At 39.2% G+C, this 72,089-nt stretch overlaps 2 protein-coding genes and 2 pseudogenes across 3 annotated transcripts; all 4 read right to left on the reverse strand.

Moving 5' to 3' along the window:
• Positions 1 to 9,639: 9,639 nt before the first annotated feature.
• On the reverse strand, positions 9,640 to 11,782 carry LOC107630644 (nucleotide pyrophosphatase/phosphodiesterase 1 pseudogene; annotated as a pseudogene). Its single transcript, XR_015907729.1, has one exon. The product of XR_015907729.1 is annotated as a nucleotide pyrophosphatase/phosphodiesterase 1 pseudogene (transcript).
• Positions 11,783 to 19,888: 8,106 nt separating this feature from the next.
• LOC148571607 (serine/threonine-protein phosphatase 7 long form homolog) lies at positions 19,889 to 24,021 on the reverse strand. The gene is made up of 5 exons (XM_088507293.1): positions 23,857 to 24,021; positions 21,736 to 21,821; positions 21,079 to 21,513; positions 20,906 to 20,993; positions 19,889 to 20,821 (listed from the first exon to the last, which is right to left on the reverse strand). The coding sequence occupies exons 1-5, from the start codon at positions 24,019 to 24,021 to the stop codon at positions 19,889 to 19,891; spliced, it is 1,707 nt and encodes a 568-aa protein (XP_088363419.1).
• LOC107633351 (uncharacterized) lies at positions 24,018 to 25,240 on the reverse strand. The gene is made up of 2 exons (XM_088507294.1): positions 25,099 to 25,240; positions 24,018 to 24,598 (listed from the first exon to the last, which is right to left on the reverse strand). Exons 1-2 carry the CDS (start codon positions 25,238 to 25,240, stop codon positions 24,018 to 24,020), a joined length of 723 nt encoding a protein of 240 aa, XP_088363420.1.
• Positions 25,241 to 30,431: 5,191 nt separating this feature from the next.
• LOC148571608 (uncharacterized) lies at positions 30,432 to 31,586 on the reverse strand (annotated as a pseudogene).
• Positions 31,587 to 72,089: the final 40,503 nt, after the last annotated feature.

Raw genomic sequence — 72,089 nt, forward strand, 5'->3', positions numbered from 1 at the left:
GGATTTACCATTTGAATTAATGTGTGACGCTAGTGATTTTGCTATAGGAGCTGTTTTAGGACAGAGGCATGGTAAGCTTGTACATGTCATTTATTATGCCAGTCGTGTGTTAAATGATGCTCAAAAGAATTACACAACTACAGAAAAGGAATTATTAGCTGTTGTGTATGCTGTTGATAAGTTTAGGTCCTATTTACTTGGTTCTAAGGTTATTGTTTATACTGACCATGCTGCTTTGAAGTACCTTCTAACCAAGCAGAATTCTAAACCAAGATTAATCAAATGGGTGTTGCTCCTTCAGGAGTTTGATATTGAAATAAAAGACAGGAAAGGGTCAGAAAATCAAGTAGCTGACCATCTCTCCAGAATTGAGCCTGAAGCAGGAGTGCAACCACCCACAGCTGTAACTGAGACATTTCCAGATGAGCAATTGTTCCTCATTCAGCAGGCTCCATGGTTTGCAGACATTGCAAATTATAAGGCCATGAATTTTATCCCAAGGGAGTACAGTAGGCAACAAGTGAAGAAGCTATTGACTGATGCAAAGTACTACATTTGGGAGGAACCATACCTTTTTAAAAGGTGTTCGGATGGAATTATCCGGAGGTGTGTCCCAGATGAAGAAAAATAGCAGATTCTCTGGCACTGTCATGGTTCTGAGTATGGAGGCCACTTTGGTGGTGAGAGGACAGCTACAAAAGTCCTTCAGAGCGGGTTTTACTGGCCGACTCTCTTCAGGGACTCAAGAGCTTTCGTAAAGCACTGTGGCAGATGTGAAAAAGCGGATAGGTTGAAGTGGACAGGTTGAAGTTTCCAACAGGGAGCTTAAGAGGATTCTGGAGAAGACCGTCAGTGTTTCAAGAAAGGACTGGTCTAGGAAGCTTGATGATGCTCTCTGGGCATACCGGACAGCATACAAAACTCCAATTGGCATGTACCCATATCAGTTGGTCTATGGCAAAGCCTGTCACTTGCCAGTGGAGCTGGAGCACAAGGCTTATTGGGCAATCAGGTACCTAAATCTTGATTCAGAAGCTGCAGGAATTAAGCGGATGCTTCAGTTGAATGAGCTTGATGAATTCAGATATTCAGCCTATGAGAATGCCAAGCTCTATAAGGAGAGAACCAAGCTACTGCATGATAAGAAGATTGCCATCAGAGTCTTTGAGCCAGGACAAAGAGTGCTTCTGTATAATTCAAGGCTCAAATTCTTCCCCGAGAAGCTAAAATCCCGGTGGTCAGGACCGTTTGTGGTTACCAGAGCCTCGCCATATGTCATGTGGAAATACAGGAAGAAAATTCTGACAGGAAATTTATAGTGAATGGCCAGAGGTTGAAGCACTATCTTGGAGGCGAGATTGACCGCCAGAGGTCCACTCATCTGCTGAACTAGCAGAACTGACCGTCAAGCTAGTGACGTTAAAGAAGCACTTGTCGGGAGGCAACCCGATAATTTCGTATCCTTCGCCATTTTTCGTAGTAGTTTTTCTTAGTTATTTTGTTTTTATTGAGTTCTTACTAATTCTCTGATCATGCAGCTATGTTCTTCCAGGAACCGACCACCTCAAGCTAGAAAAAAAATGCTACGTGACGCGAGCGCATCAGCGACGCGTCCGCGTCGCAAGGGGAGAAGAGAAAAATAAAAACGAACAGAGAGTCACACTGGAGCGTGGCTGGAGGCGTGCCAATGGCACAATTCGTTCCACGCGACCACGTCGCCGCGCGTCCGCGTCGTATGGGCGTAATGGCCTCCCACGCGACCGCTTGACCCACGCGGCCGCGTGCCCTGATTTTTGACGTAAAACGAGTGCACAGCTGAAAGTTGTGCTAGAGTGGTGCTGAACTGGCACTGGACGCGCAATTCCCTTCACGCGACCGCATGCCCCACGCAGCCGCGTCGTACCCCATTAACTGCCCACTCGCGCGATCGCATGCCCCATGCGATCGCGTCACCCCAATTTTGGCAATTATATCAATTTGAACAGAGAGTTGTGCTGGCACGAGGCTGCACTCGCGCCAAAAGCACAAACTGGGTCACGCGACTGCGTGACCGACGCGATCGCATCAATCCGTATAAGAGCAATGCGTGCGACCGCGTGCCCCATGCGGCCGCATCGCTTGCGCCGCCCAGTTTTCTTTCTCTCTCTCTCCCAATCCTACTTCTCTCTTATTCTCTTATCCTTTTATTTTTTCTTTCATTTTAATATTTGTCTTTTCTATTTTCAGTTCTTCTTTGCTTGAGGACAAGCAAACCCTTAAGTTTGGTGTTGACGCTGCGCTTACAGGTTTTCTAGTACAAAAGGGAGGTGAATCATCTTCGCGAAGGAGCACAACCTGAAGAATAAAGCGACCACTAGGATAATTAAGGTGGTTGAGTTCCTTTCATTTTTTATTCCTCCCCTCTTTTTCTATGATATGTTCCGGTTTCCTGTTATTTTGCTTTGTTTGTTGCATGATCCTTTATTAGTTAGAATCCTAAGACTAGTTTAGTTTTTCTATTGCTTTAATTCTGAAAAGATGTCTCATGTATTACTCACTGAGCTTAAATTAAAAAAAAATATAGGAGTGATATATTGCATGAGAAAGTGGGTCTATATTGAATAATAGTCTTATTTACTTAAATGTGGTGGTATTTTCTGTGATTCTGAATGCATGACATGAACAGTGCATATTTTTTGATAGTGAAGTTTATGAATGTTAAAATTGTTGGCTCTTGAAAGAATGATGACAAAGAGAAATGTTATTGATAATCTGAAAAATCATAAAATTGATTCTTGAAGCAAGAAAAAAACAGTGAAAAACACAAAGCTTGCGAAAAAAATAAAAAAAATAATAATAAAAAAAAAAGAAGCAAGCAGAAAAAGCCAATAATCCTTTAACTTAAAAGGCAAAGGGTAAAAAGGATCCAAGACTTTGAGCATTAATGGATAGGAGGGCCCAAGGGAATAAAATCTTGGCCTAAGCGGCTAAATCAAGCTGTCCCTAACCATGTGCTTGTGGCATGAAGGTGTCAAGTGAAAAGCTTGAGACTGAACGGTTAAAGTCGTGATCCAAAGCAAAAAGAGTGTGCTTAAGAGCTCTAGGCACCTCTAACTGGGGACTCTAGCAAAGCTGAGTCACAATCTGAAAAGGTTCACTCAGTTATGTGTCTGTGGCATTTATGTATCCGGTGGTAATACTGGAAAACAAAATGCTTAGGGTCATAGCCAAGACTCATAAAGTAGCTGTGTTCAAGAATCAACATACTGAACTAGGAGAGTCAATAACACTATCTGAATTCTGAGTTCCTATGGATGCCAATCATTCTGAACTTCAAAGGATAAAGTGAGATGCCAAAACTGTTCAGGATTGCAGTTGTAAACCCCACCATAAGAGAAGACATGGGCTTAATCGAACTCTCATTCTCATGCAAATTCACATCCTAAGCTTATATTAGTTTTGGTTGCTTGAGGACAAGCAACAGTTTAAGTTTGGTGTTGTGATGCGTGAGCATCTTGTCTATCTTTTCCTAGTGAATTTGCATCTAAATTGTTGAATTTAATTAAGAATTAATTATATTTTAGCCACTATGGATGCTATTTTGAGTTTTGTACAATACTGTTTATTTTAGGTAGCATTTGGCGGAATTTGATGGAGTTTCTGCAGAGAAAGAGAAGAAGCTAAGGAGATGACCAGCGAATACCGACGCGGACGCATGGCTCACGCGACCGCGTGGAATGGAGGAAATCACAATGACGCGATCGCGTGCCTGACGCGAACGTGTGGACTGGAATCTACACAAATGACGCGGACGCGTCACATGCGTCACGTGCAGAAAAAGTAGAAAAACGCTGGGGGCGATTTCTGGGCTGTTTTGACCCAGTTCTTAGCCCAGAAATCACAGATTAGAAGCTGCAGAATGGACAAATCAAGTGGTCCCACCGATCAGCTAAAGACTTGTTAATTAATTCGAATTTAAATTCAAATCTTATTTTAGGAAAAGATATTATTTTAATTTTAATTTTAGAAATTTGATTTTTGAATTATTAGGATTAGTTATAAAAGGGATCCCAATAGGGTGGTTCCAGAAGAAGATATTCCAAAACATATTCCACAACATTATTCCATACAAATTTATATTCCGTATTCCATGAGCAACTAATCCTCCACTGTTAAGGTTAGGAGCTCTGTCTATTGTATGGATTGATAATATTATTTTTCTATTTTAATTCATGTTTTGATTTATATTCAATAATTGTTTTCGTTCTTTATTTTATGACTTTGGGTGGAACGGAAGTATGACCCATGTTCTATTTGAGTTCTTGTAAAACTTGGAAAAGCTCTTTACTTGAACAATAGCTTGAAAACATATTATCCTGAATTTCTAATTGTTTGTATTTAACGGGATACGTGACATATAATCCCTTTATTTTTGGATAATTAGGATTCTTGTGGCATATAAACTAGAATTTGATCATCACCCTCTAATTGGAATTAATTGTCCAAGGAATTGGCAGTTGATGAATTTTATAGGAGACTAGGAAGGTCTAAAGAATTAGGGTCTAGTCACAAATAGTTTGCCATGAATTAAATCTTGCATGATTAAAATAGTTAATAAGAAAAGTCAATCCAGAAAATAGATAACTCTGAAACCTTAACTGCCTTCTCCATATATTATTCCCAACTTAATTACTTGCCCTTCTTCAATATTTTTGATATTGTTTAATGTCTTTTATACTGCATCTCAACACCAATTTTTGTTTGTCTAACTAAGCCTATCAAACACTATTGTTGCTTAGTCCATCAATCCTCGTGGGATCGACCCTTACTCACGTAAGGTATTACTTGGTACGACCCGGTGCACTTGCCGATTAGTAAGTGTGGTTGTAAAAATACCGCATCACAACCCAACCCCCTTGGATACCATAACCAGTAATATGCATACCTCACTGCAATTCTTTGAGAAGACGATCCAGGACTAATACTCTCGGTTATTTTTATTGGGTTGGACTTATGACAACCACAAATTAAACTTTGATTGAGGAGTGTTTGTTGGTCTAGACTATGCTTGCAACAAAATAATCCCATTTTTAATGAGAAATTCTAGATCAACATAAATTCTTATATCACACTGGCAAGCAATGAAGTGGATTCTTAGATACCTTAATGTTACTTCCAAAGTTTGTTTATGCTTTCGGAGTGGCCAACCTATGTTGGATGGTTACACAGATGCGGATATGATTGGGATCTTGATTCAAGAAAGTCTACCTCTGGTTATATGATGACTTTTGCAGGGGGAGCTATATCGTGGCAATCTCAACTTCAAAAATGTGTTGCTTTTTCTACTATAGAAGCAGAATACATTGCTGTTGTTGAAACTTCTAAAGAACTCTTGTGGATGAAGAAGTTTCTACAAGAGTTAGGCATCAATCAAGAGAAGCTTGTGTTATTTTGTGACAGTTAAAGTGCTATCCATCTTAGTAAGAATCCGACATTTCATTCCAGATCGAAGCACATAGAGGTGAGATATCATTGGATATGTCAAGCGCTTGAGATGAAGTCATATGCACTTGAGAAGATTCATACTGATGATAATGATTTAGATATGATGACTAAGATTACCTGCAGTGAAGTTTGATTCCTGCAAAGAGAAGGTGGGATTGGTGTAGTAGCCTATCTCCACTTGAGTTGGTCAGGGAGATATTTTTTGGTGGGTCCCCAACTTCAAGTGGGGCCCACACAAATTTAAAAACAAAAACAAACAAAAAATAAATAAATAAAAGAAAAGTGGCTAATAAGCCACGGTAAGGAGAGAGAGAGATTTGGAAGTCTTCTTTTTTGAAACAAAGGAAAACAGAGAGAGTGAGGAGTGTCTTTGGCATCGAAGAGGAGAAGAAAATTAGGGGAAAATGGCAAGCCATTTTGTATCTGATTGAACCGGTAAACTTGCTCCATTTCTTATGAAATTTTAGTATGTTATTCCTAGTGTAGAGATGAACATTAGGATATAACTTGCTAGTTGTATTGCCTTCTCTTTTGTCTGATTTGAGATACCCACTTTGTGAAGGATTTATGTTGATTCCATCAGTTTTGATGATGTATTTTATTGATTGTTGAGATGCCCTAGTGCTACTAAACCTAAAATCACTTAACAAACATATTAAGGCATCGAATGGAATTAAAATGAGTTAAATTTAGCTATTTTAAGGCCTAAAAAGTATGTTTTCACATTTAAGCACAAATCAAGGGAGAATTACAAAACCATGCTATTTCATTGAATAAATGTGGAAAAAGGTGATAAAATCTCCCAAATTAAACACAAGATAAACCACAAAATTGGGGTTTATCAGCTACTAGGAAGAATGATTGGGTACTCATTATTTTGATAGTGGAAGATTTTTCTGTATTAGATCCCGTGGATTTTTTGTCCCTCTTTTGCAGGTTTTCCCACGTTAAAATTCTGGTGTCTGATTATTTAATTTCTACCATTATATTTGCTGCTTGGAGTATCTTTGGTATTGCCTATTTAATCGCACAAATTATGAAAAAATTATTTTTGGTGCTTCTACTGTTAGACAGATTCTTATTTGAACCTTTTGTTGAGTTTTTCCCAACACCTGACTCCTACCTCCTATCAAAGTTTATAGTTACTAAAAAGATACTATAAGAAAGAAATGATAGAAAGAATAAGTATGAACACAAACTGATTCAATTTGGGGTTTAAGGAGGATTAATATATTTAGGATTTTAAAGAGAGTTAAGTACCACATTGGGTCAACATTAACCAACATTTATTTATTACCTCAATTAATAGTTTTAGTGTTAGTGTGGCAGTGATGATGCCAACTCATCACTCCGTTAGTAAGTCGTTACTGTAAAAGGGTTGAGAGACTAATATAATGCCCAATTATCAATATCGAGGATATAAATAGTACAATTAGAATTTTGAAGACCATTTAAGTGCACATAGCCGATCTCAATGACCACTTTAAAACTTTTAGTATTCGAATAATAATTGTTTAGCTAAAAAAACAAACTCTCACAAAAAATAATGAACATGGATCATAAATAAAAAAATCATTAAAGGATTGTAGTACAAAATAATATACATACATCTGTTCTAGAATTTATTAAAAATTGAAAATATTTCTTGTGTACTCTAATAACAAAATTATTTTCATCACTCATATTTTAATTGAAAAAACTAAAAAAAAAAAAAGACTTATTAGAGTTCATATATATCCCAAAGGAAAAACTACCAAAAGTACCCATGAAGTTTATGAACGCTGACAAAAGTACCCATAAACTAAGAAAATTAACGCTGTACCCATGAAAGATGGGTTCCATATGACAAAAGTATCCAAATCCTAATTTTTGTTGATTTTTTAATAAAATTCCTAAACTACCACACCCTAAGCCCATTCTACCGTCACTCCCTCTCTTCTCTTCTTCCTCTCTCCTCACTTATCCCTCAAAAACCCTCACAGAGTCACAGAAACTCTCCTCCTAACTTCTCATTGCCGTCCGCCACCCACCTACTCCATTACCGCTAATCTCTTCCCCTCTCACTGCTTCTCCCTCTCACTATTAAGGTGACTACAACACCTTCATTGCACACCTGTGACCCAACCTGGGGAGAATGCTGCCGTGGCACGCCTGTTGCAGCCGAGGAGAACGTCGTCGTGGCGCGTCTGACCCAGCCGAGAACACCGTCATCGCACACCTGAAAAGAGAGAGGGGTCGTGGTACTCTTGCATGAAGAAAGCGGGTTCGATAAAGAGAAATCAGAGAAGAAATGGAGGCGGCACTGTGGAAGGAGGTTCTGGCATTGACAATGTTACAGTCGGGCGGCGAAGAAAATTGTATTTTTTTTAAACATTTTTATTTTATTTTTCTTCTTTTTAGAAATTGATTTAGTTACTACTAAAATTATACTGTTCTATTTTTTTTAAATCTGCTTCTATTTTTTATGAAGGTTGAGATTAATTTACAGAAGACCCAGTTGATGGCCACTTCTACTTCTGATTTTTGCTGAAATAAATTTCATATTGGATGAATGGATTTGTTGATTTTTTATGGTTGATGGCTTTTTCTATTTCTAGTTTTGCTAAAGTGAATTGAAATTGGATGAATGGATTTGAAAATTTGTATGTTTTGAGTATTTTTTTTGTGTTTGATTAATTTGGTTTGGATATGGATTATAAATTTATGAGTGAATCGGTTGAGATCCGATCCTCTACCACCACCACTACTATCATTGATTTCGGTCTGGTTTGTTGTAGGAGTAGTTTTGGACTCCATGGCAAGAGTTGGTACAAATTGAGTTATAAAAGGTTGAAAAAATGAGTTGAGGTTGAGTGTAGGGTAGTTTAGGAATTTTATTAAAAAATCAACAAAAAATTAAGATTTGAATACTTTTGTCATACAGAACCCATCTTTCATAGGTACAGCGTTAATTTCCTTAGTTTATGGGTACTTTTGTTAGCGTTCGTAAACTTCACGGGTATTTTGGTAGTTTTTCCTTTCCCAAATTACAAAAGAACAAGATAACAGCTACAACTACACCATTTTGACATTCGTGCAATCTTGCTTTGATTTAAGATCCTTGTCTAGTTTTTATTGGATAGTGACCAAATCAAGCTCTCTATTGTCTGACTCCTACCTCCTATTGGTTCCAGAAACTGAAAAGATATTGCCAGAATCAATGAGTCATAGAAAGAATAAATATGAACACAAATTGATTCAATTTGGAATTTAAAGAGGATTCAGTACATTTAGGATTTTAAAGAGTGCTAAGGACTACATTGGGTCACCAACATTCATTTGTCACCTCAATTAGTAGTTGTAGTGTTCCCGTGGTAGTGATGGTGTCAACTTATCACTCTGTTAGTTATTGTGATAAAAGGATCCATACATTAATAATATGGTGTAAGCTGTTAATATCTAGAACATAAATAGGACACTTAGAATTTCAGAGATTATTTAAATATATGCTAGCAATTTTAAAGGCTATTTTGAAATTTTAGTTTTCGAATACCATTTTGAGAATTTAACTTAAAAAGAAAACAAAAAATAATGAATATGGATCATAAATTCAAAAGCCATTAAAAGAGTTATAGTACAAAATAACATACGAACAAATGAACAATCATGTAATCATCTCATGACACATGACATCTGATCTAAACTCTATTAAAAATTAAAAATATTTTGTGTGCTCAAATAACAAATGAATATTCTTACTCTGCAATATTTATTTTATTAGTTTGAGCTTAGTTTTTATTTTATTAATATTTTTAAATTATATTAAAATAATAACGAACCTATAATTATAATGTGAAATACAGTTAATTAATCAAAATAAGAGCATTGGGAAATTTTCTCAAAATTGGGTATCATAAAGGTGGCAGCAAAAGAGTGCATAAAATCTCATCCGTGATATAATTAATAGTCACCGTGAGAAGAATTGTGAGGAACAGACCTCCGTAATTCATTCTATTATTTGTAACTTGGGTTGCTGATTGCAACCACAGTACTAGCATGGAAATAAAAGTGGAGTTGTGAAACACCATGGACGAGGCTTGGTGGAAAATAGATATATATACTTCAAGTGAATAAATAGTAATTATTTTTGCATTCCAGAATTTAAGTCTTGACTCATGAATAACTGAATAAGTCACAGGTTTGGCAGATCTTATCACAGAAATTTAGAACATGATTACATGTATTTATGCAGAAAGGAGTTATTCAATTGTAAACTCCAAAGCAATAAACAAAATTTTGTAAAGTACATCTCAATCTATCTAATATTCAAATGGGGATCTCAATCTATCTGAAGGACATCAAAATCTTGTAAAGTTGTATGTATGTTAATAATAAATGTTCAAAGCTAACCTTGTTCTCTACTTGTGTTGCTCAAAACAATGTAGAATCAAAATAAATTTGAAGTAGTTTTTATTACTCATGGGAGGAACAACTGTACATGACTAAACACCAACTATCTGCATTGAGCTACCTCTCAAAATGTTGGCATTTTCTGCTTCGTTCAACCAGTGGTTATGAATGTTCCTGAAGCGAGCATGAATTTCTTTATGCAGCAGATAGAAGAACATCCTTTGCGAATGAGGCAGAGCCGTTATTAGGCGCGCCCTTAATATTTAGAATAAAAGTAACCAAATTATAAATCTGAACATTCTCAAATGATGGTATCTTCCTCCCCCTTGCAAATTGAGGACCATGTCCAATAAAAATGCTCCTCATGGAGAAGAATTCATTATCATATCCATGCGAACCACCACATTCTTTGTTCTTGGATCTCTTCTGCTTAACCTTGAAGCCTTCCTCAAGCAAGCCAATTATCGGAGGAATCCTATCGCTGGCCGAATAATGAAGCCTGCTAGGCAGATCCTCCTTCAGATACACCTTCAAATACTTCCCATTCTCAACTTTCCCAGAACTCAATCCTTGGTTCATCTTAGCAACAACATCTGAAGGTGAATAACCAGAAGGTGGCATGATAGCAAGTAATGGAGTATGAGAAATGACCCAATTATCCGGAACATTGATCCAAGGAGCAAGGTCATCCAAGAATATCAATTTCTTATCGCAAGTAGTAACCATTCCATGATCACCGACCATAATAATAGTAACATCATCAAAAATCCCTCTTTGTTCCAAACCAGAAATCAACCTACCAATCATTCTATCAATTCTAGAAACAGCTTCGGTGATCTGAGGATCATCCGCACCAACCTTGTGACCCTGATGATCAGGATCCTCAAAATAAAGTGTCATGAAATCAGGGATTTCATCACTAGGTAAATCAAAGTAGCTCAAAACAGCATCAACCCTATCCTCAAATGGAACAGAACTATTGTAATGCCTACAAAAATTCAAAGGGCAATTCCAAGGACCTTTATGTACCTGAGTGCCAGGCCAGAAGTATGTGGCAGCATTCAAACCGTTCTTGACGACAGTTTCCCATAAAGGCTCACCAAGCCACCATTTTGGGTCAATGGCTCCCATGTAGAAAGCGTCGCCAGAGTGTGGATCCAAGAAATGGTTGTTGACGATGCCGTGGTATGCAGGGTAGAGACCAGTGGCAATGGAGTAGTGGTTTGGGAAAGTTAGGGATGGAAAAACTGGGATCAAACCTGTTTCAGCTTCGGTTCCATTTGCAATCAAGCGTGCAATGTTAGGGGTTGGGGTCTTGAATTGGTACCCGAATCGAAACCCATCTGAGGAAATTAGGATAACTTTGGGGCGATTGAGCTTTGTGAGAGGACGAGCATGAGACTCAGAAGGCGAAGGAGTTGGAGAAGGAGAAGGAGAAGGAGAAGCAGAAGAAGTGGCTGATGATGCTGTTGTTGTTGATGAAGATGACGATGATCTGGAAGAGAAGAAGAGGTAGGCGAAGGCAGAAGCTACAGAGAGAGAAATGCAGGTAACGAGGATGAGAACGATGAATAAGGGTTTGTTATTGGAAGTTGACAAAGGTTCCGAAGAAGAAGAAGAGTCGGTGTTGAAAGAGAGAAGAGCCGCTGTAGAAGGAGAGTCGTCGTGGTCGTGTTCGTCGTCGAGTTCATTGGTCGGAATTGGCGTTGGTTTGGTTGAAGTCAATTTGGATGGTAGAGAATCCGAACCCATCTTCGGACATTCAAAAGAAAGATAGAAAGAAAGTCGTTTAATTTCAGGTTGTGTCGGTGTTATTCGCTGCAGATTTGGGGAAGAAAGGGATCTTGTTATTGTTTGGTTGAGTTGAATCTAAGCAACTGTGGTGAGTTACAGATACAGCGATGTTCGTTCGCTGTCCGCGGAGACTCCAAGTCAGCCACGGTCTCTAAAGTCATTGGTGGATCATGAGATGGGAAGGGACCCACCTGTGACTTAACGGTTCCATAACTAACAATTACCAAGGTTTTAAAAACCGGTTTGAACCGGCCGATCAAACCGTAAACAGGTAGAAATAGTATTCAGTTAGATGCTATAATCAAAAGTTTCAAAAATCACAGTTGAACCGCCAAATCGGCCAGAAACTAGTCGATCGAACCGAACCATGAATATCGGCTAATTTTCTCCCAAAAGTCCAAAACGACGCCATTTGGTTTAGAGGAGAGGAACCCTACCAAAAACACACAGCCACTCTCTTACAGTCACAGACACTCAGTTACTCTCCTTCTCCTTCCTCTCATCAAGCTCTTTCCTCACTCCCTCACTCCCTCGCTTCCTTTCAACCTCCATCGTGCATCTGCTGTTAGAACGTCGAACTTCAACACCGCCGTCACCACTGCAACGAGTCTCGCCTCCTACCTCACTCGCACAGCCAATGTCCCACGGTGCCAGCTTTGTTCCACCACGCTCCTACCCTTCAGCCGCGCCAGCCCTTCCGTGGTGCTCCCTATCCCGCTGTGTGCTCAGTTTGCTGTTCTTTTCTAGGTATTTTTGTTTTAAAATTTTAATTGTAATTGTTGTTAGTTAATCTGTGAACTGTAATTTTTTATTACTGTAATTTAGGATTGTGGATAATCTTGAATAATTGTGGTTAGTTAATTTGTGAACTTTGTTGTTGTAAATATTTTATTGCGTAATTGTCTATGTTGACTGTTGAGATTTATGGATTACTGTGGGTTGTTGTGGAAATTATTGACTATTGAGACTGTATTGTTGATGTGCTATTGTAGACAATTAAGTTGTATTGTTGCTGTTAATATAGTGTAGTTTATAAACTATATTATTATTGGATTGTATTGTTGACTATTGAGATTGTATTGTTGCTGTGATATTGTTTTTATCACATGCAGTGCTGAAATCTTGCAGCTTATGATCATCAGCCAAACGAAGGAAGGGATCAATCTGGATATATAAAATGAAATCATTAAAGTAAAATAATACTTTTTTATCTTGAGAATCCCATTAATTGAAAGATAGAGAGAGTTAAAAGATCAGTTTGCTATTACAAATTTCTTTCAATTATAATAAAAGTTAAAAAAAAAAAAGATCTCACATGTTTTTTTGTAATTTTTTTTTGGCAACAACAAAGAAATTTTAAAATTTTTATTAGACTATAATTATCTTTTGGTGTATTTATTTTAAATTTTTGTTTTTCTGTGGATAAACTTTCGAGGTATATTTCGTCTCTTGCGTTGTTGTAATACACCTTTTCTTTAATGGAGTGAGAATAACTCGGACATCAAAGAACACGGAGGGTAGGTACCTGCAAAAGACACTTCGACGCTCAAGTCAATAAGTGTTTAAGAGGTATAAAAATTCTATGATTATAGAATGTTAAACATGAAATAGAACTTATCATATGTATATAATAATTCTATGAATATAAAATGTAAGACATGAAATAGAACTTATCATGTGTTGGGATATAGAAATTGGTGCCTTTTATAGGCATAGAGTTGATGAATAGAGTTGATGGTATGACCGTTGGTCATTAAGTCAGAATAATGGTCATTAAAAATGGAAATGATGGTCATTAAGTTGGTAATGAAGGTGTCGGTTACAAGCAAAGAATGAATGATAATTAAGGCCGAGTTATAATTCATTATAACAATAACCGAGTTATAAGGTGACGGATCACAGCCTCCAAGCTTTGTCTACCAATCATATGATCTAGGCTAAGCTTAGAAAATTAAATGAGTTATAACTCGCTAAATATATAAGTGAATAACGATATGGTGAGCCCTCAAGCTTAGTCGGGTTATTATGTCAGTAGTTATTCAAAAAATAATTGAGTCGTAAGAGTTATTCAATCAAGGTAGTAGTTGTGTGGGGGATACTTTTTCGCTTAAGAACAATTTTGCATGACATGCATATAGCATTTGATTGTATGTGAATTGAAAAGTTCAGAAATAGGTATCCATTGACGGAATCGATTGTATGATCCGAGGATATAATGGTTAATTGTCTTGGGAATTTTTCCAGCCCACAACTGCTTATTGATGAATTTCTCGCTCAAAGCAATTAGTTATTGAATATTTACAATTTATAGTGAATGTCATATGACATAAATAAGAAAAATTGAGAAAATGAATATGTATAAAGTTGCGACATATATTGAATAATATATATTGTAAAAGTAAAAGAGTTCAAAGTAGAAAAATATATCTTGAAAGTTGATAATTGTAGAGAAGAAGACGACATATATAAATGTCATACATGTCAAAATGTGAATTATTTAATTTTATTTGTTAATATTATATAACTTTATTTCGTAGAATCTACATTAACTTATTAATAAAGCAATAAAATAATTAATCATGTAATGATATAATAAATTTTGTTTAGTTATGAGGTATATTCTTTGTGAAAAAATAGAAAATTTGCATGTTTGTAATTATTTTTTACTTAACTTTCTGCATTAAACAAATAGTAACATAAAATTTAATAGCATAAAGTAAATAATATAATAGTTATATACAATTGATTTTTGATAGAATCCAATTTTAAGACTTGAACTCATCATCACTGTCATTTAATTGTATAAATAAAATCATCAAGTAATAAGAATATAATACATGATGAAATAAAAATTCAATTGGCATGGTTATTATATGTCATTATTGTAAATGAATGGCTTTGTATCCTGGTAAACGAATCCCCACACCTTCATATAGCTGTACCAGCAGGGTCGATCCCACGAGGATTGTGGTTTGAAGCAAGCTATGGTTAGCTTGCAGGTCTTAGTTAGGCAAATCAGAAGGTTGTTGGATTTGATAAGAGGTATTAAATAAAATCTTAAACAAGATTGTTGAGATTAGTTAAAAAAATTGAATGTAATTCAAATTTTATGAACATGAGGGGAGTAGGAATTATTTTACTCTTTCCCACAGACGGCGCCAATTGTTCTTGTGTGGATGAACTTTCGAGGTATATCTCGTCTCTTGCGCTGTTGTAATACGCCTTTTCTTTAATGGAGTGAGAATAACTTGGACATCGAAGAACACGGAGGGTGGATACCTGCAAAAGACACTCCGGTGCTAAAGTTAGTAATTGTTTAAGAGGGATAAGAATTCTATGATTATAAAATATTAAACATGAAATAGAACTTATCATGTGTCGAGATATAGAAATTGGTGCCTTTTATAGGCATAGAGTTGATGAATAGAGTTGATGATATGACCGTTGGTAATTAAGTCAGAATAATGGTGATTAAGATGGAAATAATGGTTATTAAGTTGGTAATGAATATGTCAGTTAAAGCAAAAAATGAATGATAATTAAGGCCGAGTTATAATTTATTATAAACAATAACCGAGTTATAAGGTGACGGATCAATTTTATTTATTATTTTATTGTCATAAAACAATTTTTTCGATTAAATTACGATCGAACTGATTAAACTAATAAATCAGTAAATCAGTAGTTAGAGCAGTTCAATGACCGACTCAATTTTCAGAACCTTGACAATTACACTAATTGTTGCTGATTAAATTAACATTAATATACTAATATGACACTCGTTAATCCATGAAAATAAAAATAAAATCTCATTTTATTTAAAATTTACTTTACTATAAGATAAAGTATTAGCTAAACTCATTATTTGATTGTTAACCTTCCAATAAATTAAATATGGAGAGAACATTATTTGGCGAGCATTGCAAGTATTTGGTGCTTATTGGATCACTTGAAGTTGAAGGAAAATCCTCCTAACCTAGCTTCAATAAGAGCTAGCTTCGATCTTAATTAATGGTAGAAATTTGTTGAAAAAATAAATAAATAAATAGTAGAGTGTAAAACGTGCAAGTAATAAAATACGTGAACGATAAATTACATATGCTAGCTTAGAGGGGGCATGTGGATGATTCTTCCAGTGAGCAAAGCGGCTTCCATGACAAAATTGATAACCCTAATAACGTCATCCACTTTGCATGTGTTTTCCTTGAATGTAGGACCTCTTGACTTCTTAAACTTTTTCATACACCCTATGAATGTTTTGCTGCATTCTTCGCTTAGATAGTCATCAGCCACTGCCATATCACAAATTCAAATCTTCATAAAATAATGATTACTACATTATATTCAACATTTTATGTCAAGAAAATGAATAAGTACATGGAACAACTTTTAATTAACCTAACAATAATAACCAACATTTTATTTTAGTTACTTTTTTAATCTTTAATTTTTGAGAATTTAAGATTTAGAATTAGGATTTAATATTTAAAATTTAGGATTCATGATTTTGGATTTAGGATTATTAACTTATCAAGTATGGGTGACAACAGTGTTAGACGAGAAAAAAGAAAAAAATAATTGTGAGAAGTGAAGTAATATATAAAAGTAAGGGCAAGTTACTTAAATAAATAGATTAGAGAAAATATTTACCTGAATGTGTAAAACTGGTTCTTGTTACCTGCATGTGCAAAAAGCCATTTCTATGTAAACCGTGGCAACCCACCACGGTTTCAGAACGTACGTAAACCGTGGAGACCCACAGCGGATTATGATTGAAAAAATTAGAGTGTAAACCGTGGTAGGTCACCACGGTTTACTAAGGAGAAATTGCGTGCATAAACCGTGGAGAGTCACCACGGTTTATGAAGAAATCCTTTTGCACATAAAACCCTGTGGGTCACCACGGTTTATGTTGACAGGAAGTCTATATATATGTTGGTGATTCAAGCTCCATAAGAGATCATTCTCACAATGGCTAGTGAGGAAGAGAGTTTTCTTGCCCTAGTGCATTGCTCTGGGAAAATAAAAAAAAGCAAAAGCAAAGGTGTGAAGTTTACCGACAGAGAACCACTAAGTGTTTTTATCAGGTCGTCGATGACTTTGTCAGATCTGAAGAACAGCATCTTGGAGAAGCTTGGCGTGTTGGGTAGCAAGTGGGTGAAGAAACTATTCTACAAGATTCCCATGGCGGTTGTATCGACCGGTGTTCAGTATGAAACCTTTGCGGTTAAGGCTGATGAAGATATTAGGGTTCTGTTCTACTGTGTACGGAGTTTTCCGGAGATCAGAATCCATGAGTTGTTCGCGAAGTTGGAGGTTGGTGTCGATAGTTCTGGGGCATCCGCGCCAGTTCCCTGCCCAGCTGCCGCGGGTGGTGCATCTAGTTCGATGCCTGCGGTCATACCGTATGTTCCGCCGGTTCAATCACCTTCGTTTGCGGCTGATTTAGACCGAACAGAGGTTGTTGGTTCTATACCTTTGGAGAATGCAGTAGTCATTGAGCCTCCGCACGTTGTGGGCACCGGTGGTGGCCTCGTACCTTATATCGAAGACTTTGGTGGACCTGATCAAGTAGAGAATGCAATGCGTGACGATGAGTCTGACCAGGAGCCTGTTGATATCGATGGTGACAGCGACGATGACAGACGTGGCGATCCACATGCGCAGCATAGGCCAGCAAGTTCTGGTTCTCATCACTACCCTCCACACTTCTCGACACTAAACTTGGAAGCTCTTGGTCAACAGGAAGACAGTGGTAACAGAGTGGGGGGATCTTCTACAGAATTTCAGATTGGGCAATCATTCCAGAGTAAAGATGAAGCTGTGCTGAGTGTAAAGGACTATAGCATCCGGCGAGGTGTTGAGTACAGAGTCATCGAATCGGATCATTTGAAGTATCATGGAAAATACAAGGAATTCGGCAAGGGTTGTAGTTGGTTGATTCGTGTAGCGCTTCGTGCACGAAAGGGGACTTGGGAGGTTAGGAGGTACAACGGGCCACACACATGCCTCGCAACTTCTATTTCAAGTGATCACCGTCAGCTGGACTACCACGTTATCTGTGCGAGGATTCTTCCTATGGTTAGGGCAGATGCTGCGGTTACGGTAAAGGTACTTCAACAAGCGACAGAAGCTGATTACGGTTTCAGGCCTAGTTACAGGAAGGTTTGGATGGCTAAGCAGAAGACAGTGGCAGAAATATATGGAGATTGGGAAGAGTCTTACGCGGAGTTGCCACGTTGGATGCTAGGGATCCAGGCGACAATGCCGGGAACAATCACGGTGCTGAAGAGTGAAGACGTCTCTTGTTCGGATTGGTGGTGGGGTTGATGAGTCCACCGAGTACTTTCACCGGCTATTCTGAACATTTCCACCCTGTATCAAGGCATTCCGGCATTGCAAGCCCCTCGTCAGTATTGATGGTACCCACTTGTATGGGAAGTATGGAGGGACGCTGCTGTTGGCGATAGCTCAGGACGGGAACTCGAACATCCTCCCGATAGCATTTGCCCTTGTGGAGGGCGAAAATGCAGAGTCGTGGTCATTCTTCTTGTCCAATCTCTGAGAGCATGTGACTCCTCAGGAGGGTATCCTTGTTATCTCTGACAGGCATAATGGGATCAAGGCAGCGCTTGAGGCACCTGAGACTGGGTGGCTGCCTCCTCGGGCGTTCCGGGCCTACTGTATTAGGCATGTGGCTGCGAATTTCACCCTAACGTTCAAAGGTAAGGACTCCAGGAGGCTGTTGGTGAATGCTGCCTACGCAAAGACTGAGGCTGAGTTTTACTACTGGTTTGACATCATGCGGACTGAGAATCCAGCAATGTGTGACTGGGCCAACCGGATGGAGTATGACAAATGGACCCAACATGAGGATGCTGGTCGACAGTTCGGGCACATGACCACAAACATCAGTGAATGTGTGAACTCCGTGCTAAAGGGAACTCGCAACCTGCCGGTCACATCTTTGGTTAAGTCAACCTACGGGAGGCTTGCTCAGCTATTTGTGGTACGGGGACAGACAGCAGAGGCACAACTCGGATCTGGGCATGAATTCTGTCAGGCCTTGGTAAAGTCTATTGATCGGAACCTAAGAGACTCGAGGTGCTTCACTGTGACATTATATGACAGGCAGCAGTCCGAGTACACCGTCGCGGAGACAACACCAACCGGCAACTTCTCCCTCGGCAGCTACAGAGTCTCCCTTAAAGATCACCGATGCGACTGTGGCCACTTTCAGGCGCTGCATTATCCTTGTTGCCACGCCATTGCGTGTTGCGCCTACTCCCGGCTTAACTGGGCGTCATATGTTCACGAGGTGTATCGTATGAGTGAGGTGTTCAACGTTTACAAGGAGGGGTTTCTCCCACCTATCCCTGAAGGACTATGGCCTCCATATGCTGGGCCTACCATCATTCCTGACCCTAATATGCGGCGTGCAAAGGAAGGTCGTCCAAAGGTAACCAGGATCCGTGGAAGTATAGATCAGTCTCAGGAGAACCAGCCGAAGCGATGTGGACTATGCCGTCAGCCTGGGCATACGCGGAGGAACTGTCACCAGCGAAGACAGAGTGGTGGAGGGGATGCGTAGATCTCATGTCGTGTATTATGCAATCTATGATGTTTCAGTTGCATCAGGGTCTAGATAATGTTAGTAATGTATGGTTGGTTAAGTCTGTGACTGTCAACATGTTTATCTAATGCAAAAATTTCAATTGAATAAATTCCTGTTATTTTACCTATTAATGTATCGTTCATATTGTGCATTATAATATAAACCGTAGAGCTAAATATCAAATAAGCTGAAACCGGTCAAACTGATTGGTCAAAAGAAAAATAACATTTAACATAAGTCTGAAAGCCATAAACACTAAGTAGCATGCTCAATACATAAAATAACAAAGTCCCTAACGGACAGGAACATATAACATAACTAATCAGAATCCTCAATGGTGTCACTGTCATCATCGTCGAACTGGCCAAGCAGGTGACCTCCGGTACCACACAAAGGAGGACGCCTCACACGCCTAGGTCTCTGATCTGCCTCTGGTGCTGAGGGCTGTGCGGGAATGGCGCTGAAAGCAGAGGCAGGTGTCCCTCCTAACGCAAACCATGGGTCAGACGGAGAAACTGCAGGCTCGTTGAGGTCCACTGCCAACTGAGCCTGAACATCGTCACTCCTGGGCTGCTGATCAGCAAACTGGGCATGCTCCTCAGGCATCTATGGCCTATAATGGGTATCTTCATCATCCCTAAGCATGTTTGCTATGTCCATGTAGAACTCGGACTGAGTAACAAGATCATCAATGTCCATCCCGACAGCCGCGGTAGTAAACTCGGCAAAAGCATGTGGGCTAACGTTCCCAAAGAGCTGAGAGCTAGAACCCACCTCGAACGTCGGCCGATCCATAGCTGATGCTGATCCAACTACCTCCTCACCGGGCACGTGATGACTGCCGTCCCCCTGCTCGGATGGTCCTCTATCAGGCGCACCTCGACGGTTAGGCCGCGCAGGTGGTCGTCTGCCTCTACATCGAGGAACACGGTAGTCCACTGCATCCCCAGGCTCAGCTCCAGGAACATCCTCCTCCAAACGGTCCGCAAACTCCCTCCACTCGCGATCGGTGGTCCGGGTCCCTATACGGCGACACCGATCGACTCGTTTGTTATCTGGTCTGTCATAAACGTGCACTCTAGGAGGTGCCTGCGACGACCCTCTGTGACGCACCTCCTCAGTCAGCACAATCGGCCTCGGATCCTGAAATGCTACATCTGGGGATAGGAACCTGTGCGCCACACGGCACCACCAGTCCAGGTACTCTGCTGATGGACCAGGGTCCATGACTCGATCGACCCATATGACTGACCGAAGCCTGTCCTTCCAATGCTGGTGCCACTCCTGATAATATGAAGGAAACCACCGGTCCCCACCCCTACCATCCTTCGCATGTAGCCAATCTATGTTCAGAGCTGGCTCTGGAAGATGCTGAACACCCCCGAACTGGGGTAGAACCCTATCGACCTGGTGCCACTCGATCGCAGCAAAATATATCAGGCTAGTGACGGCCGTCCATAGCCGTCGGTGCTCGTCAGCTAGAATCTCCGGATGAATGACAGCACCAACATCAACAGAAGAATAAGGCTCCCACACAAACTGCATAGAAACAGTAAGAGTTTGCTGAGACAGTCACATTTAACAAAAACTAGTACAGGTATCAGTAATAAATAAATGACTCACATCGTGGGCACGCAGCCGATCCAGTGCAAGGCGTGCGGAAAGTAATCTCTGTGCCCCTGCATCGTTCCTCGGCACAAACTCAGCCCACCTACAATTTTAATTGAAATGATGTCAAAACAAACCATAACACATGATGTATTTAAAATTTATTAACAGATAATACTAAACCCTACCTGGAAGCAAGAGGAAACCCGAACCGGTCAAAGCCAGTGGGCCTCAGAGTGGGAAACCTCCAGAAAATCCAAGACTGTAGTAGCTGTAGCGGCCCAGCCAAGTTAACGACGTTCCAGTTTGTTCCACGACAAAGACACCTATACAACCAGGCCAGTGCAGCGGAGCCCCAGCTATATCTGCCCAAGTCGTCCAACGATGCCAAATAAGGCAACCAGCGAAGGTGAACCCTGTTTGCGTTCTTGTCCGCAAACAGCTGAGACGACAACAGCATCAGGATATAAGCGCGTGCGTATACACGCACGGTCTCATCAGTAGCATCTGCAGGGAGAACCCGGAACCTCTCGTGGAACCATGTGTAGCACACTGTCATCTGCTTGATTTTACTCTGTGGAGGTAACTCCCCGAACAACTCCCGAAACCACACCCATGCTGGTCTACCGTGTTACATCAGATTCTCAAACTCAGTCAAGCACCCACTAACGGGCACACCATCAATCGGCAAACCCAGCTGATATGCAACATCCTATAAAGTAATGGTGCACTCACCAAATGGCATATGGAACGTGTGGGTCTCCGGACGCCACCGCTCAATAAATGCGCTAAGGAGAGATTAATCAACCCAGAACCACTGACTGTTTAGCCTAGCCAGATGATACAAGCCGGCAGTCTCCAGATACGGTATAATCCGGTCATGTAAGGGCATATTCTGCTGCCTCCTAACGGCGCTAATAACCCTACTAGGCTGCAAAACGTGGGTAACAAAATCCCTTAACATACAACCATTACAAACAACACCAAACATAATTTTCGTAAAAATTATTAGACTCGTCACATTAAATTCATTGATTCTAAAGGAAAAAAATATTATAACAATATAAATAGAGGAAAAAAATATTATTCAATATAAATAGAAGAAAAAAATATTATTCAATAAAATATTTACATTTATAACAAAATATTTTAGAAAAATACTATTAACCAGACTTACAAGATAAATAAGCATAATAAAATATGCATTATTCAGTAGACAATATTAATAAATGCCTCACATTTGGATTGACAGTAACCATAATAATATCAATATTTATGTAAATAACATTAATCAGAATAACAATACAAATAAGCATAATAAAATATTTTTACTAACAATATCCCTAATAATATCAATTGCTATATTAGTATGAATTTTAATAACAATAATAACGACAGAAACAGTAACTAACCTCTTCGTCGATATATCCTGCCACGTGAGCGACGCCATTTAGTCAGTACAAGCGATCCTCACCCTCCATTGGCTCCACCACCCACTTCTCCTTCAAACCTCCAAAGTTTTGCCAAATCCTCTCAACACAACAACAACTTCCTTTTTTTTTGTTCCTTACCAAATGATCCGTTCTAACCTTCCACGGATTACTTATATAGCCACACACACATAAACCGTGGTGACCCACAGGGTTTTATGTGCAAAAGGATTTCTTCATAAACCGTGGTGACTCTCCACGGTTTATGCACGCAATTTCTCCTTAGTAAACCGTGGTGACCTACCACAGTTTACACTCTAATTTTTTCAATCATAATCCGTTGTGGGTCTCCACGGTTTATGTACGTTCTAAAACCGTGGTGGGTTGCCACGGTTTACATAGAAATGGCTTTTTGCACATGCAGGTAACAAGAACCAGTTTTGCACATTCAGGTAAATATTTTCTCTAATCTATTTATTTAAGTAACTTGCCCTAAAAGTAAATAAAAATATTCAAAAAATAATAAAAATCAGTTAAAAATAATCTAAAATAAATTAAATATTATTTTCTAAACTTTTAATTTTTATTTTTTAGTTAATATTTATTAATTTTTAAGATTATTTTTTATTTTAAATTCTAAATACTGAATCGTAATTTTTAAATTTTAAATACTAAACTAATCTTAAACTTTAAAAAAATGAAGATTGAAAAAAATTATTTTACGATAGATAAAAAAGTTATTAAAAAATTATTTTATTCTTATTCTTCTTTCTATTGTCCTTATGTGGGTCCTCAAGAGAGGAAAATTATGCTGTTTTCACTTAGACCATCTCTAGTAGAGAATTCATCCCAATTTCTATTTATGACCCACGTGTCATAAAAAATAACTCCACATCAGCTTTTGCGTCATAAACAGTAAATAGAAACTCAAATTATTTCTCTCTTCTCCATTAGGAGGAACTAACTTTAGTCCCTATTGTAATCCCACTTAATTAATTAATTAATTAACGTAATTAAAATTAATATAATTACTATTTTTTTTACAATAATATTTTTTAAATTTATAAATTCAGAAATAATTTATTGTTAAAAAATATTAATATTAAAAAAAAGCATATATAAAAATAATACACAATATATAATTTCACAGTGCAAAATCTTCCTCTCCCAATTCAGGTTGTGATAAGCCGTTTTTGACATCGTCATACTTTAAGTCTTGAGAAAAATTTCCTGCATAAGTATCTCTTTCATCCTCAACAATCATATTATGCAATATAATACAAGCTTGCATTATATTTGCAAGTTTCTTCTTTTCCCAAAAGTGCCTAGACCACGTATAATTGCAAAGCGTGCTTGCAACACTCCGAATGCTTGCTCTACATCTTTTCTTTGCCCTTCTTGGTATTGTACAAATAATTTGCGTTTCTCCCCTTGTGGTTTTGAGATTGATTTGACAAATGCGACCCATTCAGGATAAATACCATCTGCTAAATAGTATCCCATAGTATAGTTATCACCTTTAATAGTATAGTTTACCTCTGGAGCACGGTCATTTAGAATATCATCGAACACTGGTGAACGTTCTAACATGTTGATATCATTATTTGAACCAGAAACTCCAAAGAACGCATGCCATATCCAAAGGTCTGAAGATGCTACAACCTCAACTACTATGGTTGCAACTCCATGATAACCACTCATGTACATACTTTTCCACGCCTTTGGACAATGCTACCCAACATGCCAAGAAAGCCACGACCTTCCGCCATTTGTAGCAGGCGTCGTACATCATTTGAATTTGGTTTTCGCAAGTATTCATCCTCGAACACCAAAATGACACCTTCAACAAAATTTTCCAAGCATTCAATTGTAGTGCTCCCTCCTATGCACACATAATCATCAATGGCATCAGCAGCTACGCCATATGCTAACATTCGTATCATAACAGTGCATTTTTGGAGTGGTGACAAGCCTCTTCTCCCAGTTGCATCGACCCTCTGTTGAAAATACGGATAGGAATTTGAGAGAGCATCTACTATCCGAAGAAATACATGTCTTCTCATTCGAAATCTCTGTCGAAAAATATCAGCATTATACATCGGCTCATCTGCAAAGTAATCTTGAAAAAGGCAATCATGTCCTGCTTCTCGATCTCTATTAATCCATGTACAAGGAGTTGGGATAGAGCTTCTATCAATATCTTCTTCTTCTAAAGCATCGAATAAACTCTCATCGATCCAACTATCTATGAGTGTATTATCCCCCCGTCTTCTTTTACCTTACAAAGCCTCATTAAACATATCATCAAAATTTCTAGCCATAGCTTGAGGTTCTTTTTAGTATTCTTTTGAGGTGAGAAACCAGATTTGGAATGGGGTTGCTGAATCATTGATAGTTGATATTTATAAGTGTTTGCGCAACAAGTAGATACTTCTCAACAGCTAGTTTTGCAACGGATACTTAACGGCTAGTTTTTTCTTATCTAAGTTTAAAATAGTTAGTTTTGCAACGGCTACTTAACGGCTAGTTTTTTCTTGTCTAAATTTAAAATGGCTAGTTTTGCAACGGTCACTTTCATAAACAATAACGGCACAATAATATTGACTAATTTAAAAAGTTACATCAGAAATGAATAAAACAAAGTACATCACATACCAGTAACACGCAATAAAAATAAAAACATTCTACTTAACTCTACAAATACAAGGAACCATTAAGTAAACCACTTATTGATTATTTTCTCACATGCAATCTCATGAAGAGCTTGTCATTTTTCACTCATTGTAGACGTGTCAGCATTAAGTATTTGCATATCCATTTCTCTTTCCCTTTTCTTAGTCATCCTTTCCATTTCCATTTCCTTTGCATTTATCTCCATTTCTTTAATATACCTCTGAGTTTGTAATTCTTGTTCTTTCATCGCCGCTTGAATCTGTAACTCCTTTTCTTTTATTGCCATCATCTTTTCTTTATGTTCCCTCTCCTCTTCTCTTTATTTTTCCTATCCATTAGTTTATTTTCTCTAACATTCTTAATATCTTCCATGAGAGATAGTTTCTTCGAAACCGATGATTTCTTTTTGCTAAGATCTTCAGACATTTGTGCTTTTCCCTACCTTTTCTCTTGCTCTTCTTTGATCCTTGTGGGTGAACGGGAGAGTCCACACCGGTTTTTTCAGTCAACGGTGTTTCTGGATTTGATGATGATGAGTATGCTCCAGTTGCACTAACCTAGGTTCTCTTTGAGCCTCCACTATGTGTAGGCAGTTGGCTTCTCCATTTTTGCTCCAAACGAAGCATATTCCAATGCCTCTCAAAAGTGAAATTTTGACCATAATTTGTGGAATAAAGTTTATAAGCCAACTCCTTTATATCATCAGCATTCGAACCACTCATTTTGTTTCGACTAGCTTGATCGTAGCAACCAGCAAGCTGTGCAACTGCCTTGTTGATCTTATACCATCATTTCTTACATGCAACTGTCCCCCTTTTTATCTCAGAGCTGTATTCCATACAATAACTGTGAATTCAACTCCAAAATGTTTTTCTCTTTTGGTCGGTACCAACTATAGGGTTAGTTGAAACATTCAACCATGCACTGATCAACATCTCATCCTCTTTCCATTGCTAGTGTTGAATACTATCTTGCCTACAATTTTCAATGTCATCTTCATTGATTTTAATAGCATCTAATCCACGAGGATTGGCAAAATCTGAATATTGCGAATTTGGACTAGATTGTACTGGAGTCGGAGGAGATGGATCAGAAGAGTCACCAACACCAGATGAGCTATGTCTTGATGCACTGAATTGAGTTGAAAACAGCAAGGATATTGGAGTAATATTTCTGATAGAGTGGTTAAATATGGATGAAAATAAAAAATGTGGTATTTGTGAATTTTGATTTTGTGGTTGGAATATAGGAAATTGATTATTATAAGGAGTTTGAAAATTGAAATTAGGAAGATTTTCTGGATTTGGATTTTGAAATGTATTTAGTAGAGTGAAGTTTTGATTTGGAATTTGAGAGTTTGAGGTTTGAGATTGTTGGGTATTTGGAGTTTGAGAAAAATTTTGTAAATAATTGAAAAAAGAGTTGAGTTGGTTTGGATCCATTTTTTCGAACAAAAAATAATATCAGCAGAACTTTGATTTCGTAAACTTGGAAGAAGATGAAGAAGAGTAGAAGAAAGTATGAGAATAGAAGTGTATGTAAGTAGTATATATAGAGTAATAAAATATTAATTTATAAACAATAACGGTAACATAGTAACGGCTAGTTTCCAACGGCTAATTTTGCAACGGCTAATTTTTTAATGTGGCTAGCATTTTAAATTTCATAAATAAAAATAAACAATCCAACAAAAAATTAAATTTATTATTTTATGTAAACAAATTTAATTAATTATAATTTAATATAACAACATAAATAATATTTAATATTATTTTAATATAATTATTTATATTAATTATTATTTAAATAATTAATATGCATTATTAATATAAATTATTACTTAAATAAAAGAATAATGATTTAATATAATTAATTATTATAATTATTTAAATAATTATTTTTATTCTTTTTATTAGTCATAGTAAAAAATTTGTTGAAAGAGCCAAGTCCCTCTTTAGAGGGACTTACTTTCTCGATCGAAGAGAAAGAACTCCTTCTCATTTCACTCCAATGCATGGTTCCTTTCTTTTCCAGACACATATAGTGACAGGGACTCCAAAATATAACCGTTGGAGTTGCTCTTAAGCACTTACATTATATCTAATATATGGTGGATACTATCATAAATATTTTACAATTGTCTTCATGTAAAGATGTATCTTTTTTATCATTAGATGATGAATTGTAAGGTTTGATTTGATAGCTATAAAAGTGTTATCTTTTTTTAAAGTGTAGTAAAACAAGCAAAGTACACTTTTAATACAAGGCCCTTCATAAAAAGATATTTTTAATATTTTTATTCGAGTAAGTATCCTAAAATATTTGTGGCTATTATGTAGTGTGGCAGGATTACTCATTCAAGGAAGTAGGATCCATTGTGAGCTCCTCAGTTTCTTTTGCAAGAGTATCACTGAAATTTTTACCAGATTTATAGAGTCTAGCTTATTGCAACCGCCGTCTCAAGGTCCTCTCAAGTTCAGGATCAAAATCTATAAGAGGTTCCTTGTTCTTGTTCCTTCTCATAAACAAATAGAAAAAAAAAAAACAGATGAAAATCTCTACGTCAGAGTGCAGAAAATTTTCAGTGAGGTAACCTGTGTAAAAAAAATAAAATAGAACAACTAAATAATTAAAGCAAAAAAATTTCGAAAATTATAAATAAAATTAGAGTGCAAATTTTGAATTTTATATAAAAAATGAACATGAAAATTAAAATAAAAATAACTAGGTAACACCAAACTTAATTTCAGAAATTAAGAAAAAATAGTAGCAATAAATTTCGAAAATTAAAGGGCAAAATTAAATAAAATTAAAGCTAAAACGCCTAATCTAAGCAATCAAACAACTAATAGTTGTCAATCACATAAATCTCCGGCAACGGCGCCAAAAACTTGGTGCGGAATTTGAAGTCCACAAACTAACCGGCAAGTGCACTAGGTCGTACCAAGTAATACCTCAGGTGAGCGAGGGTCGATCCCACGAGGATTGATGGATCAAGCAACAATGGTTGGGTGATTTACTCAGTTAGACAAACTGAAAATAATGTTGAGATTTCAATAGAATTAAACAGTAAAATTCAGAGAATTAATAAAGCAAGCAGTAAATTAGTGTGAAGATTATATGAGAAAACAGTTAAGGTTTCAGAGATGTTAATTTTCCGGATTAACTTCTCTTACCAAATATTTTAATCATGCAAGATTCAATTCATGGCAAACTATATGTGACTAAACCCTAATTCCTTAGACCTTTTTAGTCTCCTCTAACCTTCATCAACTGCAAATTCCTTGGTCACTTGATTCCGATTAGAGGGTTAAGTTCAAAACTAGTTTATGTGCCATAGAAACCCTAATTATCCAAATATAAGAGGATTATATGTCACGTATCCCGTTAAGTCCAGATAATTAGTGATTTAAGAGAAATTATTTTCAAGTTGTTGTTCAAGTAAATTGCTTTTCCAAGGTCTACAAGAACTCAAATAGAACAAGGGTCATACTTCCGTTCTACCCAGATTCATAAGATGAAGAACAAAAACAAATTCTTGAAATTGAAATTAAAACAGTAATTAAAATAGAAGAGTAATAGTATCAATTCATAAAATAAACAGAGCTCCTAACCTTAACAATGGAGGTTTAGTTGCTCATGGTTCAGAGAGAAAACCAGGATTCTGAAAAACAGTAAAGTGCGGAATAAGGTCCGAGAGAAGAGAAGAGCCCGATGGGCTGATTCTTTTTCCCTTTTATATCTAACCCTAATTAATGTAAAATATATTTTCTAAAACTAAACAATATATATTCCTATTTATAATTAAAATAAAAGTTTTAATCAAAAATAAATTAAAACATTCGTCCCATTGCTTGATGGCTAATGCAGCGAGTATATGGAGGCCTTTTTACTCATGGCGCCTAACTTCAGGATTCTGAAGTTAGGCGCTGCCCTGGCAGCACGCAATTGAAGCGCAAGTCCTTCTTCCGGCGCCTAACTTGGGAAAAACCAAGTTAGGTGCCAGTATGGCCGTGCATGTTGGAGAAGAAGTGTATACTATTATACATCGTTGGAAAGCTCCGAAAGTTAGATTTCCAAAGCCACTTGAATCACGTCAATTGGACTTCTGTAGCTCAAGTTATTTCCATTAGAGTGCAAGGAGGTCAGGGTTGATAACATCATTCACTTTCTTCACTTCTTCTATAAAACTCTGTCAAATCCATCCGAATGCTATCTGAAATAAACAAATTTGTACACAACTCAAAGTAGCATTTATAGTAGTTAAAAAGTAATTAAATCTTGATTAAACTTAACAATTCAAATACAAATTCACTAGGAAAAGATAGGAAAGATGCTCACGCATCACAACACCAAACTTGAATTGTTGCTTGTCCTCAAGCAACCAAAACTATTGCAAACTTAGGATGTGAATTTGCATGAGAAGTGAGTACTTAAGTAAGTTCCTTTCTCTTCTTAAAGTGGAGTTTATACACTGCAATTCTGAATAGTTTTGGCATCTCACTATCCTTTGAATCAGAGGAATGTCACTGTCATTTGGAATTAGAATCTGGATAATATTATGAATTATCTGGCCTTTTTACCTTAGGTTAATCCTTAAAGACAGCAAATTTTCTTTCATTCTCTTTTCCTTGGTGCTTTTTGCCTTGAGCCTAGCTGTGACTTTAAATGCTTTGTCTTAAGCTTTACTTGACACAAAAACACTACAAGCACTTAACTGGGAAACTCTCTTTTAGTTCTGATTTTTCTTTCAGTTACTCCCAGACAGTGGTGCTCAAAGCCTTTGGCATACTCTGTTAAATGCACTTGGTCTCGACTCTTAGTGCTTTGTTTCAAGGATTACTTGATACATTTACACTACAAGCATATGACTAGGAAAACAACTCTTTGAGCTTTTAATCATATTTGACCTTCCTAGTTATTGATACTCAGAGCCTTGGACCTTGCTTTTCTTTATTTTCTTTTGCTGTTTCTTTTGCTTCAAGGATTAAGCTTTTGTTTATTTCAGAGAATTCATAATATTCCTATAAATTCCTGTTCCTCATGCACCAACATCCTTTGATTCAAATTCAAATATGCACTGTTCATATCATGCATTCAGAATCACAGATAATACCACAACATCTTAAGTAAATAAGATTCTTCTTTAATATAAACTCAATTTCTCATGTAATACATCACTTGCTTTTTTTTTCTTTTTAGATTCAAGCTCAGTGAGCGGTACATGAGACACCTCTTTAAAAACTAAAAATAGATAACAGAATTAAAAATAGCAAAATTAAACTAGAACCTAGGAATTGAAATTACTAAAGATCATGCAGACACTCAAACAAAATAGCAGAAAATAGAAAAATAACATAATAACAGCGAAAGGAAATAGGAAGTGAAAAAGGGACTAAACCACCTCAGTCTCCATGGTAGGGATCTCTCTCCTTAGGCTACGGTCCATATGGTCCTCTCAGACGCCCAAAGTCATGTCTCAGCTGAAAGAGCTCACGGCACTGAGTCTCTTGCTCCACTGCTAACTGATGGAGGAGAGCATTCTGACTATCCTGTGCTACCCGCATCTGCTCCATGGATGAATTGAGCTACTGCCAGTGGCTATTCTCTGTGATTCTCATCTGCTCAATAGAGGAAGCAAGCTGTTGCCAGTACTCTTGAGGCGGAAAGAAATGTCCCTAAGGTAATGGAGGATAGTCCTATTGAGCTTCCTCCTCAACTTGATCTTCTCAGGGGACCCTGTGATTTTCCGTAAGATGCTCCATAGTCTTATTAGTAATTGGCCTCTCAACAGGAATATGAAAGTCATTATCCACCTTTACCTTTGTTGCTTCACATAGGCGGTAAATCAGATGTGGAAAACCAAGCCTAGCCTTCTTATGAGGATTGGAGGCAATGTTATATATCTGTTGTGGAATAATGTCCTCTACCTCCACCACCTCTCCCTTCATGATGTAGTGAATCATGATATCCCGGTCCATAGTGCATTCGGATCGGTTGCTAGTTAGCATGATGGGCCTTCGGATGAAGTCTAACCATCCCCTAGCTACAGGAAGAATATCAGTGCTCTTCAGTTGGTTCGGCTTTCCTTCTGCACCTATTCTCCACTGAGAACCCGGAATGCATATATCTTCAAGTACTTGGTCCAATTCCTAATCTATGTGCAACCTTTCACTGTAGAAATCAGCTGTATGATCTGGAGGTGGCAGATGGAGGGCCTGTCAGATTCTTCTTGGACTGAAATCAACGATCTTTCCCCTCACATAGCTTTGATAGTTCTTTTTATTGACTCCATCAATATCCTTGTAAGTGACCCAGAGATTGCCATAGAATTCTTGGACCATCAATTGTCCAACCTTAGTGTGCGGGTTGCACAGAAATTGCCACCATCGCCTCTGAATCTGAAATTCAATTTTCGGATATTCATCCAGCTGAAGCGCAAATTTCACTTCCAGAATTACAACCCTCTTGTAAGTGACCTCATAAAAGTGTTCCTCATGTAGATTGGAGTGAAACCTCTGTGCATTATAAGAACTGGTGGCTGGCTCTTTACCTTTCCTCTTTCTTGAAGACTCAATAGTTTTTGGTGCCATTAAAGTGAACAAAAAAATCACAAGCGAAGCGACAATACCAAACTTAAAATTTTGCTCGTACTCGAGAAAAATAAAAAATAACAAAGAGGAAAATAGAGGTAAGAGGATAGACCAATTTGAAATAAATTAAAAATAAAATTTTGTTTTTCTTTTATTTTTTTGAAAACTGAATAAATAAATAAACAAATAAGCAAGGCGTATAGAGTGGAGGGGGGTGGGGCAACGAAACAAGGGGGAAGGCTTAGGTGAAGGTTGGTATGAGTGATTTGTTGTGGGTTAAGAGGAGGGGGGCTAATGCGAGTGTGTATGTCTGGAAGAGATGGGGGCAGAGATATAGTGGAGTGATGGGGTTAATTATTGTTGGGTGTGGGTAGAAGGGGGTGGAGGTGTATATATATATAGTGCGAGAGGGAGGGTTTGTCATGGGTTGGAGGGGTGTGGTTATGAGGAAGGAAAGAAAGAAAGGGGAAGCAGGGTGGGACTGGGGTCTTCGATCAATGGGATTTGGGAATGGGGAGGAATATCTGGGAATGAGGGGGTATATCTGGGAATTAAATGAAAGTTTTGGAATGGAGTGGGGACCAAATCAAAGGGATTTGGTTCAGGAATCATGTGATTTGGTTTTGAATAAGGCAAAATTTTGTAGCTGGCGCCTAACTTGATGAAAGCGGCACCTAACTTTGCTTTTGAACCCATGATGGCACCTAACTTTGGAATGGGGAAGTTAGGCGCCGACCTCCCTGTGAGCTTAAAACTCCCTCGCGCCTAACTTGGTACACCCCAAGTTAAGCGCCATCTCTCTTTTTTTTTTTGCACCTAACTTCACAAAAGTGAAGTTAGGTGCAAGGATGGCAGTGGAAATTGTGCGTGGAGCCTTCTTGGTAGCACCTAACTTCATGGAGCCAAGTTAGGCGCCACCCACTCAGTGGAAAATGTCCAATTGCACGCACAATTGGCGCCTAACTTCACAAATGTGAAGTTAGGCGCCACCCCTCCAAAGGCTTTCTTCAAAATTGATCTTCATGTGGCGCCTAACTTCAGAAAGTGAAGTTAGGCACCACCCTGTCTGCATCAAACTCCTCCAGGGTGTCCGAAACTCCGTCTGATCGCACCTGTTTCTGATCTAATCACTCTACATGATCCAGATACACATAAAACAAAGGAAAAACAGTAGAAACTCAAATAAAACTAATGAAAACAAAGCATAAATCAAACTTAAGGATACAAAATATCAGGTTGCCTCCCGACAAGCGCTTCTTTACCGTCACTAGCTTGACAGATAGTTTTGCTAAGTTAGCAGATGGGTGGACCTCTGGCGATCAATTTCGCCTCCAAGATAGTACTTCAACCTTTGACCATTCACTATAAATCTTCTATCAGAATTATCTTCCTAAATTTCTACATGGCCATATGGTAATGCTCTAGTTACCACAAATGGTCCTGACTACTGGGATTTCAGCTTCCCGGGAAAGAGTTTGAGCCTTGAATTGAACAATAGCACCTTCTGACCTAGCTCAAAAACTCTTATGGCAATCTTCTTTTCATGCCATATCTTGGTTCTCTCTTTATAGAGATTGGCATTCTCATATGCAGAATATCTGAATTCATCAAGCTCATCCAGTTGAAGCATCCGATTTATCCCTGCAACCTTGGCATCAAAGTTTAGAAACTTTATTGCCCAATATGCTCTATAATCCAACTCAACTGGTAAGTGACTGGCTTTACCATAGACCAAATGATAAGGGGACATGCCAATAGGGGTCTTGAATGCTGTCCAGTATGCCCAGAGAGCGCCATCAAGCTTCCTAGACCAATCCTTTCTTGAGGTATTGACGGTCTTCTCTAGAATCCTCTTGAGTTCTCTATTAAAAACATCGACCTGTCCACTTGTCTGAGGGTAATACGGGGTTTCCACTTTATGACGTACTCCATATCTCTGCAGAAGTGAGTCCAGCTGTCTGTTGTAGAAGTGACTTCCTCCATCACTAATAAGTGTCCTTGGGACACCAAACCGGCTAAAAATATATTTCTGGAGAAAGCTCATCACCACTTTGGCATCATTGGTGGGTAAAACCACAGCTACCACCCACTTGGACACATAATCAACTGCCACTAATATATAAGTGTTGGAGTATGAGGGTGGAAAAGGTCCCATGAAGTCAATACCCAACACATCAAACAACTCAATCTCAAGAATCCCCTGCTGTGGCATCTCATGATTGGCATGAAGATTCTTAGCTCTTTGAAATTTGTTACAATTCTTCACAAATGCTCTTGAGTCCCGAAAGAGAGTCGGCCAGTAAAAACTGCTCTGAAGGACCTTCGAAGCGGTCCTTTCACCACCAAAGTGACCTCCATAATTAGAACCATGACAATGCCGAAGAATTTGCTGTGTTTCCTCATCTGAGACACACCTCCGGATTATACCATCTGAGCATCTTTTGAAAAGATAAGGTTCCTTCCAAAAGTAGTACTTTGCATCAGTCAGTAGCTTCTTGACTTGTTGTTTACTGTACTTCTTGGGGATGAACTTCATGGCTTTATAGTTCGCAATGTTTGCAAACCATGGAGCCTGCTGAATGACAAAAAGTTGCTCATCCAAGAATGTCTTAGTCACAACAGTGGACGATTGTATTCCTTCTTCAGGTTCAATCCTGGAAAGGTGGTCAACTACTTGATTTTCCGACCCCTTTCTATCCTTGATCTCAATATCAAACTCCTGAAGGAGCAGCACCCATCTGATTAATCTTGGTTTAGAATCCTGTTTGGTTAGAAGGTACTTCAAAGCAGCATGATCAATATAAACAATAACCTTAGAACCAATTAAATAGGACCTAAACTTATCAACAACATACACAACGGCTAATAATTCTTTTTCTGTGGTTGTGTAATTCTTTTGAGCATCATTTAATATGCGACTAGCATAGTAAATGACGTGCATAAGCTTGCCTTGTCTCTATCCTAAAACAGCTCCTATAGCATAATTACTAGTATCACACATTAATTCAAATGGTAAATCCTAGTCAGGAGGAGCTATGATGGGAGCAGAGGTAAGGTTTGCTTTCAAAGTTTCAAAAGCATACAAACAGTCAGTATCAAATATAAAAGGAACATCAGCAACCAATAGGTTGCTCAATGGTTTAGCAATTTTAGAAAAATCTTTTATAAACCTTCTGTAAAATCCTACATGACCCAAGAAACTCCTGACTGCCTTCACATTGGTTGGTGGTGGTAATTTTTCAATCACCTCCACCTTTGCTCTATCAACGTCCAATTCCCTTACTTGAAATCCGGTGTTCAAGAACAATACCTTATGTAACCATAAAATGACATTTCTCCCAATTTAAAACAAGGTTTGATTCTTGGCACCGTTTCAAGACCAGAGATAAATGCTTAAGACAGGATTCAAAAGAATTACCAAAAACACAAAAGTCATCCATAAATACCTCAATAAACTTTTCAACCATATCAGGAAAAATTGAAAGCATACACCTCTGAAAAGTTGTTGGGGCATTACAGAGGCCAAACGGCATTCTCCGGTAAGCAAATACTACAAAAGGACATGCGAATGTCATCTTTTCTTAATCTTGAGGGTCCAGTGCAATTTGATTATTCCCAAAATATCCATCTAGAAAATAATAAAAAGCATGACCAGCTAACCTCTCAAGCATCTGATCAATGAAAGGCAAGAGGAAGTGATCCTTCCTTGTAGCAGTGTTGAGCCTTCTGTAATCTATGCACATTCACCATCCGGTGATGGTCCTTGTGGGAATTAGCTCATTCTTTTCATTCTTGATCACTGTCATCCATCCATTCTTGGAAACTACCTGTACAGGACTCACACAAGGGCTGGCAAAAATAAGGTATATAATGCTGGCTTCCCATAGTTTTATTACTTCTTTTTGGACCACTTCCTTCATGGTTGGATTTAGCCTCCTTTGTGGTTGTACAACTGGTTTAGCATCATCTTCAAGAAGAATCTTGTGCGTACACTTGATTGGACTAATCCCCTTTAAATCACCAATGGTCCACCCAAGAGCCATTTTATGACTCTTGAGCACTGTAATCAGCGCCTTAGAGCTAATAATCACTGGATATGAATCATTCTCACCTAGGAATACATATTTCAAGGAAGGAGGTAAGGGATTTAACTCAAGCTTAGGGATTTCTTCCTCTTCCTTGGGCATGAGTGATATGTCCTTCTGAGGTGGTGAATAATCAATCTCAAGCAAATTATCCCCAGAGAGAGAATTCAGAACATCATCAAGTGCCTCAGCTTCTAACACCTCTTGAATGAGTAGTTCAACAACATCAACTCTCATACACCCCTCAGAATCATTAGGGTGTTTAATAGCTTCAAATACATTAAGAACCACTTGTTCTTCATTGACCCTCAGGATTAGTTCACCCTTTTGCACATCAATTAGAGCTCTACCTATAGCTAAAAAGGGTCTTCCAAGAATAATAGAGGAATTTTTATCTTCTTCCATATCTAATATGACAAAATCAGCAGAAAAAATAAATGGACCCACTTTCACAAGTAAATCCTCAACAACCCCCACAGGAATCTTAATAGAAAGGTCAGCAAGTTGAAAAGAAATACGAGTGGGTTTTACCTCATCAATTTGGAGCTTTTTCATCATTGAAAGTGGCATGAGGTTGATGCTAGCTCTAAGATCACACAAAGATATCTGGATAGTGACATCCCCAATGGTGCAAGGAATTACAAAGCTCCCTGGATCCCGCATCTTCTCAGGAAGGTTATGTTCAATGATGGCACTACATTCCTTTGTCAACACCACTGTCTCACTTTTCTTCCAATTCCTCTTGTTAGTCAACAATTCTTTCATGAACTTAGCATAGAGAGGCATTTTCTTAAGGGCCTCAGCAAAAGAAATGTTGATTTGAAGCTTCTTGAAGACTTCTAAAAATCTAGAAAATTGCTTGTCTTTGGAAGCCTTCTGGAGCCTCTGAGGATATGGCATTTTAGGTTTGTATTCAGGAGCCTTAGGAAATGTTGGATGAGTGTCAAGAGAGGCTGGAAAAGGGTTATCTGCATGCCTAGGAGGGGCGTGTTCTACCTCCTCTGTCTTCTCCTCCTGAGCTTCTTTTTCAACTAACTCCTCATTTACCTTGGTCTCAGAACCAGCTACTTTACCACTTCTTAGTTGAATAGCGTTGCAGTCTTCTCTTGGATTTACCATTGTATCACCAGGAAGGGTATTAGGAGGCCACTCAGGTATTTGCTTGCTCAGCTTGCCTGCTTGTACTTCCAAGTTTCTGAGTGAAGCTTTAGTCTCCTACATAAAGCTTGTAACTAGTGATTCCAGATCAATGTTTTTTTGTGGTTGAGAAGTTATTTTCTGAGGTTGTTGTGGTTGAGATAACTGAAACTGGCGGTTATTGAAATTATTCTACTAAAAATGCCTTCAGGATTATTAAAATTTTGTGGCCTCTGAGGTTACTCTCTCCACCCAAAATTTGGGTGATTTCTCCATCCATGATTAAAGGTCTTGGCATATGGATTATTGTTTGGGTACCTAGGAGCATTCCTAAAAAAGTTGACCTGTTCAGAGGAAATTGAGCATATTCATAATTCTCACCTTGAATGAAGCCACCATTCATGTCATATGGAGCCTCTTGAGGGGCATTCTGAGCACTAACAGCTGAAACCTGCATCCCACTCAAGTGTTCAGTAAGCATATTGATCTGTTGGGATATAACCTTGATCTGAGCTAGAATAGCATCCAAGGTATCTACTTCCAAGACTCCTTTCTTCTGAGGAGCCCCAGAGTTCATAGGATTCCTATCAGAGGAGTAAAGATTTTGGTTGTTAGCAACCTACTTAATAAGCTCAGCAGTCTCTTCAGGCATCTTCTCCATGGGCAATGAACCACCTGCAGAGTTTTCTAAACACATTTTGGCCATTTTACAAAGGCCATCATAAAAGATCTCCAACTTGGTCCATTTAGAAAACATGTCAAGAGGGTATTTACTGGTCATCAGCTTGTACCTCTCCTAGGCTTCATAGAGGGTCTGATACATAGACCCAAAGTTGGTTAGGAATTTTCTTTTCTCAAAATTAGAATTGACGTTACAAGTATAGTTCCCAAGCCAATAATTGGCTAACAATCAAATTTAAATCAAAGGATAATCACAATCAAAACACAATAACCGGGAGTTTGAAGTCCCGGGTCATCTTCCCTTGGAGTTGCAAATGAGGTGCTAAGATTATTCGCTATGATTGTTTGCAAGAGAAGCAAGAAATATAAATAGCAAGAAAGTAACTTAACATGCAAGAAATTGAATGGAAGCAATTAAAACCAAAGGCAAATAAAGCAAGGAAAGGAAAATTCAAGTGCAATAAACCTCTTGACATCGATTGGGAGCTAAGGTTACCTATCCTAGCCATTAACCACAAACACATGATGATTATGAAGAGTTAATCCTACTTAGTTAACCCTACATCGAGGATAAGTCAAATAGGTATAATTGATTTCAATCCATAAGTCCTAGTCAACACTATTAATGGAAGACTTAGAGTCAATGGAAACCAAATCAACTAACTACTCTAATATATCAAACAAGAATGGACATCAATGACTCAAGGGTCACCAAAGTCCTCAATACCAAGCCAAGAGTGAAGAAAAACTATGTAAAAACTAAGCCAAGAATTTTATCAAATACTTGGTGTGTATGAGAATAAAATAACATTAAATTGTGTTAAAAAATAAAATCTAACTACCAAAAGCAAGAAAATGATAACAACAACTAAAACAAGCATTAAATGAACATAAAACATAAATTGCATTAAATGAAAATTAAAATTAACAAGAGTATCCATAAACATAAAAATGACAAAAAATGAGAAATTAAGAAGAAGAACTAAGAGAACTAAGACAATAAAGTAAAGAAACATAAAGGAAACTACATTAAAACAAGAATTAAAAGCTGAAATTAAAGGAAAATTAACTAAACCTAACCTAGTTCTAGAGAGAGGGGGGAGCTTCTCTCTCTAGAAACTAAGAAAAAACATAGAAAAATTGAAACCTAATTGCCCCCTTGGCTTCCACTTGAATTGGGGTTGAAATAGTTTCAGAAATGAGTTGGGTTGGGTTTTGAAGGCCCAAAATTCGCTCCCAGCGATTTGCAATTAATGAGCTCATGTGACTCAGGTCACGCGTACGCGTCACCTGGCGAAAATCATCCTCACGTGTACGCGTGGGTCACGCGTACGCGTCGCCGAGCTCACACTTGTACGCGCACACGCATCTCTTGTGCGCACGCACGGATGCTGGAACTTCGAAACTCCATTTCTTCATGGTTTCTTCCCTTTTGCATGCTCTTTTTCTCACTTCTTCAACCCATACTTGCCTTGGAAACCTGAAATCACTTAGCAAACACATCAAGGCATCAAATGGGATTAAAGTGAATAAAATTTAGCAATTAAAAGGCCTAAAAAACATGTTTTTACTTTCAAGCACAATTCAGGAAGAAATCACAAAACTAAGCTATTTCATTGAATAAGTGTAGGAAAAGTTGATGAAATCCACCCAAATAGAGCAAATAAATACCATGAAATATGGATTTATCACATCCCCATACTTAAACAGTAGCATGTCCTCATGCTATACTCAAGAAAGAAACAAGGGATATTATTTTTATTCAATGCAAGTAAACTACCTACATGCAATCTTTCTATATGAATGTAACTACTTAGTCAAAATAAATCAATTTCCAAGAAAGCATATATGAACACAAAGGCTAAAGCAATCTTAAACAAGTCAAATCCACAATTGAATTGAGTTCTAGAAATGAATTTATAAACTTGCAAGATAAGAATTAAGCATAGGTGAAAATATGTATATGAGCAATCAAACCCTCCCCGGATGTGTATCTGCTCTAGCCACTCAAGTGTATAGGGGTGATTCACTCAATTCTCTTCTAATCATGCTTTCTAAGATTTGTCTTTTATCTAACAATCAATCTTATTCAATGTATGCATACAAATATCATGAGGGCTTTTCCATAGGGTATAATGGGGCTAAGGTCAAGGTAAGGTTATATATGGTCAAGTGAGCTTTAAATTTGAATCTTTGACCAACTTAAGCTCTCACCTAACCTACACAACAACTTATACAACTCAAAGCAACCCTAACTACCCATTCCTCACTTTCCTTACACACTCATGCATTTTTCTTTTCAATCACAACTCATATGCATTTTTATTTCTCAAACTTTGGGGAATTTTGTCCCCTTTTATTGCTTTCTTTTTTTCTTTTTTTTAAACTAAAATATATACACAAGAGTGTCAATGTATATGGTTTAAGTGTTTGATGCATAAGCATGTATCCAATTCCCAAGATTTTCAATCAAGAGTACAAAAATCCACCTTTACCTCAACCAAAGTTCCTAAACTTCCCACACTTAGATGAAACATACTCTCACTAGTCTAAGCTAATCAAAGATCCAAATAAGGGACATTTATTATTTTTCACTTTAAGGCTAGTAATGTGCTATCTTTAAGAACAAAAGGGAATTGAAATTGGCTCGAAGTTGGTTAACAAAGGTAGATAAAAGGGTAGGCTATTTGGGACAAGTGAGCTTAATGAAAAGATGGCCTCAATCATATAAATTCATATATACATCAAACAATGGACATAAAGAATCAAACAAATCAAAGATTACAATCATAAAAAGAGAATAACACACACAAGAATGAAAATAGTGGTTAATATGATCTAACCACACAATTAGGCTCAAAACTCACAAACTTATGTGTTCTTAGCTCAAAAACATGTTCCACAATATATTTCAAGCAAGTTTCAATCAAACAAATACCAACTCAAATCAATTAGGATGTCAATGCCCTATCAAGAATGTTTTTCTTAGAAAATTTCATTATATTAACTAAGATTATTATGTATATGCAAAGACATGCAATAAACTAAGAAAGAATGTAATAAAAGCTCTAAAATATATACAAACCAAGAAGAAAAAATGCAAGTAAGAATTCAAAAGGAAGATGAAAGTGTTAGGATTAGAGTTTGTCACCCAAGATTGCCGATCGGTAACGACCTCCCCACACTTAAAGGTTTGTACGGTCCTCCGTGCACTCAAAGGTGAGCAAGGGGGTTATGGCGACTTCGGATTGCCACCTTCAGCTGGTGGATCAATCAGCTGCTGCATGCTCTTTCTCCCGCTTCCCTTGTTGCTTATGGTGCATCATCCATGAAAGAATAGAAAATAGGATGGCAATACAAGTAAATGCAAAAATAAGGAAGCATGGATTGTTGGAATGAGGTGATATTCACTAGAATGAGTGAGTGAATGAGTTTGTGACATGAAGAAAAACAAGTGTGTGTGTTCTAAGTTGCACGGTTTAGAACACACACACACAAGCATGGAAAGCTAGGTCACAATTAGACAAAATAAGCATGCACTTCACTCGTTCTAGTGTACTTGAAATGCTTTAAAGAAAACTTGTAGGTTAAGATAAACAAACAAGCAATGAAGAAGTACAAAAGTATTCAAGCAAGAATTAAGAAATTTTGAATTGGATGATGAAGCAACACCTAATTGACATGAAGTGAAAAACATGGCAAGCATAATCCACAAAGCTGAAAAAGCTCAAAAAAATTGCCACTATGGAAACTCATGACCCAATTTCACAATTCTCAATGTTAATGCATCAAATAGGTGACTTAAATAAAAAATCAATCATAAACAAGTATCGCCTAACAAAAAAAATGCATCAACTTCAATTAAATTGCCTAATGATAGATTATGAAATCAAACTACATGGTGGCCAAAACATGCAATTTAGAAATCCAAAAGCATTCTCAAAGGCAATGTTATAAGTACTTGGTATGCACAAATGGCTGACATTTAAAACTCGATATCAAGTAACCAAGTATGACCGCAATAAAGACATCCAACAATAACTAGCAATAACAACATCAATAATTCAGCAGCAGTTTCTCAACACAATCAATAAATCAACTCAATTATCCAACACTTAGCACCAAAATAGAAAATAAACTAACTAGCTAAATAACTAACTAACTAACTAACTAAAGATGAGTGTCATGGGTGGTGAAGTATAGTGGTGAGTGGTTGTTGAAGGAGGGAAAGAAAAGAAGAGAAGAGAAAAGAAAAGAAGAAGTAGAGAGAATGGGTGAAAACAGGGGCGTGCGTACACACACAGGGCCGTGAGCACGCACAAGGGGTCATGCGTACGCGTGGGGGACGCGTACGCATGAAAGAGAGAAAATGCAAGGTGATGCGTACGCGTGAGGGGCGCATATACGTCGATGGGCAAAATGAAAAGGGTTGTGCGTTCGCACTATGCGTGCAAATGCCGCAAACAGAGGCCTTGCCTTTATGTGTGCCCATGCTCTGTTTTTCTCAAAAAATTTTATACCTCTAAGGCACCAAACTTGAGCTCAAAAAAAGGATTTTAACCCCAAAACATCCAAAATTGCACAACTACATTATTCAAACTAAAATTCAACCTAACTAAACTTGAAATTAAACTAAACATAAGCTATGTACAAGAAGCAAAATGCAATGAATTAAAACTATATACAAAGAGAGAGCTAGAAAGGTGTTACCATGGTGGGGTATCTCCCACCTAGTACTTTTATTTATTGTCTTTAAGTTAGACAATTGGGAGAGCCCTTGCTATGGTTGCTTGTGCTTGACTTCCCCACCAATTGCTTGAATTTTCAATGTCCTCCGGCATCCCAATCCTAACCATTATAAAAAACAAAGACAACCAAAAAGCAAGCTATTACATATTAACATATTTACAATAGCCAATAACATCACACCATTGCAACTCCCCGGCAACGGTGCCAAAAACTTGATGGACTAAAAATTTGTGTTGATCTAGAATTTCTCAAAGTAGGATCACTTCGTTGAAAATATAGCCAAATCAACAACTAACTCTCAACATCAAATTTCAATCCCAAAGATAGTCACAATTCAAAGCAAATGTAAACCGAGAGTATTTAGACTCCCGGGTTGTCTTCCCTAGGAGTTGCAATGAAATGCTCAATTATTGGCTATGGTTGATTGCAAGAGAAGCAAGAAATGAAGATAGCAAGAAAGTAACTTAACATGCAAGAAATTGAATGGAAGCAATTAAAACCAAAGGCAAATAAAGCAAGGAAAGCAAAATTCAAGTGCAAGAAACCTCTTGACATGGATTGGGAGCTAAGGTTACCTATCCTAGCCATTGACCACAAACACATGATGATTATGAAGAGTTAATCCTACTTAGTTAACCTACATCGAGGATAAGTCAAATAGGCATAATTGATTTCAATCCATAAGTCCTAGTCAACACTATTAATGGAAGACTTAGAGTCAATGGAAACCAAATCAACTAACTACTCTAATATATCAAACAAGAATGGACATCAATGACTCAAGGGTCACCAAAGTCCTCAATACCAAGCCAAGAGTGAAGAAAAACTATGTAAAAACTAAGCCAGAACCACATATTAGTGGCACTAAATGCCGAGCTTGGCGTTTAGCGCTAGGAAGACAGCAAATGCATCATTCGTTTCGGCCTCAATGGCGCTAAACACCAAGCCTGGCGTTTAGACCAGTAGCACGAATTTGGATTATACGGAAGGGCCTCATTAGTTTAGATTTAGTTAATAATTATTTTATATTATTGTCATTATTATTTAAAATAAAACACAATCTTTTGGGCCTTTAGTAGTTATTATTTTGTTTTATTTTCAAATCAAATAGGTTAGATATAAAAGAGGTAAAGATTCAGCTCTTTAGGATCTCTTTGGCTCTCTCTTCCTCATTCCACACTTTACATACTTTTGAAACCCTAGTTTTCCCTGAGCTATGAGCAACTAAACCTCCTCTGTTAAGGTTAGGAGCTCTGTTTATTCTATGGATTAATATTATTAATCATTATACTTTCAATCAATGTACTGATTTACATTCAAGGATTACTTTCGTTCTTCATCTTATAAATTTGAGTATATTGGAAGATAGCTCTTTTTCTACATGAATTCTTGTTGATTCTTGGAAAAGTTAACTCACTTGAATAACAGCTTGAAAGTACCTCCTCCTAAAGCTCTAATTGCCTAGACTTAACGTGATACATGACATATAATCATCTTATATTTGGGTAATTAGGAATTTTGTGGCTAGTAAACTTGAATTGAACTTAACCCTTTAGCCTAAATTAAGTGACCAAGGAATTAGCAGTTGATTAGGTTAGAGGAGATTAAATCACTGAGGAATTACGGTTTAATCAATTAAAGTTTGCCATGAATTAAATCTTGTATGATTAAAGTATTTGGTAAGAACCATTAATCCAAAAAAATGAATATCTCTGAAACCTTAACTATTTCTCAAACACTTTTTACATCAAATTTACTATTTGCTTTCTTAAACTTTCCTAAATTACTGTTGAATGCAATTTGAATCCAAAACACTCTTTTTTACTTGTCTGACTAAGTGAATCACTCAACTATTATTGCTTGGTCCATCAATCTTTGTGGGATCGATGGTGCATTAAATTAGAACTCGCACAACTTAACCGGCAAGTGCACTGGGTCATCCAAGTAATACCTCAGATGAGCGAGGGTCAATCCCATGAGGATTGTCGGACTAAGCAAGCAATAGTTATCCTCTTGGATTTAGTCAGGCAAATAGTAAAAGGTTGTTGTTGTAAACACATAAACAGCAAAATAGCAAGTAAAGAAAGCAGATAAACAGATTTGGTGTAAAACAATGATGAGAAAATAGTTAAGGTCTCGGAAATGTGTATCTTTCTGGATTAAAACGTCTTACTAACTATTTTAACAATGAGTGATTCATTCTATGATAAACTATAAGTGATTAAACCCTAATCTCTTAGCGATTTAATTTTCTCTAATCCTCATCAAAAGCCACTCTCGTGGTCATTCAATTCAGATCAGAGGGTGAAGTTCAAAAACCTCAATTACCCAAAGCTAACCGAATTTTATGTCACATATCCTAATTAGTCCAGGTAATTTGCAGTTTAAGAAGAGTATTTTCAAGCTGTAGCTCAAGTGAGATAGCTCTCTCGAGAATTACAAAAGCTCATGTAGAATAAGGGTCATACTTTTGTTCCACTCAGATTCATAAGATTAAGAACAAAAACAATACCATTGAACTGAATCAAACATATATTAAAATAGACGAATAATAATCTTAATCCATAGAAATAAACAGAGCTCCTAACCTTAACCAGGAGGTTTAGTTGCTCATAACTTATAGTGAAAATAGAATTCCCGTCTAATGACGCTTGATGTGAGCCCCCCTTAAAAAGGGTGCATCTTATTCCTTATGTACTAACCTAGTAATAAATGCTAGACCTAAAAAAGATATTATTTGTAAATAAAGATTACCAAAGAAAATAAAATAATAAATTTTAAACCTAAAAGATATTGTTTGTAATTAAAAATTACAAAAAGAAAATAAAATAGGCTAAGAAGTACTAAATCCACTTGAGAGGCCCAAAGAGAAGTGATTCGGACTGCTGGGGGCATTTTACTTCAGAAGTGCACATTAAACGCCCTAAGGGGGTCAGAATAAGTGCATTTTGAGGTCCCCTGCTGGCGTTCAGCGCCGGCAGGGGGAAGTTTCTGGCGCTGGTTTGTCCCTCTTGGGTGCTAAATGCCAGGCTCCGCGTTTAGCGTCAGTTTTGGCAATGATTCCAGAAGAAAAGTATAGATTATTATATATCGTTGGAAAGCTCTGAAAGTTCATTTTATAACGCCGCTAAGACCACATCAATTAGACCTCTGTAGCTCAAGTTATGCTCGTTGGAATGCAAGGAGGTCAGGGTTGACAACATCTATTATCCTTTCTTCGTTGTTGCACAAATCTCTGCCAAATTCGCCCGAAATTCACCTAAAATCATAAAAATACTACAAAAACTCAAAGTAGCCTCCAAAGAGAATTTTTGCACTAAAATATAATAAAACTTAATTAAATATAACTAAAAATAACTAGAAAATGCTAGGAAAAAGGGTATAAGATGCTCACGCATCACAACACCGAATTTAAACTGTTGCTTGTCCTCAAGCAACCAAAACAATATAGGACCAAAGAAGAGAAAATGCTTAAGACTTTGAGTTCGTCAATGAAGCTCAGGTCTAGTTACTGAATGGGACTTATGACACTCTATTTCTGAATAGTTTTGGCATCTCACTATCTATTGAAGCTCAGAAATATCAGCATCCTTCAGAACTAGAACTTGGATGATATTTTAGATTCTCTTCTTTAGGCTCTAATTAATTCTTGAGCACAACTTTTACTTTTCTTTTTTTTTTTTTTGGTACTTTGCACCTTGAGCCTAGCCGTGACTCTAAGTGTTTTGTCTTCAAGCTTAACTTGACACAAGAACACCACAAGCACTTAACTGGAGAACTCTTTGAGTTCTAATTTTTCTTTTTACTTCTCCCAGACTCAGAGCCTTAGGCATACTCTGTAATAGTATTGGGTCACGACTTTAAGTGTTTAGTCTCAAGGTTTACTTGACACTTTCACACCACAAGCATATGGTTAGGGAAAACCACTCTTTTGAGCTTTAGATCAATTTTGACCCTCCTAACCATTGATGCTCAAAACCTTGGACTGTTTTCTTTTGATTTTTTAATTTTTTTCAATTCTTTTTGCTGTTTCTTTTGCTTCGAGAGTCAATCTTTTTCTTATTTCAGAGAATCTATAATACTTCTCTAAGTTCTTGTACCTCAAGAACTGATATTCTCAACTCCAATATCAAGTATACACTATTCAGTTCATACATTCAGAAATAAAGATAGTACCACCACATCAAAATAACTAGAGTAACTCATAATATACAACTCAAGCTCTCATGCATTTTACTACTTTTTTTTCCAAAAGATTTTTCTTTTAAGCTTAGTAGGAAATACATGAGACATCTTCTAACCATAAAAATTTCGAAAATAAACTACTAAAGCAAAGAAATCCTAAGAGTGATCATGAAAGCCTAGAAAGGAAAAATAGAAATTAGAATGAAATACTGAAAAATAGAAATAAGATAAAAGAAGGGATAATGAAACTTAACCACCTCAGTTATGGTGGCTTCTGCTCTTTCATGAAGATGATTCACCTCCCTTTAGTTCCATTGATGATAATTGATGGATGGGATTCGTGCCGGTTTAGAATTTCTCAAAAAACAAGAAACATTTTGCCGGTAGCATAGTCTAAACTGGCAATTAAATCCCACCAATCAAAGTAATTAAACCTCGGTTCATTCTCCCTAGTAATGCAATTAAGATGTCACACTTTCGGTTGTGAGGAAAAGGAGTTTTGAAATCAAAGAACAAAAGATTAAAGGAACTGAGAAATAAAAGAACTAAGAAATGATAAAAAAGGATATTAATGCAATTAAAAAGAAAACTAGATCAAAACTAGTGAAAATGCTATAAATGCATAAAAGAACCTTGATTTGGGAATGAGAATTAAGGAATCCTATCATTGTCGTAACCACAGCTATGGCAACTATGATGAGTCAATCTCGCTTCGTCAACTCCTAACATCGAGGAGTAAGTCAAGCAAGCATAATTGACCTTAATCCATAAGTCCTAGCTAACTTACTAATTTCTTAGTAAAAAGCTAGCGTCAATGGAAAAAAGAGTCAACTAACTACCCAAGAATTACCACTAAATGTCGGACATTATGACTCTAGTATCCTAGGAACTCATTTCCCAAGCCAAGGTGTGAAAATCTACTTAAAATTACCAAGTGGCATTTCCACAAACACTTGGTGGGCATAAAACCAAAACATAGAAAATTGCAAAGAAAAATAAAAACTATAACCAAACTATTCACAAAATCAACAATAAACATGCAATCAAGCAAGTAGAAATCATAAAACATTAAATTCATCAATCAAAACTTGAAGAAATTAAAATTGCAAATATTAACAAGGTACTTGAACTATGAGCAAAATGTAGTAAGAGTAGTGAAATTAAAGAGGAAATTAAAGAGTACTTACAATGAGATAGCAAAATCCAAGACCAAAATTGAACTATAAAATGCTACATTGAAAACCTAATTAAAACCCTAAGAGAGAAATAAAAGATCACTACTCTATACTACTCCTACTCCTACTAATGCTTTCTATGTAATCTAACCTAATCAAAACCTAATCTAAAACCTCATGCTTTGATATGTGATGTTGTCCCTTTCATATAGCACTTCAAACCAGCTTTCAGCCTTCCAAAACTGGGCCAAAAGGCCCTCAAAATCGCGAGCCACATGTCTCATTAATGAAGTCACGCGCTGGTAACTGTGCGTACGCACACTTGTTGATTTTTCTACTTGTGCGTACGCACAGAGGGTTGTGCATACGCATACTTGGTGATTCTGCTCTTGTGCGTACGCACGAGATGTTGTGCATACGCACACTTGACTGTGTGCTTTTCCTTTGTTTTCTTCATGTGTTCCTCTATTTTGCATGCTTCTTTCCACATTCTACCAACCCATTCTTGCCTAATTAATCTGAAATCACTCACAAAATATATCATAGCATCGAATGGAATAAAAGTGGGATTAAAATGATCAATTTAGGCACAAAAACGCATTTTTTCACATTTATGTCCAAATTAGGGAGAAATTACAAAAGTATGCTATTTTGGTGATTAAGTGTGAGTTTATATGATGAAATCCATCTAATTTAAGCCAAAATTTATCGTCAAATATGGACTCATCAATTTTCCCACACTTAAACAATAGCATGTCCTCATGCTAAACACAAACAAGGAGAATGATCAAAGGGTAAACAACTTATTAAATGCAACTATCTATATGCATGCAAATATACTATATACTATCTGTTTTGGGGGTTACCTGAAACTGTAGGTCGATCTCGGACGAGATCTTCTACACTGATCGGCGATGACGTGTCCAGCTGTGGGTGGTGGCCGGAGCAGTCGCGTCCAACTTGTTGGACTGGCTGCACTGCTGATCCTTCGTCACCGGAGGGTGGGGGGTACCTGCAAGGGACTCCGATGCTTAAGTTAGCAAGGATATTAACAGCTTTTTAGTAGAATCAGAGTATGATTTATACCTGGGTGCTCCAGTGTATTTGTAATAGTGTGGAGTGACCTTTTTAGATAAGATAAGTTAGCTATCTTATCTTATCTTATCTTATCTTATCTTTGAGTGAGGTCATCTTATCTTCTGGGGAACCGCCTTTATCTTTTCTGGGCTTTAGCTGCCTTTAGATTGGGCTGTGTTCCTTCGTTTCGGCCTACTTGGACCTCTGTGGCGTTTTGTCCGAGCTCTTTGTGAAGAGGTCAGACAATGGCCGAGTTCTTTGAGAAGAGGTCGGATAGTCTGACCTGAAGAGGTCAATCAGCTTGTCGCTAAACATCCCGGGTCGGACAGCTTGACCCAGGGTATGAACAGTGCCCCTGCTTGAGTTCGATCTTTCCGTGAGATCGTGCTTTTCAGAGCTTCGATCTCTTTGGAAGTCATGCTCAAGCATCTGTCTGGCTTGTTTCTTCATTGCTTTGCAATCTTTGCAGATTTTCTAGAGGTTTGGTACTTCACAGTCCAATGACCTTTTAGTGTTCTTTATATAGAACTTTTTTAGTCTCGGATGACGTTCGTAGCCCTGTTTGAGATTGTGCCTTCTTTAAGTGGAGTTGTATCCCTTTTGGCTAAGCACATTTGAGCCTTAACTTGTTTCTCAACCTTTTGGCTTATTCTTTTTTGAGATCGTACTTACACCTCTTCTTTAGCAGACGTCGACCTGTATGACTTTGCCCCTGCTTGAGTTCGGACCTTTTCGTGAGATCGTGCTTTCAGAGCTTCGATCTCTTTGAGGAAGTCATGCTCAAGCATCCTGACTTTGATTGATCTTGAGTAGTTTCTCCTTGTGCGAGTCTGGTATTGCCCTTTTTAGTTTGTTGAGAGGTCTTTTCAGCCTTCTTTCGACTTGTTTATCTTCACTGCTCGGGCTTTTTAGTCATTATCCAACAACTTTTTAGGTAGTAATCCGATGGGGAACCTTTTTGTTTGGATGACTTTTTAGCTCCATCTTTGAGGCCGTGCTTTTGGCTTTTTAAGTAGTGTCTATTTTTCAAGACTTCATAATTTTCAGCGAAGCACATCTGGCTTTGGTCTTTTGACCTTTCCTTAGCCTTTGTGAGATGTTTATAGAGTGTTGGTACTTTGCTGTCCAACCTCTTTTTGATCTGATCTTGTTTTTTCTGTCTCCTGTTTGGTCGAGGTGGGATTACCTTTAGGGCTAACTTGTCCGACAACTTTTAGTGTTCTTGGTAGAACCTTTTTAGTTGGTCTGAACATTTTTGATAGCCTTGTCGTGGAGCCATGGCTTTTTGGGCGAAGCTGTGTCCCTTTTAGCGCACGCTTTTCGTTGGTCCGACTTCTCGTGTCGATCCGAGCTGTAGTTTTCGTGGGTCCGACTTCTCTTGTCGGTCCACTCTGTAGCTTTCATTGGTCGACTTCGCTTGTCGATTCTTTCTGAGTTATTTTTAGTAATCCATTTTTAATCAGGCTTCGCCGGATCTCTTTTTTATGGATTTACTTTTTATAACTCTATTGCTTTAATCGTCTTGGGCCAACTTCTTCATGTCGGTCGCTTCTAAGTTATTTCTAGTAATCCATTTTATTTGGACTTTTTTCAGGTCTCTTCTTATGGATTACTTTTTATAACTTTTTTGTTTATGGGACGACTTCTTTACGTCAGTCCCTTCTAAGTTATTTTTGTAATCCTCTTTCTTGGACCTTGTTCAGGTCTCTTTCAGGGATTACTTTTATAACTTTTATGTTTTGGGCCGACTTCATCATGTCGGGCCCTTCTAAGTTATAGTAATCCTCTTTTATAGGGCTGGCCAGACCTCTTTCCAGGGATTTACTTATAACTTGGGTTATTGACTGGTCCGACTTTTTGGTGTCAGCCGGTCTTTAAGTTATTATTTAGCAATCCATTTTATTAAGACCTCGTCAGGTCCTTTCTATGGATCACTTTCGATAACTTCTTGCATTATTCTGTTTTCATCTTTGCCGATTTTGTAGAAATTGGGTTTAATCCCCGTTTGGTTGACCATTTGATGAATTTGATTTTCATCTTTGTTGGTCTTTATCGTGATCGTGCAGTGAATTTGATTTTCACTTTTTTCCGATCTATAGCTTTATAATCGGGCGATGAATATTTTGCGTTTCAAATTAATGCGTCTTGATCGAGCAGTGAATTTGGTTTTCACCTTGTCGACTTTTGTCGAAATCAAATGATGAATTTGGTTTTTATCGTGGTCGGGCGGTGAAGTTGATTTTCACCTTGCCGACCTGTCGCTTTGTAATCGGACGATGAATTTGGTTTTCATCTTGCTTACTTTGTCGTGATTGGACGATGAATTTGGTTTTCACCTTGCCAACCTGCCGTAATCGGGCGTCTTGGTAGGAAACTTTTTAGGGAATCTGTAATCCTTTAAACAATAAAATGAAGATAAGAGTGTGTACATGTTAGTACTTACCCTTCTAGGTCGGGCATTCTTTTTGGATTTCGGCCTGGCGCCCTTTTTAGATTCCAGGCATGCCATGACCTTGGTAGCTCTTGCCTCTCGAGGTCGGATACTTTGTGGTGACCTTTCCCCAGTACCTCTGAACACTTGGTATGGTTCTTTCATGTTGGCTGCTAGCTTCCCTTCTCCAGGTCGACTTGTTCCGATATCATTTTGGATTAGGATGAGGTCGTTGTTGGCAAAGCTTCGCTGTACTACCTTCTGATTGTATCTTGAGGCCATTCGACGTTTTAACGCATCTTCCTTGATCCGAGCTCTTTCTCGGATTTCTGGAAGTAGGTCGAGTTCTTCCCTTTGAAGTTGGGAGTTGGCCTCTTCACTGTAGTGGATCACTTTGGGCGATCCTTCTTCGACCTCCACCGGGATCATTGCCTCCATTCCGTAAGCTAATCGGAAAGGTGATTCCTTTGTGGTGGAGTGTGGAGTTGTCCGATATGCCCATAAGACTTGTGGGAGCTCTTCAGCCCGAGCTCCCTTTGCGTCCTGTAATCTCCATTTTAACCCCGCTAGTATGACTTTGTTGGCAGCTTTTGCTTGTCCATTGGCTTAGGGGTGTTCTACGGATGTGAATTGGTGCTTTATTTTCATGTCGGCCACCAATTTTCTGAAGCCTGCGTCTGTAAATTGAGTGCCATTGTCAGTGGTGATGGAGTATGGAACCCCAAACCTTGTAACAATGTTTCTGTACAAGAATTTCCGACTTCTTTGAGCAGTGGCATTAGCTAGGGGCTCTACCTCAATCTATTTTGTGAAGTAATCCACCCCTATAATGAGGAACTTGACTTATCCCGATCTTTGGGGAAATAGTCCGAGGAGGTCGAGTCCCCACTTTGCGAACAGCCAAGGTGATGTTACACTGACGAGATTCTCTTGGTGGGGCAATGTGGAAGTTAGCATACTTTTGATGTAAAGCTTTGACTTTGTAATTGGGTTTTTGCTCTATTGTTGCCTCCAAAGGGTGCCTCTGGACTTTCATGTGAGTCCTGGGGTTTCCCTTTTACTACTGTATCTGACACCTGATATTTTGCTATTATTGTCCGAGTTGTTTCCTTATTTGCCCGAGTTGTTTGGTAGTAACCTCCTAGTTGACCTATGTCTTCTCAAAGAAACATTGCTGAGATGTTTACTAAGATCCCGGATGACATGTCTGATTCGCTGGATTCTGTAGTTTTAATGTGTGTTACTGTGGCTGACCCTAAGTACTGTGTGCGACTTAGGAGGTTCCGTAGAATTTGTAGATATAGGGATGAGGAGAAGAATTATGAGTTGGTGTCGCCGGACCCTGAGGAGAGGGTTTGTTTTCCTTTCTTGACTCCGGGGGAACGACCATTTTTCTATGTTTATGACTACTTTTTCAGTCAGTTGAATATTACCATCCCTTGTACCACCTTCGAGATTGACTTGTTGTGGTCTTGTAATGTAGCCTGGATGAGGCTTCTGTTATTGCCCCCTGGTTTGGTGTTGGCTAGTTTTGAAAATGCATCAGCTCGGGCATTCTGCTCCCGAGGTATGTGTCGGACTTCATATTCCCCGAATTGTCCGAGTTGTTGGTGCTAGCTGGTTTTGAAAGTGCATCAGCTCAGTTATTCTGCTCTCGAGGTATGTGTCGGACTTCATATTCCCCAAATTGTCCGAGTTGTTAGTGCTGGCTGGTTTTGAAAGTGCATCAGCTCGGGCATTCTGTTCTCGGGGTATGTGACGGACTTCATATTCTCCTAGGTGTCCGAGCTGTTCCCTGGTTTTGTCCAAATATTTTTTAATGATGGGATCTCTGGCTTGGTAGCTCCCTGCTATTTGTGAAGTGACTACTTGCGAATCACTGAAGATGATAAGCTTTTGAGCTCCAACCTCTCTAGCCAGCTTCAAACCAGCTAGTAGTGCCTCATATTCTGCTTGGTTGTTTGAGGCAGGGAACCCAAATTTGAGGGAGAGTTTGATTTGGGTTCCTTGGTCGCTTTCAATTATCACAACTGCGCCGCTTCCAGTTTTATTTGAGGAACCGTCCACGTAGAGACTCCATTCTGTGGGGGGTTCCGGGGTGTCCGTAAATTCTACGATGAAGTTGGCCAGGTATTGTGACTTGATGGTTGTCCGAGCTTCGTATTGAAGATCAAATTCGGACAACTCGACTGGCCATTGCGAAATTCTGCCTGCTAGGTCTATTTTCTGCAAAATCCCTTTTATAGGCTGGTTAGTCCAAACCCTAATGGTGTAGGCCTGGAAGTATTGACGAAGTCGTCGAGATGTTAGTATGAGGGCGTATGCAAACTTTTTTATTTTTTGGTAGTTCAGCTCGGACCCTTGTAATGCTTTACTGATAAAGTATATGGGTTGTTGCCCACTATCGTCTTCTCAAACTAGTGCTAAGGCTACTACCCGACTTCCTACTGCGAGGTACAATGGGAGTGGTTCTCCTTCCCGTGGCTGAGTTAGGATAGGTGGTTGTCCCAGGAATCTTTTGAAATCTTGGAAGGCTTGCTCGCACTCTTTTGTCCATTCGAACTTTTTTCCCTTCCTTAGAGTAGCGTAGAAGGGGAGAGATCTTATTGCCGATCCGGCTAGAAATCTGGACAAGGCTGCCAACCTCCCGTTGAGTTGTTGTACCTCTTTGACAGAAGTCGGGCTCTTCATGTCGAGTATGGTCCGGCATTTGCCTCTATTCCTCTTTGTGTGAGCATAAAACCCAAGAATTTGCCAGCTTCTACTGCGAAGGTGCATTTTGCAGGATTGTGTCGCATGCCATGCCTTCTAATAGTGTCGAACACTTGGGTCAGGTCGAATAATAGCGTCTCCTCATTTTGTGTCTTTATTAACATGTTGTCCACATAGACTTCCATGATTTTTTCGATGTGATTGGTAAAGATCTTATTCATTAATCTTTGATAAGTAGCTCCCGCATTTTTGAGACCAAAAGGCATGACGATGTAGCAGTAGTTTGCTTTTGGGGTTAAGAATAAAGTTTTTTCTTGGTCGGGTGGATACATTGGGATTTGGTTGTATCCCGAATATGCATCCATAAATGAGAGGTATTTATATCCGGAGGAGGCATCTACCAGAGCGTCGATACTTGGGAGTGGATAAGGATCTTTTGGGCAGGCTTTGTTGAGATCAGTGTAATCGGTGCACATTTGCCACTTCCCATTTGATTTTTTCACCAAGACGACGTTAGCTAGCCATAGTGGATACTTGACTTCTCTTATGAATCCTACTTCTAGTAGAGCTTGTACCTGCTCTTCCACAGCTTGGGATCATTCTGGCCCGAGCTTTCTTTGCCTTTGTTATACTGGCCGAGATCCTGGGTAGACCGCCAACTTGGGGCATATTAATTTGAGGTCTATACCCGGCATGTCTGCAGCCTTCCATGCAAAGAGGTCGACATTATCTCGTAAGAACTGTACGATTGATTCTTTTATGTCTCCCTTTAGGTTCGTACCAATATTGGTTATTTTGTCCGGGATATCTCCGATCTGGACTTTTTCTATTTCACCTTCGGGTTGTGGGCGGAGTTCTTCCTGCCTCTGAACTTCACCGAGTTCGATTGTGTGGAATTCTTCTCCTCTGCCTCTGAGGTTTAGACTTTCGTTGTAACAGCAGCGCGCCATCTTCTGGTCTGCTTTTATTGTAGCTATCCCTTCTGCAGTTGGGAATTTCATGCACAGATGTGGAGTCGAGACTATTGCGCCGAGCTAATTCAATGTTGTCCGACCTATTAAGGCATTGTAGGCTGAGCTCACGTCGACCACGATGTAGTCTATCTTGAGTATTTTTTATTGGTTCCCTTTCCCGAAGGTTGTGTGTACTGATATGTATCCAAGTGGTTGAACTGGGGTGTCTCCCAGTCCGAACAGACTGTTCGGATATGCTCTGAGTTTTTTTTCTTCCAAGCCGAGCTTGTCGAAGGCAGTTTTGAACAAGATATCGGCGGAGCTCCCTTGGTCTATCAGGGTGTGTTCCGAGGGTTACCTGAAATTGGAGGTCGATCTCGGATAAGATCTTCCGTACTGGTCGGAGATGACGTGTCCGGCTGGCTGGTGGCGGCCGGAGCTGTTGTGTCCGACTTATTGGCCTTGCTACACTGCTGATCCTTGTCCACCGGAAGGTGGGGGGTACCTGCAAGAGACTCCGATGCTTAAGTTAGCACAGATATTAAGCAGGTTTTATGTCGAATTAGAGTATGAGTTATACCTGGGTGCTCCAGTGCATTTATAGTAGTGTGGGCTGACCTTTCTGATAAGATAAGTTAGTTATCTTATCTTATCTTATCTTATCTTTATCTTGAGTGAAGTCAGCTTATCTTTAAGGGAACCGCCTTTATCTCTGTAGGCTTGAAATGCCTTTGGATTTGGGTCGTGTTCCTCCATTTGGGCCCTTTACTGGGCTCTCCTATCGATTTGGCCGATCTCTTTAAGAAGAGGTCGGATAGTCGGACCTGAAGAGGTTAGTCGTTTTGCCACCAATCATCCCGGGTCGGACAGTTCGACCCAGGGTATGAACAAGGCCCCTGCTTGAGCTCGGTCTTCTTTTTGAGGTCGAGTTCTTGATTTCGGTCCTTCTCTAATGAAGCCGAACTCAAGCACATTTTGTCGATTTCCTTTGTAGAAGCTTTTAAATGTAGATCGTTTTTCCTCTAAAAGTGCGCGCTTTTATATCGGCGCTGTTTTGGGAATGCAAGCGGTTTTAATATCACATTTAATTGGCATTTAATTGCCCCGTTTCCCCTAACTTCTCTATTTTTTTGAATTTTGCACTCAGGAAAACGGTTTCTCTCCTTCGCCCTTTTCGTAACTTCTTCACATTTCTTCTTTCACTCTCTCGCTTTCTGTCTTTCGCTTGCGCTTCTGCTTTCGTCGCTTGGCATTTTTTCTGGGCAGCCTTTGTCTCTACGCTTCCACTCTTCCTCGCAGCTTCTTCCGTCTCCAGGTTAGTCCTATTTCGTATTTTCCTCGTTTGTTTTTGTCTTTGCAATGGGGTTTTCCTTTTGATCTTCTTTTTGGAGAAAGTTTGGATCTTTCCGTTTTTTATCATGCTTGACTTGTTGCATGCTCTGGAATTTCTTTGTTTTTTGGTGCGAATCTTTTTTCTTGTTGCTTGAATCTTTTTCTTTTGCATGTTGCCGCCGTTTCTGTTTGTGCCTTGGCTGATGATTTTTTGCCTGATTTCAAAAGAAAGTTTGCACCTTTGCTGCTTGGTCTTTTTTGACATTTCTGATATACTGTAGAAGTAGTGTTTTTTGCTGGTAAACTATAGAAGTGTGGTCCTTTGCGTTTTTGCTTCCTTTGTTTTCTTTCTGGATTTTGTTTTGACGAGTCCTGGGATGTAAGCCGTAGAAATAACTTGAAAACCTTGCTTGTTTACTGCCTCCAAGGGATGCCCCAAGACCTTTGTCTTGAGTCTTGGGGTTTTCCCTTTTTATTTATCCGCCCGTCGAGATGTTTTGCCCTCTGTCTGAGATATTTTTGTGTAATCCATTCTTCCTTTCTTTTTGTAGGATTTAGTTGACCTCATGTCTTCCCGAAATAACGTAACAGAAATGCCTTCCCAGGTTCCCGTGGGTATGGCTGATTGGGTGGACTCCATGGTTCTTATGTGTGTCTCGCTGGTTGATTTCGAATTTTATACTCAGCTTAGGCAGTTTCACAGTGTCTGTAGTAATTCTGGTGATGAGAAGAATTATGAACTTGTCCCTCCCTCTTCTGACGAGAGAGTCTGTTTTTCGACTCGAGTTGTTGACAATCGCCCCTTCTTTTATGCTTACGATTTTTTCTTTGGTCAACTGGGTATTACTCTTCCTTTTACTCCATTTGAAACCGACTTGTTATGGTCTTGTAATGTTGCCCCTTCTCAACTTCACCCCAACTCCTGGGGTTTTATAAAAATTTTCCAGTTGCTGTGCGACGGTTTTGGTATTCCTGCTTCCCAATCTCATTTTTTCTATTTGTTTGTTTTGACTAAGCCCAGTGTGGTAAAAAAGAAGTCAGCTTGGGTCTCCTTTCGTTCTACCCAAGGAAAGAAAGTTTTTTCCATGTTTGACGAGTCGTTCCGTGACTTTAAGAACTACTTTTTCAAGGTCCGAGCTGTAGAAGGAGCTCGACCCTTTTTTCTGGATGAAAATGACGAACCTGCCTTTTCCTTGGAATGGCAAAAAGACGTGAGGGTCTCCCGGTATTCGTGGGAGATGTTGGATGAGGCTGAGCGGGCCTTTGTGACTATCTTGGAAGAACGCTGGGGTCAACCTCCCCATCTTGACACAAAGAAATTCCTAACCAATCCTTCTCTTCTTCAATCTGAACTGGGTATCTTGTGTTTCTTTTATGATTTTGTTTATGTGGCTTGTAGCTGTCTTTTCTGACTTGTCCGACTTGTAGCTGAGTTTTCTGTTTTGTTTTGCAGAGGCAATGAAGAATAATGAATCCATGAAAGCTTATAAGAGGGCGCAGAGGGCGACTGCTGCCAAAAATGCTGCTGCCCAGGCGGCTGGGGAGGGATCTTCCCAAGTGCGCGGGAAGCCATTGGTGCAGAGTTTTGCCGGGGTGAAGAAGGTGATCCCTACTCCTCGAGTTCGTTTGGCAGATCCTCACGTCACCTCTGCTGCCCCTTCTGTTGCTCTTCCCAATAAAAAACAAAAGACTGCTGAGCCTTTTGACCTCGATGCTCCTGATTTTAATGCTATTGAATTCATGGATCAACAAATCGGCCCCTACGGTGCTCTTTCCATGGATGATGTGTCCATCCTTCATCACTTGGATTTTATGGCTCAAAATCATGTTAAGATGGCGTACATGTCGGCTACCATATATCGGACTGCTCAGAATCTCCCTCTCCATGCTACCAAGGCATTTATGGAAGAGGCGAAACAAGAATTCGACCGGATGAAGGGATTGAAGGAGGAGCTTGAGGTGAAGGTGGCTAAGCTGGAAAAAGACTTGGAGAACGAGAAGGCGAGTTCTGAAGCGCTGGCTGCTTCTTTGAGGTTGGCTGAAGATGCAGCCTTTATGCATAAGGATAGCTATGTTACATCCTATAGGGAGGGAAGGCGCCTGAGAGAGGAGCTTGACAATGCCCGGGAAGACTATGCTGAGCTCCAAGGTCATCTCGTTGGCAGCGTGACTGCTGCTTATGAGAACTTGAGAGAACAAGTTCGAATCATTGCTCCCAAGGCCGATCTTACCCTCTTTAACTTGGATAATGTTGTCAGGGATGGCAAGATTGTCCCTGATGATGAGGGTGATGACGATGAGGTAGTTTCTCTCCCTGTGTTTTCTACCAAGGTGCCGACTTCTTTCGTTCCTCCAGTTGGGCCCGAGTTGGATTGCCAGATCCTGAACCGGGAGGATGGTACTGTAGATGCGGTGCCGATTCAGACTCGCCCCCCTCTCCTTGTTCTGACGCAGTCAAGAAGGCTCCTGATGCTGCCGAGAAGGCTTCTGATGCTTGTTGATCTTTTTCTTTAAAGTAGTTGGCCCGGCTTGTGGGCGTTTGGAAACTTTTTATTTGATTGCTGACATTTCTTAGTTGCTTTTCTAGCAACTTTTTATTTTTGAAAAACAAACAGTTAGCTTGCCGTCTTTTGGATAGTAAGTGTTGGTGGCCTTTCGAGGCCTTATGACTCTGTAAAGAACAGGTTTTTTGGCTAGGCTTCCTTCTGCCAATGCTGACATCTTGCAGCCCGACCTACTTGGGTTTTTGTTGTGTAGCTTGAATCTCCGTAGTTGTAGGGGTCCGACTTGTTTGGTTTTCTCGCTTTGTGTGTTTTTTAGCGCTCTGTAACCGATTTATTTGCGTTGGTCCCCTGCTAAACTCTTGGACCTTTGTCAGGTCTCTTTCGGGGATTACTTTTTACGATCTTCTCGTTTGTAGGAGATCGACTTCGTTAGGTCGACCTTTTCCAGGTTATTTTCGTAATCCTCTTTCTTGGACCTTTGTTAGGTCTCTTTCAGAGATTACTTTCAGTAGTAGGAGTCCGACTTGGTTGTATCGGTTTCCTTTAAGTTATTTTTTGTAATCCTCTTTCTTGGACCTTTGTCAGGTCTCTTTCAGGGATTACTTTTATAACTTTTTAGTAGTAGGAGTCCGACTTCATTATATCGGTCTCCTTTAAGTTATTTTTGTAATCCTCTTTCTTGGATCTTTCTCAGATCTCTTTCAGGGATTACTTTTTTAACTTTTTAATAATAGGAGTCCGACTTCATTATATCGGTCTCCTTTAAGTTATTTTTGTAATCCTCTTTCTTGAATCTTTGTCAGATCTCTTTCAGGGACTACTTTGATAACTTTCCATTTTGGGCTGACTTTGTCATGTCGAGCCCTTCTAAGTTAAAGTAATCCTTTTTAATAGGGTTGGCCAGACCTCTTTCCAGGGTTTACTTATAACTTGGGTTGACTTGGTCCGACTTCTCAACGTCGGCCAGTCTTTAAGTTATTATTTTAGCAATCCGTAAGACCTCGTTAGGTTCTTTTTTAGATCACTTTTGATAACTTCTTACATTATTCTGTGTTCATCTTTGCTGATTTGTAGAAATTGGTTGTCATCTCTAGATCGTCCTTTGGGTGAATCGCGTTTTCACCTTTATAGGACGGTTGTCTTTATCGTGATTGTGCAGTGAAATTGTTTTTCACTTTCTGCCGATCTGTTGCTTTATAATCGGACGATGAATGCTTCAGATTAATGTGTCTTGAAATCTTTGTAGAGTATCTAAAATATATTTTATTTAAAGGAAAAGTGCAAATATATACATATGGGATTGTCTGAGTCTCAACTTGGTGCCTCGTTAAAAAACCTTTTCAGGAAAAAGAGTGCATCCAATGATGAGATCTTTTATCTTTTCTAACTGTAGTACCTTCTGAGGTTGTAGGCGTGCCATGACCTGGGAAGCTCTCGTCCATCGAGTTCAGACAGTCTGTAGTAGCCCTTTCCAAGTACTTCTACAACTCGGTAGGGTCCTTTCCAGTTTGCTGCCAGCTTTCCCTCTCCTGGTCGAGTTGTTCTGATATCATTTCGGATTAGGATGAGATCATTTTCTATGAAACTTCTCGGCACTACCTTTTGATTATATCTGGAAGCCATTCAGCGTTTTAGAGCTTCTTCCCTGATCCGAGCTCCTTCTTGGATTTCGGGTAACAAGTCGAGCTCTTCTCTCTGAAGTTGGAAGTTTGCTTCCTCATTGTAGTGAACTATTCTGGGTGACCCTTCCTCAATCTCTATTGGAATCATCGCCTCTGTTCCGTATGCTAATCGGAAGGGGGATTCCTTCGTGGTGGAATGTGGCGTTGTTCGATATGCCCACAGGACCTGTGGGAGCTCTTCTGCCTAGGCTCCCTTTGCATCTTGTAATCTCCATTTTAATCCGGCCAATATGACTTTGTTAGCAGCTTCGGCCTGCCCATTGGCTTGTGGATGTTCGACGGAGGTGTACTGGTGCTTTATATTCAAGTCGGCTACTAGCTTTCTGAAGCCTGCATCTGTGAATTGGGTGCCATTGTCTGCGGTTATTGAATATGGAACCCCGAATCTTGTGACAATGTTTCGATATAAGAATTTCCGGCTTCTTTGAGCGGTGGCATTGGCTAGAGGCTCTGCCTCGATCCACTTTGTAAAGTAATCTACTCCCACTATGAGAAATTTAACTTGTCCTGATTCCTGTGGGAAGGGGCCGAGAAGATCGAGTCCCCATTTTGCAAACGGCCAAGGCGAAGTCACGCTGATGAGCTCTTCTGGCAGGGCGATGTGAAAGTTGGCATGTTTTTGACATGGTGGACATGTCTTTACAAATTCTGTGGCTTCTTTCTGTAGAGTTGGCCAATAAAATCCCGCCCGGAGTACTTTTTTGGCGAGAGCTCGTGCTCCGAGATGATTGCCACAAATGCCACCGTGTATTTCTTCTAGCACTTCCCTTGTGTTGGAGGTCGGCACGCATTTTAGTAAAGGTATTGAGATTCCTCTTTTATACAGGATGTTATTTATGATGGTGTAGTACTGTGCCTCCCTTTTTAACTTCTTCGCCTCCTTTTCTTCTGCGGGGAGTGTTCCTTCTTTTAGGTAGTTGATTATGGGGGTCATCCATCCTTGGTCCTGACTTTTTATGACCAGGACTTTTTCCTCTTCCGAGATTGACGGGTTTTGCAACATTTCCTGGATGAGGCTTCTATTGTTGCCCCCTGGTTTAGTGCTGGCTAGTTTTGAGAGTGCATCAGCTCGGGCATTTTGTTCGCGGGGTATGTGGCAGATCTTATATTCCCCGATTTGTCCGAGTAGTTCCTTGGTTTTATCCAAATATTTTTTCATGGTAGGGTCTTTGGCTTGGTAGCTTCCTGTTATTTGTGATGTGACCACTTGTGAATTGCTGTAAATGTTGAGTTTTTGAGCTCCGACCTCTTTAGCCAGCTTCAAACCAGCTAATAATGCTTCATATTCCGCTTGGTTATTGGAGGCCGGGAACCCGAACTTGAGGGAGAGCTCAACTTGGGTTCTTTGGTTGCTTTCTATTATCACGCCTGCGCCGCTTCCAGTTTTATTTGAGGAACCGTCCACGTAGAGATTTCATTCTGTGGGAGTTTCCTGGGTATCTGTGAATTCTGCGATGAAGTCGGCCAGATACTGTGATTTAATGGCCGTCCGAGCTTTATATTGGAGGTCGAATTCTGACAACTCGACTGCCCATTGTAGAATTCTGCCTGCTAAATCTATTTTCTGCAATATTCCTTTTATGGGCTGGTTAGTTCTAACCTTAATGGTGTGAGCCTGGAAGTACGGGCGGAGTCGTCGAGATGTTAGGATGAGAGTATAGGCAAATTTTTCTATTTTCTGGTAGTTCAGCTCGGATCCCTGTAGTGCTTTGCTAATGAAGTAGACGGGTTGTTGCCCATTTTCGTCTTCTCTGACTAGTGCTGAGGCTATCGCCCGGCTTCCTACTGCGAGATATAATATGAGTGGTTCTCCTTCTCGTGGTCGAGATAGGATAGGTGGCCGTTCTAAGAACTCCTTGAAGTCTCGGAAAGCTTGCTCACATTCTGTCGTCCATTCGAACTGTTTTCCCTTTCTTAAAGTAGCATAGAAGGGGAGAGATCTTATCGCAGCTCCTGCTAAGAATCGGGATAGGGCGGCCAATCTCTCGTTGAGTTGTTGTACTTCTTTGACACAGGTTGGGCTCTTCATGTTGAGTATAGCTTGACATTTGTCTGGATTTACTTCAATTCCCCTTTGTGTGAGCATGAAACCCAAGAATTTGCCTGCTTCGACTGCGAAGGTGCATTTTGCGGGGTTGAGTCGCATGTTATGCTTCCTTATAGTGTCAAACACTTGAGCCAGGTCGGACAATAATGTATCTTCGCTTTGTGTTTTTATCAACATGTCGCCCACATAGACTTCCATGATTTTTCCGATGTGATCTGAGAAGACTTTATTCATTAGCCTTTGATAAGTAGCTCCCGCGTTCTTGAGACTGAAAGGCATCACGATGTAGCAGTAGTTCGCCTTTGGTGTTAAGAACGAGGTCTTTTCTTGATCTGGTGGATACATGGGGATTTGGTTGTATCCCGAATAGGCGTCCATAAACGAGAGGTATCTATATCCGAAGGAAGCATCTACCAGAGCGTCAATACTTGGGAGTGGGTATGGATCTTTTGGGCAGGCTTTGTTGAGATCGGTGTAATCGGTACACATGCGCCACTTCCCGTTTAATTTTTTCACCAAGACGACGTTGGCTAGCCATAGTGGGTACTTGACTTCTCTTATGAATCCTGCCTTCAGTAACGTTTGTACTTGTTCTTCCACAGCTTAGGATCGTTCTGGTCTGAGTTTTCTTTGCTTCTGCTGCACCGGCCAAGATCCTGGATAGACCGCCAACTTGTGGCACATTAGCTTAGGGTCTATGCCTGGTATGTCTGCGGCTTTCCATGCGAAGAGGTCGACATTATCTCGTAAGAATTGTATCAGTAATTCCTTTGAATCTCTTCTTAGGACCGTGCCGATATTAGTCGTTTTGTCCGAGGTGTCTCCAATCTGAACCTTCTCTACCTCACCTTCTGGGTGCGGACGGAGTTCTTCTCGACGCTGAGCTCCGCCAAGCTCAATTGTATGAAACTCTTCTCCTCTACCTTTGAGGTTTAAGCTCTTATTATAACAGCGACGTGCCATAGATGCGGTTGGGAATTTCATGCATAGATACGGAGTCGAGACTATTGCGCCGAGTTGATTGAGTGTTGTCCAACCTATGAGAGCATTGTAGGCCGAACTTACGTCGACCACAATGTAGTCTATTTTGAGGGTCCTAGATTGGTTCCCTTTTCCAAAAGTAGTGTGTAGCGATACGTATCCCAACGGTTGTATCGGAGTGTCTCCTAGTCCAAACAGATTGTTCGGGTATGCTCTAAGTTCCTTTTCGTCTAAACCGAGCTTGTCGAAGGCTGTTTTGAATAAGATGTCGGCAGAACTCCCTTGGTCTACTAGTGTGCGGTGTAGATTGGCATTTGCCAGTATAATAGTGATGACCATGGGATCGTCGTGTCCCGAGATGATGCCGGATGCATCCTCTTTAGTAAATGTTATCGCCGGGATGTCGGGTGCTTCCTCCTTTCCCTCAACATGATATACTTCTTTGAGATATCTCTTTCGGGATGATTTGGAGATCCCACCTCCTGCGAATCCACCGTGTATCATGTGGACGTGTCTTTCTGGTGTCCGAGGTGACCGTTCAGCTCGTCCATCATCTTCGTCTCTCCGTCTTTTTCTTTGGTCATCATCCCGGGTGGCCAGAAATCGATCTAATTTTTCTTCTCTTACCAATTTTTCTATGATATTTTTCAAGTCGAAGCACTCGTTGGTAGAGTGCCCTCGAATTCGATGGTATTCACAATATTCCTTCCGGTTTCCTCCTCCCCTTTTGCCTTTGAGTGGCCGCGCTGGGGGGATTTTTTCTGTATGGCATACTTCTTTGTACACGTCGACCAGGGACGCTTTGAGAGGAGTGTAGTTGTGGTATTTTTGATTTTCTCACCCTGTCGATCTTCTTTCCTTTTGGAGTCCTTGTCTTTGTCTCGGTAGGAGGCCCCAGATTTTGAGATTTCTCCCAGCCGAGCGTTCTCTTCCATGTTGATGTATTTTTCTGCTCGCTCCTGGACTTCGTCTAAGGAGGTAGGATACTTTTTTGATATAGATTGGCTGAGAGGTCCCTCTCGTAAGCCATTGATAAGCCCCATGATGGCGGCCTCTGTTGGTAAACTTTGTATGTCCATGCATGTTTTGTTGAATCTTTCCATGTAGTTGCGGAGGCTCTCCCGATCTCCTTGCTTGATCCCTAGTAAGCTGGGTGCGTGCTTGGCCTTATCTTTCTGGATGGAGAATCTGGCCAGGAACTTTTTGGCCAGGTCGTCGAAGTTTGAGATGGACTTCAGAGGTAAGTTGTCGAACCATCTGATCGCTGATGGTATTTTTGTGGAAAACTGAATTTTCCAAAACACCAAAAACTAACCGGCAAGTGTACCGGGTCGCATCAAGTAGTAAAACTCACTTAGAGTGAGGTCGATCCCACAGGGATTGATGGATCAAGCAACTTTAGTGGGTGATTAGTTTAGTCAAACTAACATTGAGTGATTTTAGTGACAGTTGAAACAACAGAAAGTAAATGACAAGAGGAATTAAAGTGCAGTAGTAAATTAGACAGAAACTTAAAGAGCAAGAATTGTAAATTGCAAGAATCTTAAATGACAAGAAATGTAAATTGCATGAAATATAAAGGGGAGAGGGTGCTGGAAATTAAATTTTTAACAGGAAAGTGTAAATAGCAATCAAACAGAGAAGTAAAAGGTGCAAAATCATGCAACAGATCTAAACAGAAAAGGGAAATTGCTTGAAGAATTCAAAACAGAAAAGCAGTGCTTAATTTGCAGCAATTTAAAAGTGGTTCAAGATCTCAGGAGTGGAAGAGACTAGAAAACAAGTCTAGATCTCAAATCCTTCCTTGATCCAATAAGAACAATTGCAAAATGAAAATGGAAGAGTAAATTGCAGAAGAAGAACAAGAGAAGTTGCAGATGGAGAATGAAAACAGAATTCCTTCCAATCTCAATCCAAAATTTCAAAACAAAAAAGAAAACTAAGAGAGAAAGCAAAATGAAAACTAAAGAGTGCACAACTCCCTATTGGAGCTAGCCTCCTTTCTAATCGAGCTCTCCTAATGAGATGGAATTGATGCCTTTATATAGGCTTTACAAAGTAAAAAAATGAAATTGAAATGAAAAACAAATTAAATGAAAATCCTAATTCTAGCTTGTTCTTGTGCCTTTGAGTGATGATGTGGGCTTTGCTTGCTTTGGATCTGAGGAGAAATGGGTTTGGTTGGCCTTGATTCAATTTGGAGAAGAATTGAATTTAAATGGAATTTTTATTCAATTTTTGGTCCATGGGTGTTGCTCCCAGGGGAAAGCTCAGTTGGAAAACCCAACTTAGCTTTCAAGTTGTGCTGTCCGTGTCATTTGATGCGCGTCCAGCCTTGGTTGTGTGCCAAAATGGTGCGCCAAAGTTCCTTGGTGCCTTGGGTCCGTGTCAATTTGTGGGGGAGAAGGGGGGAGATAGTGCTCAGTTGGAAAAACCAACTGAGCTTTCCTTTGTGGTGCCTTGCTTTCGGCCTCAAGGTCTTAGGTTCAACACTTGGTGGAAGCACTTTTATGAGCATTTTTTCTTGTATTTTCATGAGTGGGAGCCCGATAAAGCTCAGTTGAGAAAGTGAACTGAGCTTTATTTTGCTTTCCTTGTTTTCCTTGTGTCTCCCCCTTCGAGCCTTGGTGGAAGCATTGGCTAATTTTTTTGCTTATTTTTAGCCCTTAAAGATGCATTTCACTCGTGCCTCAATTTCGTGCCAAATATGGACTATGATACATCGTTGGAAAGCTCTGAATGTCAGCTTTCCAACGCAATTGGAAGCACATCAATTGGACGTCTGTAGCTCAAGTTATTGCCCTTTGAAGGAGGCATGGTCATGCTGTAAACGCCCACTTTTAACTTAGCGAAATTTCTTGCCTCCAAGCACATTTTTCTTGTACGGCAAAGCTAAGTTCACTTAGTGAACTGAGCTTTGTGTGCTGATTGTTCATGCTTCCTTGATTTGGTCATGGGCCACGCTTTTAAAAGCGTGGCCTAAGGCTCTAAAGTGTGCTCCAACTTCAAAGTGTGCCCCAAAGCTCTTTGTTTCTCCTTTTTAGCTTATTTTGTGCTTCTTTGCTTCTTTTTCTTCTTATTTCCTACCAAATTTATAAAATTAAAAGATCAAAAAAATATAATATTTAAGCACAAAAGCATTCAATATTTAAGCACAAATCATCAATTTCTTATATGAAAAAGCATAGAAAAACATGACATGGTGACATGTCATCAATCGCCGTTTTCGTGAGAGTTGTTGGAAAAGCTTTGCAGCGAACGGCATCTGAGGCATCGGTAAGGTACATTCTGCTTCTGAAATTGCTGAGATGATGGTTGGGATCTATAGTGCCATCATACAAAACCATATCCGGGAGCTTGAAATCCTTTAGGATTTTGGTCTTCATGATTTCCCTGGTGAATAGATCCTGTTCTTTGCGTGAATTTTCCTCAGGAGTGGTCCGAGGAGCTTTTAATTTGAGGTCGGCCTCTAATTGCTGTAGTTTTTCTTCTAGTTCTCGACGTCGCCGTACCTCTCTTTGTAGATCCTTTCCGATCTCCCGTTGTTGCTGGGTTTCTTTCTCAAGTTGCTTTAAGCGATCTTGAAGTGCTTCCATGGCTCCTGGATTTGGTGAGTTTTTGTCCCCGTTGGATTCCGGAGTATCCTTTAGCGTAGTGTCCGCGTTCTTGTGCGGTGTTCTGTTCTCCAGATCCGAGTCGTGGTCGTTGTCATGGCCGTCCGCCATGGTTTTGGGATGACTTTCAGGTTTCCCGGCAATGGCGCCAATTTTCCGAGGGTTACCTGAAACTGGAGGTCGATCTCGGATGAGATCTTCCGTACTGGTCGGAGATGACGTGTCCGGCTGGCTGGTGGCGGCCGGAGCTGTTGTGTCCGACTTATTGGACTTGCTGCACTGCTGATCCTTGTCCACCGGAAGGTGGGGGGTATCTGCAAGAGACTCCGATGCTTAAGTTAGCACGGGTATTAAGTAGGTTTTATGTCGAATCAGAGTATGAGTTATACCTGGGTGCTCCAGTGTATTTATAGTAGTGTGGGCTGACCTTTCTGATAAGATAAGTTAGTTATCTTATCTTATCTTATCTTTATCTTGAGTGAAGTCAGCTTATCTTTAAGGGAACCGCCTTTATCTCTGTAGACTGGAACTGCCTTTGGATTTGGGTCGTGTTCCTCCATTTGGGCCCTTTACTGGGCTCTCCTGTCGATTTGGCCGATCTCTTTAAGAAGAGGTCAGATAGTCGGACCTGAAGAGGTTAGTCATTTTGCCACCAATCATCCTGGGTCGGACAGTTCGACCCAGGGTATGAACAGGGTGCGATGGAGATTTGCGTTTGCTAGTATAATTGTGATGACCATGGGATCGTCATGTCCTAAGATGATACCAGATGCGTCTTCTTTGGTGAAAGTAATTGCAGGGATGTCGGGTGTTTCCTCTTTCCCCTCAACATGATACACTTCTTTAAAGTATCTTTTGCGAGATGATTTGGAGATTTCTCCTCCCGCAAATCCATCGTGTATCATATGGACGTGTCTTTCTGGTGTACAAGATGATCGCTCTGTTCATCCGACATCTTCATCCCTTCTTCTTTTTCTTTGCTCATCATCTCGGGTAGCCAGATACCGATCTAGTTTTCCCTCTCTTACTAGTTTTTCTATGACATTTTTTAAGTCAAAACATTCGTTGGTGGAATGCCCGCAGATTCGATGGTACTAACAATATTCGGTCCGGTTTCCTCCTCCTTTCTTGCCTTTGAGCTGGGGGTATTTTTTCAGTGTGGCAGATTTCTCTGTAGACGTCCACAAGAGACACCCGAAGAGGGGTGTAATTGTGGTGTTTCTTTTATCTTCCCCATGTCGATCTTCCTTCTTTTTAGAATCTTTATCCTTGTCCCGGGAGGGATAGGTGAATCCAGATTTTGATGTCTCTCCTAGTCGAGAATTTTCCTCCATGTTGATGTATTTCTCCGCTCGTTCTTGCACTTCGTTCAGAGATGTGGGGTATTTTTTTGATATAGATTGGCTAAAAGGTCCCTCTCGCAGGCCATTGATGAGGCCCATGATGGCGGCCTCTGTTGGTAGGCTTTGTATGTCTAGGCATATTTTGTTGAATCTTTCCATGTAGTTACGTAGACTTTCCCGATCTCCTTGCTTGATTCCTAGTAGACTTGGGGCGTGTTTAGCCTTATCTTTTTGGATGGAGAATCTGGCCAGAAACTTCTTGGCTAAGTTGTCGAAGCTTGAGATGGACCTAGGAGGTAGATTGTCGAACCATCTAATTGCTGTCTTTGTTAGAGTAGTTGGAAAGGTTTTGCAGCAAACTGCATCTGAGGCGTCGGTGAGGTACATTCTACTTCTGAAATTGCTAAGATGATGGCCGAGGTCCGTAGTGCCATCGTACAAAGTCATATCCGGGAGCTTAAAGTCTTTCAGGATTTTTGGTCTTCATGATCTCCTTGGTAAATGGATCTTGATCCTTGCGGGAGCTATCCTCATGAGAGGATCGATTAGCTTTGGCCTTGAGATCGGCTTCGATTTTTAGGAGTTTGTCCTCTAATTCCCGGCATCGTCTTATTTCCCTTTGTAGGTTTTTCTCAGCTTCTCGTTGATGCTCTGCCCCTTTTTGAGTTGCTTCAAGCGATCTTGAAGTGCCTCCATGGCTTCCACAATCGGTGAATCGGTGTTTTTATTAGGTTGAGGAGTATCTTTTGATGTAGTATCCGTGTTCTTGTGCGATTTTCTATCTTCCAGATCTTAATCGTGATCGTTGTCATGGTCATCCGCCATGGTGATGGGATGACTTCCGGGTCCCCGGCAACGGCACCAATGTTCCGGGGGTTACCTAAAACTGTAGGTCGATCTCGGACGAGATCTTCTGTACTGATCGGCGATGACGTGTCCGGCTGTGGGTGGTGGCTGGAGCAGTCGCGTCCGACTTATTGGACTGGCTGCACTGCTGATCCTTCGTCACCGGAGGGTGGGGGGTACCTGCAAGGGACTCCGATGCTTAAGTTAGCAAGGGTATTAACAGGTTTTTAGTAGAATCAGAGTATGATTTATACCTGGGTGCTCCAGTGTATTTATAATAGTGTGGAGTGATCTTTTTAGATAAGATAAGTTAGTTATCTTATCTTATCTTATCTTATCTTATCTTTGAGTGAGGTCATCTTATCTTATGGGGAACCGCCTTTATCTTTTCTGGGCTTTAGCTGCCTTTATATTGGGCTGTGTTCCTTCATTTGGGCCTACTTGGGCCTCTGTGGCATTTTGTCCGAGCTCTTTGTGAAGAGGTCGGATAGTCTGACCTGAACAGGTCGGTCGGCTTGTCGCTAAACATCCTGGGTCGGATAGCTTGATCCAGGGTATGAACACTATCTATGTCTATCTATACTATAGTATCCTATGGAATTGGTGAAAACAAACAATCAAATTTCCAAGCAAGAATATGAACATATAGGGCTAAGCATAGAAGTAATTCAATGCAATCAAAATCTAAATAATTGATTCAACTCATCAAAATAAAGCAACTTGCAAGAATACATGATACGAGGTGTGGAAACATAGAATTGAGTGATCGAACCCTCACTAGGTATGTATACACTCTCAACGCTCGGTGTTTAAGAGTTTAATCACTCAAATATCCTCTAATCATGCTTTCAAGGATTTACTCTTCATCTAATAATCAACAAGTAATTGATGCATGCATGCAAGTATCATGAGGTCTTTCTAGGGTTGTAATAGGGTTAGGGTTAAGGTGGGGTAAATATAGCTAAGTGGACTAAGGAATTGGATCTTTGATTAGCTTAAGTATCCAACTCAACCTATATCAACCAAACTTAACCTTTTATATACATTCATGCATCTTTTTCATCCAAATCCATATATGTGTGTGTGTGTGTGTGTATATATATATATATATATATTTTTTCTTTGGGATAACTTTTGTTCCCATCTTATTACTATTTTTTTTCATTTCATTTTATTTTTTTCTTTTCTATTTCTTTTTTTCTTTTTCTATGACAAATGCATATGGTTAAAGCCAATTGACACATGAATGTGTACTCATTTTCTAAAATTTTCAATGAATATCCAAAACTTTTATGTCTCTACCAATGCTTCCCAAAAATTCTCTTACATTGGTTGACGTGCAAGGAAACGTAATGGACAAAAGAAACTATAGAAATCACACATCAATCAATGACACGCCTTGAAGTTTAGTTCGCATCACCTAATTGACATAGAAGTAGAAAACATGGTTGCTATGCAACTTAGGAAAAAAGAGATATAAGGTGAGATCCATCACATAGCAATCATGGTCCACAAAGCTTAAAAAGCTCAAAAAGATGTCACTAGGTAAGCTTACGATCTGATTTCACAATTAAAGCATTATGCCAAAATGACTAGTTTCAAGTATGTGTAGAGCACATAGTTAAACAAGGTCAACATGTCATTAAGGCATAAGCATAACATATAGATTCATATGATCAAGTAACACAATGCATTAAGATAAATGCACATCATCCAACATCAAAAATTGCCTAGTCAAAGTAAAGAATTCAAATCACATGGTGGCCAAATCATGCAATTCAAAAGATTTAGAAAGTTTTGAAGGCAATGTCATAAGTACTTGGTATTCACAAATGTTAAGCGTGAAAAATTCAATACCAAGCAACAAAGTATAACCTCAACAAAGAAATCCAACAATGAATATCAACAACCATGATGCTAAAATAGCATTTGTCAGTAATCAACAGCAATATCTCAGCACAATCAACAAATCAATTCAATAATCTAACAATTATCACCTAAAACAAAAATTAAGCTGACTAACTAACTAACTAAATTAACTAACTAAATGAGATGATGGTGGATGGTAAATGGTGGTGGTAGATGATGGTTGGAGACGGGAAGAAGAGAGGAGAAGAGAAAAGAAGAAAAGAAATGGAGAGAAGAGAAGAAAAGAAGAGTGTGTGAAATAGGGCAGGGGGTCACTGAAGAGAAAACTTTTGTGTGGTCTAGAAATTTGCAGATAAATCCTCGTTGCAAGTATAGTTTCTAAACCTTCAAAAGTCCTTTCATACAAACGTTTTGGTTGTCACCAGTAACAAACCCCTTTTTAAAATTGATAACCGAGTATTTAAACCTCAGGTCGTCTTCTCAAGGAATTGCAGGGAGGTGTTCTTATTATTAGTTATGGAGATTGTAAATTGGGGTTTTGAGAATGAGGAGTGAATAGTTTAATTAGCGAATAAAGTAAATGAAGAACAAGCAATTTAAATGGCAAGTAAAATAAATAAATGACTGTAAATAAACTTTTGGCAAGGTATGAGAAACTAGAGGTCCTATCATGGCTATCCTTATCAATTATTACGAGAATTGAATCTTAATTCCGCTTTGTTAACCTTTACTAAGATAAAGGAAGGTCAAGGGATTAATTGGATTGATCTTCGGATCCTATTTTATTTTCTAAGAAAAGATTGGGATTCTTGAAGCTCAATTCAATTAATAAAGATAACAATTGTCAAGCATGTTTGAGTTTGATAACTCCTGAGTTACAGATTTCTTAACCAAAACCAAAAGGAGAAAAGTAAATCTACTGGAATAAGAATGTCTTCAGATTGGGAATAATTGTAACTAATAAATAAAAGAAAGCAATATTAACTGAAATACCTCAAATAACATTAATCCAAAATAAAAATCTGTAACATGGAAGAATTCATAAATTAAATTGCAAAAGTAAATAATTAACTAAAGTAGTGAATAAAAGTAAAAGAGAA

The sequence above is a fragment of the Arachis ipaensis genome, chromosome B3 (assembly GCF_059453495.1).
Source record: "Arachis ipaensis isolate K30076 ecotype BB chromosome B3, ASM5945349v1, whole genome shotgun sequence".
In the NCBI taxonomy this organism is placed as follows: domain Eukaryota; kingdom Viridiplantae; phylum Streptophyta; class Magnoliopsida; order Fabales; family Fabaceae; genus Arachis; species Arachis ipaensis.

Coding starts and splice junctions, on each gene's coding strand:
- LOC148571607 (XM_088507293.1), bottom strand. CDS start 24,021: ATGAGTGGTTATCATGGAGTTGCAACCATAGTAGTTGAGGTTGTAGCA. Junction 21,514..21,735: donor TATCTGGAGACTGCCGGCTT/GTATCATCTGGC, acceptor GTAACACGGTAG/ACCAGCATGGGTGTGGTTTC. Junction 20,822..20,905: donor ATCGGCTGCGTGCCCACGAT/GTGAGTCATTTA, acceptor GTTTCTATGCAG/TTTGTGTGGGAGCCTTATTC.
- LOC107633351 (XM_088507294.1), bottom strand. CDS start 25,240: ATGAAAGAACAAGAATTACAAACTCAGAGGTATATTAAAGAAATGGAG. Junction 24,599..25,098: donor TGCTGACACGTCTACAATGA/GTGAAAAATGAC, acceptor AGGCTTTGTAAG/GTAAAAGAAGACGGGGGGAT.